Source organism: Pecten maximus, chromosome 7 (assembly GCF_902652985.1).
Source record: "Pecten maximus chromosome 7, xPecMax1.1, whole genome shotgun sequence".
In the NCBI taxonomy this organism is placed as follows: Eukaryota; Metazoa; Mollusca; class Bivalvia; order Pectinida; family Pectinidae; genus Pecten; species Pecten maximus.
In genome coordinates this window covers 15,460,569-15,519,342 of record NC_047021.1, presented here as the reverse complement: position 1 = coordinate 15,519,342, position 58,774 = coordinate 15,460,569, and the positions used below count along the sequence as shown (strand labels likewise).

The 58,774-nt window shown below is 36.0% G+C and overlaps 2 protein-coding genes across 2 annotated transcripts; one reads left to right on the top strand and one right to left on the bottom strand.

The window, feature by feature from the left end:
* Positions 1–18,449: 18,449 nt before the first annotated feature.
* Positions 18,450–25,176, bottom strand: LOC117331738 (muscarinic acetylcholine receptor M3-like). Its single transcript, XM_033890604.1, has 2 exons — positions 24,596–25,176; positions 18,450–20,930 (listed from the first exon to the last, which is right to left on the bottom strand). The coding sequence occupies exons 1-2, from the start codon at positions 25,039–25,041 to the stop codon at positions 20,171–20,173; spliced, it is 1,206 nt and encodes a 401-aa protein (XP_033746495.1). The 5' UTR covers positions 25,042–25,176; the 3' UTR covers positions 18,450–20,170.
* A 2,699-nt stretch (positions 25,177–27,875) lies between these two features.
* LOC117331737 lies at positions 27,876–55,942 on the top strand. The gene is made up of 21 exons (XM_033890603.1): positions 27,876–28,017; positions 33,147–33,315; positions 33,656–33,722; positions 34,316–34,391; positions 38,059–38,154; positions 38,866–38,941; positions 39,216–39,399; positions 39,932–39,998; positions 40,451–40,517; positions 40,805–40,885; positions 41,120–41,218; positions 42,795–42,897; positions 44,258–44,311; positions 44,696–44,763; positions 46,888–47,072; positions 48,684–48,740; positions 50,097–50,154; positions 51,870–51,998; positions 52,308–52,409; positions 52,819–52,896; positions 53,179–55,942. Exons 1-21 carry the CDS (start codon positions 27,958–27,960, stop codon positions 53,274–53,276), a joined length of 1,974 nt encoding a protein of 657 aa, XP_033746494.1. The 5' UTR covers positions 27,876–27,957; the 3' UTR covers positions 53,277–55,942.
* The last annotated feature ends 2,832 nt before the right edge of the window (positions 55,943–58,774 follow it).

Sequence of the window (58,774 nt, the reverse complement as noted above, 5' to 3'; positions counted from 1 at the left end):
TATGTTAAGTCTGTATATCATCCTCCTCATATTATCTCTTCAAGTATACGTTATAAGACACAGCAGTGTGCATTTCATATCACATACTTAACATAAGTCATTTGAAAGATTTTTTTTATTATTAGAGTTGAATTACAGGGAAACGAGATAATACGCAGCTAACAATCAAGTATAAAATCAGACCACAACGTCTACACTCAAAGACAATAGAGAATCATTATACAGAAATAAACCTACATAGACACTTACTGTTATGACGCGTTTCATGGAATATGTCCAGAAAGCCAATGTTGTTATGACTTCATGAATGTTGAAAAATGAATTCCATTTCTATATTATGATTAGTTTTTTTATTTTATCTCTTAAAACACAAAAAAAAATCCGTTATCAGGGAGTGACGTCGGAGAAAGAACAGCAATTTTCGCGGGTTTGGTTTGGTGTGGGTTATTTTATTTAACGTCCTATTAACAGCTAAGGTCATTTAAGGACGGCCTCCCGTGCGTGCGACATGCATGCGTGTGGCGAGTGCGTATGTGTGTTTTGTGAGGCTGCGGTATGTTCTTATTAAGTCTCCTTGTGATAGGCCGGAACTTTTGCCGATTTATAGTGCTACCTCACTGAAGCATACTGCCGAAGACACCCAGCAGCACACCCCACCTGGTCACATTATACTGACAGTTGTCCCACTCCTAAAATGCTGAGCGCTGAGCAAGAGCAGAAACTACCATTTTTAAAGACTCTGGTATATCTCGGTTAGGGACCAGAACCCAAAGCCTTCCTCACAGCGCGAACGCTCAACTAAAGGCCAAAAGTGAGGCATTGTCAAGGGAAACATTAGGAATAAGTTGTTCAGAAAGAAGAGAAAATATAAGATCCCAAATTTAGTCGCCTCTTACGATCATGCAATGGGAGCAGCAGGTACAATTCTTACGCCCTACCTGCAGGACAGAATTTCGCGGGAAAGTGTCAGACTGTACTTGGTTGCGTTATAACAACAACAAAATCGACAATATTTATTCTGTGATATTTTTGAACGATTTTTATGTTTTGAACATTCAGGAGACCTGAACAACATTGTATTTATGTAAATATTACATGGATCGTGCTTATCTAAAAGATCATGAAAAGTAGAAAAATGCGACGGCTTGACGGCGGAGAGTAATGCCCGTGACAACGCGGTTCCCGACATTACTACACACTGTGGTTAGGCTAATGGTGTTACACTTTTCGCCAATGCTTTCAAGCATACTGAATGTAAATATGAAAACATAAACCTCCATATACACTTACTGTTTGTACGGTACACAGAAATTCTATGAACCTCGAACCATTCCTCGATGTCTAGCTGTAAATACGGTTTGTTTTGGGGTCTTGAGTTGGCAAACGATCTTTGACCTACCCAAAAGTAAACAGTATGCATCACATTTGATCATCACTTGAACCACAGTAAATGACCTTGGTTACAAGTATATATGAAGAACTTAATGATGACAAACTGTCTTAAATAATTAAAACATCGACAAACCAAACATGTAATGGAAGCTACAAATTACCAGTAGAAATAACGCATTAGGAAATTAACTCTTTTGGTCCCTCCTCAATAGCATCCTACTAGACTGCTTTTTGATATTATCTTCATGGATATTATAGGTTTAGTATTTTTGAAATATACGCGTGAAAGAAGAGTATCACTTTCCCTCATTTCTCAATTTCATATTGAATATATGCGGAATATATCTTTGACTTTTGATTGTGTTTAATAGAAGAGAAAACCAAGATGGAATTGTGGATATGTTATAAGATATTGAGACACTTACCGAAAATACCATCCACGGCATGGAAAGGATCGAACTCCTTCAGGAACAAATGTGTGAATAACGGCTTCTGTTCTCCTATTGTCTGCAAGGTGGATGCGTCCTCTACGGCCAACAAAGATATATAACAATCCCAGCGTTATAACGCGATATTTGTTTTTTTTCTCCTACAAAAATGAGCTCAACCCGGTTTGTATTAAATTGCAAGCGTGCGTGGTGTCAAAATCATATATAGAGGGATAACAAATACAGTGTATTCTTACCACAAACGGGCACATCACACGCCTCCCTGGTGAAGTTTGTATCCACGAAACAAAATGGTTCTCCTTCCTTGGGGATATGATCGATGGTGTTACAGTAGTTCTGCTCCAGTTCACCGTGCCATATACGGGAGTTCTCTAGACCAGTGTCGTTTAGTCTTAACCAGAACATGCATGGGCGACCATTCTGGCTTACGTTGATGTGTCCTCGGTAGGACGCCCCCAAGTCATCGGCAAAATAGCATTCTCTGTGGTCTATTGGACAGAAAAGAAAAACAACAAAGAATACCTATATAATATAGAAAAAATTATTCAAATTCTACATCGATTATATGACGGCAAAATATAAATAAAATTATAGATTTACATGGAGACTCCTTAAAATTACAATAAGAATAAGACCATGCGCTCCAAAGGGTTAGGCGTCTCCTGCTTCATCTTCACTTGCCATACAATTCTAGGTAAAATCCGGTTTAAGTTACAATCTCAAATAAGAGTTAGGGTGGTGACAGCGGTACATATAGGCGTATCAACAAGTATTATACAAAATGACGTACTTACCGTTCTATTGAAAGGAATATAATATACATTAATGCTGAAATATACATGTGGTCTATAGGAAGGAAATGGTGTATATACTGTAATGCTTAAATATACATGTGGTCTATCGGAAGAAAGGACATGTATTCATTATAAAATAAAACGTTCTGGTGTTTATGGGAAATAAATGTGACATATTAAAATGTGAAAACAAAAACATGTTTAAATGAACAAAAATGACATACAATATACTCTTAGGCTACTTTTTAGGAAGTTTACTTTTATTCTTAATCTTTATCTAAGAGAAATACATTCGTGAAAACAGTAAGACATGGAATCTTAAAAAGTTGACGTACGTTCTGGTATGTAGTGGCAGTAGAAAAACTGGACGTGACCAGTGGTACTATTATCTACGTAGCTATGGCTACCAGAATAAATCCACTCGTTTGTTGAATCGGTCATATTGAAAAAATCCATTTGACTGATCATTCCAGCAATGGTAGGACATGGATGTCGGACATGACTCTACACAATAAAGAGAAGAAGATAAAATTAGTATTATTTTGTGACCCTGTTTCTCTTCAACAATGAAAGTACACGTTGTAACTAATATATTATGGTATTAGTGTTCTGTGACGTAGGCGATGTAGGGTAGCAGATACCACACACTCAGCTGAGAAGAAATAGCTCAAAGTATAACACAAAGTTACTTTATATATACATTAATATAGATTGCAGATAAGGTAGTATTTTGTGTGTTTTTACAAGTGAAAACTCATGTTTTATGTCTCGCAAATCATCAATTACTGTTCTTTACGAAATGAATGCGTTAGTTATAATTAGATGAGCCACCTGTTTATGGTTCATATAATATGTTGACTTACAGAGAGGAGAAGGAATGGGAAGGAGTCAGGAAGCTTCATATCTCCTTTACCAACAGAGTCTGAGCGACAGCAGTGGAATAGCGTCAGTCCGCTACTATTTCCGGTCTCCATGGATGGCAGTATCCCGCTTAGGTCAGAGTCCCGGAAGTGGTAGCCGGCCATTGTTATAGATCCCTCTAAAAACCCTATGGACAAGAGATGATCGGCGCGTAACAGTAGTTCTAACTCAAAATTAATCAAACGAGAGAATAGAAAGATTGTTTTTTTCTGGAGAACGTTGAACATGTACAAAGAGAGTAAGATAAAAGGTGATCCTCTGTGTCATTAACGACACCTTGGTCTAATTTTAATATGTCAAGTTCTCAAAATGAGAGCAAATGTAGTGATAGTCAGGCATATCAAAGAGCATCGAAAACGTCAACTTCACCTCGCACAGAAGAACAAAGAAAGTATCGACATCCTCGCTGTATGGTTTTTTCATACATTATAGTGTTTGCTTAACGATACTATGATAGCGTTATGATTTGAAGTCACCGATGTTAATATTCTACTTGCAATCCCTTATTATTTATCTCCATATCGTATACAATTTATATCAGGTCGATTTGAATATTTACCAAAATTGACACGTACAATCCACATAAATAAATATGAATAAGCAGCTCACCTGCCGGACACTGTATCCCTACTCTGTATAGGCAGTAGTGTCCTGCTGGCCAATCAGGCCTGTTAAGGATCCATGGGTCAGACTCGCTTCGCCTTACACAGAAGTTCAATTGGAACGAATGAGTGTGGTATGGTCCCATCAAGTAAGGTTCAAAGGTCAGGAAGTCATTGTCGTTCCAGCCTTGACCTTTGGCGTTTTTGTCTAAGGTGAGGTTGATATAGCCTGTCTCCCACTGATACACTTCCGCTTCCGGGCAGCCGTAGCTGGACATGGGCAGCGCGTAGTCGCCATATGGCCAGGCACTTCTGCGGGACTCTTATTAGAAATAAATACGCTATTCATAGAGATACATGTCTTATCGCTTTGTTACCAATATAATGAGTTTATATTCTTTATCTGCGCTTGTTTGAAATAACCTTATCATACATACCATGTTCACAGAATGGCCCCATAAACCCGTCTTGGCAAATGCACGTGCATGTTTCTTCATCTAATTCGCCATCGTTCTCACAGTGACTGGTAGGACATGCTGAAGGCATATAACAACACATTAACGTGAGCCAAAACTTGAATGAAATATACCCTGGACAATAAGAATAGGGTGGACCAAGTTGTAACCACGATAAAATACCAGGTTATACAGTCACATCTACAACACGGTTTTCGTGTGTAGAATTTCTCTGTTTAACATTGATTACAGTATAGTAACATTTTGTTCAAAATGTTTATATCTTATGGATATGTTTGGATATCTATGTTTTATACAATGGTATAAGTTAATTTCCAGATTTCTATGTCGGGTGTCGATGATGGAACCGAGGACGCTTACTCCATTGAAGAACCTGGTCTCCTTGGTTTTTTTTTAATGTTCTTCATACTTATCTATAGCTTCGTTTTTTGCATTAGTTTTGTCGATTTGGAATTATGGGTTCCTTATCATGTCAGTATTCTTTGTTGCTTAGAATGACGGAAATACCCGAACTGTGTTTAATTTTGATTTCTTTTTACGTTTATCTGTTTTACGTTTAAATTAGGAAGTATGATTTAAATTATTCAGAGGTTGTACACCAGAAAATGTCCAACTGAACGATAAACATCTTTTTTGAAATCTCACTATCAAGGACACATTAATATATGAGATAATTGTCCATATTTGCCAATATAATTTGATGTCCTATGAATTTATTTCCCATGGTACATTTTTATTTCATATAGTGTTTCCGCAAATTTCCCTGGAAACCCGTTCCTGATTTTCTTATTAAAAACTATCTCTGTACATAATAGTTAGCTTGAAATCCGCTCGTTAATATCGGGTATATGGAATGTTTATATGGTCGATCGTTGGATTGTTTTCGTGTACTGTCATCTTATATCTATTGAGTTTAATAAAAAAATAAATTTCCCGCTGTAAATCGCATCGTAATATTTTCTATTCATTATTTTTCTTTTTGAAAATATACAAATAACTGTAAAATATATATTTCAGGGAAGATGTGTGTACGAAATAAATATAATCATGATGTATATTTTGAATTTTACTGAAACTTTGTACTCGTGTCTCATGCGTTGTAAGTAAGTGAGTTTATATTTTACATATTCAGTTTAATTTTGTGAAATAGATATTAAAGATGTGAGATATAATTATTGGAATTATATATATCAACTTGCCTTCAAACGGAATGAATTATATCTTAATATTAAAAAAAAATAAAAATGTTTACTTTCACACTATGAAACATTTTACATGTGATTGATAAAACTTCCCTTCCAATGATAATGCATCTTACAATTAATTCACGATAACATATCTACAAAGAGGGTAGAACGAAACCCACAAAAATGAGAAGCGCTTACAATACAAAGCGTTATTTGTAACAATGTTTGGAGCTGAAGGCGTATATAACATGTATGTGGTGTTATTTACGTTATAACAGAGGATACTACTAGGACTGTTTTACCTGTACGAACCTGTAGGAAACAATAACACATGATCTTTAAAAACCTATCTCACTCTCCTTTTTTTACCACGACACTGTTACTTGTACCTGTGACAAATGTTGCCTTACCTGCTTCTTGACCACTGGGGATAATGTATGAGTTCCAAGTTTGGAAGAGACTGACTGCCAACAATACAACAAGGGCGCTCGACATCATCCCTGTCAGTGATAGAGGTGTGGGTCACCTTTATATACCCATCTCATGCCTGTATATACCTGGTACTCTCAGACCGATGATACATTATCCCTCTTGGAAATATAGTCTCTTTAAGAAACTAATTGGATTTTTCCAGATTGTTTTGTTTGTCACAGATAATGTTGAATTTGTCAACATGTAACTATTGTTACTGTATGTTTAATATACACGATGTTTTGTAGGCGGTGTCGTTTGACAACGTATCACAGGAAATAGAACGTTGATGAGCACTATCAGACAATACGATTGGTGATTAGTGTCTCAATGGACATGTAGTAGGATAATCATTTGCCGGAGATGAATAGGTCAGGTACCAGGTAAAATGCAGTTAATTTGTGTGATTTGATGAAAGATAATAAGTCAATGTATGATGATGTTTGGGCTGCGGAAGTCGTTGATGATGATAAGAAAATTATATGTTCAATCATCATAAACCTAGTTTGAACTTTCTGAAGTGTGAGAACTTTGATCATTGCACATGTCATTAGTACGTTTGTGTGACATGTAACATACGATTGTCACGTTAAACAGGAAATTAGTAAAAACACATCGTATGCAGGACAATAAATATGACACTGCGCCTGCAGCTGCTCTCCTTCTAGGACTTGGTCAGTGATGCTAAGACCAAAAGTAAGGGAAGTTTTTAGTTTTCGGAGGTTTTGGATATAGCGCAAAACAAGATAAAACGTGGACAAAATATGAATTAAATATAGATTAACATGGAGATCAGGCGTTCCGGAAGGGTAAGAATATGATGCTTCAAAAATGACACCACGCAAATCTGGGTTACGTTAAATAGTCATAATGAATACTAGGACGGTAACAAAGGAACCACCAGCCATACCAACAAGACTCCAACACGTCTGACTTCATATAGCACCGTAAGATCATGACGTCAGCCACACAGCTTTCCCGTGGTTTTCAATTCTCTCTCGGAAGCCTGTCTTGTTAGATTTACAACAGTCGTCATCTGTTACAGAATATACTACACTGCGTACAAGTCCGTGGAAAATCAAAATGGCGATGTAAAATAATGTTTGTAAGGGAAGTGGGAATGTTGCTATCTAGTATTAGAAAAAAAATCTTCTTAACCTTCACCTGAATCTGTGATGCACAAACTTGTTGCAAACTGTGAATTTAACTTCGTTTTTTATTTCTGCAATCTGATCGGAAGTACAGGTAATATTATCGGATGTTATGCCAGTTTTCCTATGCTCAATCATTACCACGGGAAAGCAATGGGTATCAAAGAAAACTTCTTCAATGAGGTAGGATAGACTAGTTTATTTGATCGTAGACAAAATCGAAAAATTCTTCAATTTCATAAAATGTTCTATCAATATACTCCTCAATATTTATATGGTCTTATACCTAACACAGTTTCGGAGGGACATAACTATGATACAAGAAACTCGGACCAAAACATTTGTCACTCCAATATTGTGCAAAACTGCTTTTTTATAAACAATCGTTTTTACCCTCTACAATAGATCAATGGAATAAACTTCCACCTCAAGTTCGATCAAACCCATCTGTTTTCTGCTCTAAAATCTTACCTCGATCAGCAGTTAAGCAGGAACATACCTATCCACTACACATTTGGAACCCGAAAGGATCAAATTTATCATGCTCGTCTACGAATGGAATGTAGTTCCCTAAACAATTATTTATATAATAAAACATTGTTCAATCTCCGCTTTGTCTGTGCGGCCAAGTTGAAAACGTTACCCATTTCCCTTTAGAATGTGCCAGGTACGACGACATAAGAAGGCAGTATTTATATTCCTTACCTTCTAATATTACAACAGATATCTTACTATTTGGGAACCAAACACTTTCACCACAAGAAAATAAGGTCATCGTCTTAGATGTTCAAGATTATATACTTAAAACAAACAGGTTTTCATAAAATTTTATTTATTCCAAAAGCATGTTTTTGTACTTAAAGTCAAGTTGTCTGTCTCAACAATCTGAACTCTACACCAAGTATTCACCATTTTCCTTTTCTTCTCCTTGCTTAAACTTTTGTTATTCATTGTTAATACAATGTATATGGTCTTATATGCCAATGATATGTTGTCCATCCTCATATATTTGCTGTTTATGATAAGGTGATAGATTTACATAAGTGTCTGAGACACTTGTTTCTATTTCCTATTCTGTACATTCAATTTTGTAACTATACATGTTTTGAAATGTCTGAATAAAAGAAAGTTTAAACTACAACTAAATCACTCATCAGGGGTTTTCCTCAGATCTTTATCTGCTATACAATACCATTACAAAGAAAAAATAAACCAGGTTATAATTAATTTTTAAAGTTTACACAATGCAAAAGATCAGGAGCATTTATTATTGCCGAAAAAAGTGGTATTCCTCATAGATAATTACGGTACGTTGATAAGATGTGACAAATATAATCTCATTTAAGGTTCACGACTAAATGGTAGCCCTGTCGTATTTTTGATAAATGATTATTAGTTATCTCCAGTCTTGTATCAGTTATTGGACACCAGTACCAGTGTCAAATACATATATGATACCATAAAGTCTACCACACACAGGGTGTAGTTAAAAAGTCGTGTAGAAGAATATAAGACTCTTTCATATGTGTATATCTATGTAGGATAGGGATATTCCACCCGAGGGGTCTCAAAATGTGGTGAAACCCGAGGCTTGCCGAGGGTTTTACCACATTTTGTGATCCCGAGGGTGGAATATCCCTATCCTACATACACACATAATGAAAGAGTCTTTTTCTCTCATATCATTACCGAATTTCTGGCGAAAGTGTCCCTCAGCCATCCATTTTCTTCAATTTTTTAATTTCTTTATTTGACGTTTTTACTAAATATACTTGTAATATTCTGAAAGACCATACCCTATTTTGACAAACTATGTTTACACACAAATTTCATTCATTTTGTGGTTAAGTGATGAACGAATGAACAATTCGCCGATAAAAATTACCGTAACTTGACCGACTTTTACGTGGCCGTGATCAAATTGTCAACATCCGAGAAAAAGAAGTTCTATCAACAATACTGAAAGCCAACGCTGAAATGAGTTTTCCAACTTCACATATAATTTGATTTGCACCTCGACATATTTAATCATTTCACAGAACACACTGTACTTTTAAATGTCAAGTCAATTTTTTTTTATAAAATACTACGTCACTGCATGACGTCACGACTGTCATTGGAATTCCATTCATAGTTCAAGGATATTGAGAGTGATGTCGATCTCGATCGCCATGACGCGGCGATGTTTCGTGGCTGGTAATTTTAAATTCACTGTGATTTTGGCAACTTCGTGTGTGAACCAGCGAACAGTGACTCTATACGAGTATTCGATCTTTTCTGTGACATAGGATTATATACATGCGTTTAACCGGTTGTCTTGATGGAATGACGAAGGTAGGTCAGTCGATAGGCTAACGATGATCATATTGAAAGGCTAGGATGGCAGGGGTGTCATTTTTACCGAATGTTCGTTCATTTAAGAGCTAATTCCCAACTTCCAAATACACAGGCTACTGAGTAGGCCTAACAGTTACTGACAGTACAGTAGAGTAAACAAATTCCAGGGCCCCCTGCTGACGCAAACGGAATCATTTCATAGGTTGTGACGTTTGACATTTTCTTTTTTATATTTTTTTATGTATGGCTTTTATTTTACTTCCTGTCATTGCCAGGTGATTGTGTGTGTTTACATGTTTTTAATGACAAATGACAAATCTGTCGGGTAGGCAAGTCTGTATTGTACTGTAGCTGTTACAACAGGCCTGTAGGCGTAGTCTAACTGTTTGTTACAGTAACGGAGTTATATGTTCGCTCAGATGGAATGTCTAATCGTTTAACCGTGTAGCCCTATTGATTTACTGATGATATGATATATATTTATCTAAGAATGTATATATTTTTATAGCTAAGTCCAACGTTTCAAAACCGACACCGACGATAAGGACTGTCGGATGTGAACACAAGCAGACGACGTTGTGAGAGTTGTCCCCCTTGAACGCAGATTAATCCGTGCGCGTGAAATGCTAGTAAGATAGATTTATCTTACATAGCTAGACCTACATGTATCTTACATGGGCAAACTCTAACCAGCATGGCGAGATGTGAGAGAATTCACATTTCTCCCACCATTCACAGATATGTTTCCCGTTCTATGTGTTTATCTGTAACTAGGCTGTCCTTTTTGGTCAGTTTTTACGGTAGGTACTGACAATAATGCAATGGCATTGCCACGTCATCATTGTAAAGCATCAGTTTCATCTTAATATATGAACATTTGAATCTTACTCAAATATTGTATACCTGGTATTTTTCGCCCCAGGTTATTTTCGCTCTTGAGCAACAAAAAAGATATTCGCCCCGTTTTAAATTCGCCCTAAACTACTTTTATGAAATGTCTTTTCCTCGTTTACAATCGGAAAATTCCGTTCGAAATTCTCTATATAGTTGCACTCGGAACACTCGGGGGTTATCGAGTTCCCCTATTTTCTTTTCTTTGTATATTCTAAAAAAAAAGTATATCTTATCATCGGGGTGAGATTGTCCAACCCATGGCAGAATCTCTGGTAAGACTTGGTCAACAAAAATTACCCCCCCCCCCCCCCCCCCCCCCCCCCCCCCCCCCCCCCCTTGGTTTTGAAGTTGTCAAGGTAGGGACATATAGAGTGTTCTACTTTCCTATTGTTGATGTTTTATTTCGCGATAGTAACCTCTGTACTTTCCCTATTGTTGATGTTCTGTTTCTCGATATTAACCCCTCTACTTTCCCATTTTTCTTTGCTATTATATACCACAGTTGATGTACTTTCCATGTGTTTGTTCCCTGTGGTACATATACCTACAACTGTCAACTGATTAACACACTAATGAAGTCCATGAACAATTTTATGGTTGACAATACGATCTCATTATATACCTTATATACCTAAATATATTCCTTTGTAGATATAAAGTTCAAAGCATTTCATAATCGTTAGTATGTCTGTTAGTTTCTTGACCCCGGTTCTAATAGAAAACCAGACATTGTTCTGCGATATGTACGATGGCGAACAAAATTTACCTCATTTCCATTAAAAAATGACAGTTTGATCTTCGATTTACATTATTTATTTCATAGGAATTGCATTGTTTACAAATACATAGAGGAAATGTATACAATTTAGCATTTAAACAGAATTTATTGTATTTCTAAGTACGCTGAGGTGAAAATTTACCTCGAGCTTCATAGCTCAAGACACCCTGGTAATAAGGCTAATGATGATAGCACGTGCTATTCAGATCATGGCTGTAATATCTAAGATCCTGTCTGACAGCATAGATGTAATGATGGGATTATTGCCCGATGTATTAGATACGATTGACATGAATCTGGACACCCTGTTACATTGATGTTTATATCTGGTGCCATCATCAGGTTCTTAAGACTCTGACATACACACTGAACATCTATAATATGTACCTGTAATGATAACGTTAATCACAATCTGATATATCCATCAACATTACGTGCCGAGACATCAATTTACGTTACTGATAAACTTACAGATAACCGTGTCATTATATGTTGATGTGCATTGAACAGATCATACGCAAATTCCAAATACCCGTGGATATTGTACAGGTGAATTATAATTTAAATACGTAGCTGCCAATTGCACAGCGATTTACTGTTAAAATTTACTGAAACGATATGTATAGTTACAAGGTAAAGATGTGGGTCATGTTTTATGAGGAAATCAACACGTTTACTTACTCTTAGGAAACGTCTTATGGTGAAATGCTAATAGAAAAGATAATAATAAAATTTAAAAAAAATATAGATCATACCAATATGATACCAAACAGAATAATAAAGAAACTGTACCGTAGTATTGATAAAATGAGAAGAACAAGCTCGTTTTCTGTGTATAGATCCGGATAAGGTTACAAATCCACTAACTAGCTATATTGTCCAATACTGTAAGTTGTTACATATATCTACACAAACCAGTAATCACTGTTTAGATAGATGTTATATAAACTAGAGCCAATTGATCAAATATCACCTAACACAGCTAATTACCCGTACACAAAACCACAGGGACATGCTTCATCTTTGTTCAAATATTCAGACATAAATACATTGTATGTAGTCAACTCTTTAAGATCCTCACCACCACCATCACTGTTTGGTTCGAGGAGGACAAAATAGCTGTATGACACAGTTTGAATGTGTTTTTTCTCGACTTTGTCTATCTAACTGTCTATTTGTATTTAAAAGTGCCAATAGTTCGGCGCCCAATTGTTCTGGAATTTTTGTAGAGAATACTTTGTAAAATTGTGAATTTTGTAAAATTACTTTCGTGACTGATTTCTAAAGACAGTAATAATAAAACATATGTTTAAACAACATGGTTAATCAATAAATTAATGATAAGTATAAGTATTGAAATAAACAAAACTGAACCAAAACTGTGGAAATCAATTATATTCATTGGCCAAGACACATCTCAATAGATTAAAGAAGTTAGTTAAAGCATGTAAGGGGTTGTAATAAATATCATTTAATACCAATAATAAAATGGCACTACAGTACTAATGATATAATGTTGCATGTATATGTGACGTTAAATAAACTTAGCTATGCTACATTTTCTATGTGTTGATATAACTTGAAAGGCACAAATAACAAAACACAAAGGATAGAAGGACTTTATGCGACCATAACGTGTTATAACTATCATCCAAAGATAGGCCATAAAGATCCTGACAATTAAGCGAAATCATATGAAGGAAGAATCTTGTCATATATAATGACAAATCGATATTGTGTACCAATGATTCCTATACTTTATTATAGAAGGACTCTGATTTGGTGGAAGCTCCTTTTTTAATCTCTAGATTACAGGCTTAAGCCGAGTGAGAAGTGAGCTTTTGAAGCCTGCAATCGAAGGAAACAGCTTTAATATTAGCTCTCAAGAAAACGATGACATAATCCCAACGATGAAACGAATATCTGTAACGGAAGTTAAGATGATGGATTTCAAAGATGGATTGAAAATTGAACATTCAAAATTCTGATTCGTCAAATAGACTACATGTTCAGGGTCGTTTTCGTTTATCGCGGTTGGACTGATTGGACCAGATTTGTTCGTTTATGAAATAAGGCCGGACATGGTATTTTTTTTCAGACGAGCTTTGACAAAGACTTCCAAGGCCTGCATTGATATCTGCAGGTCCTTCAGGATATATGCCTGAAATATTACATTTAAAAACAGATGAATCAGTTTGTCCGCATAAGCGAACATGTCCCTCGTAAACATGATTTTCGTTCACACAGTCAGTCAGACCTTGACAAAAGAGACCAGTCGGTCTTAACACGTTGCAACGACACTCGTACACATTGTTACGTACACTGTTTGTGTAAAGATCAACATCGTTTTGATATATATGTGTGTGCGTGTGTGTGAGGGTGTGTGTGTGTGTGTATCCAAACTGATGAATCCTATTAAAGATACATTCTGTCTTGTTTGTGGTATAGTATTTAAACATGAAATTAAAGATACCAATGGAAGGGGCTAATTTAATTCATTATAACTGACTTCAAAATATTATTCCTTAAATAAAACTAAATGAGTTAATCTGGGATGCAATAGGGATAAGAAAACGAAAGGAACTATAGAATTCAATTTATTATCATTTCAGTTTACGTTCAAAACTTTAAGTTGTCCAAAACATTATTCAGTGTGTCGTAACAAACACGTGTTCTATTAAAACTAATCAAGAGGGGAAACATACGTACCATGCGCAGACATAACCATGTACAGGAACAACACGAAACACACCAACACAGACATAACCATGTACAGGAACACCACGGAACACCCCAGCACACACATAACCATGTACAGGAACACCACGGAACACACCAACACACACATAACCATGTACAGGAACACCACGGAACACCCCAGCACACACATAACCATGTACAGGAACAACACGGAACACACCAACACAGTCATAACCATGTACAGGAACACAACGGAACACACCAACACAGACATAACCATGTACAGGGACACCACGGAACACACCAACACACACATAACCATGTACAGGAACACCACGGAACACCCCAGCACACACATAACCATGTACAGGAACAACACGGAACACACCAACACAGTCATAACCATGTACAGTAACAACACGGAACACACCAACACAGACATAACCATGTACAGGAACACAACGGAACACACAAACACACACATAACCATATACAGGAACAACACGGAACACACCAACACAGACATAACCATGTACCGGAACACAACGGAACACACCAACACAGATATAATCATGCACAGGAACAAAACGGAACACACCAACACATACATAACCATGTACCGGAACACCACGAAACACACCAACACAGATATAAACATGTACAGGAACACCACGGAACGCACAAACACAGACATACTCATGTACCGGAACACCACGGAACACACCAACACACACATAACCATATACAGGTACACCACGGAACACACCAATACAGACATAACCATGTACAGGAACACCACGGAACACACCAACATAGACATAACCATGTACAGGAACACCACGTAACACACCAACACAGACATAACCATGTACAGGAACACCACGGAACACACCAACACAGACATACCCATGTACAGGGACACCACGGAACACACCAACACAGACATACCCATGTACCGGAACACCACGGAACACACCAACACAGACATAACCATGTACCGGAACACCACGGAACACACCAACACAGACATACTCATATACAGGAACACAACGGAACACACCAGCACACACATAACCATGTACAGGAACACAACGGAACACACCAACACACATATACCCATGTACAGGGACACCACGGAACACACCAACACAGACATACCCATGTACAGGGACACCACGGAATACACCAACACAGACATACCCATGTACAAGAACACCACGGAACACACCAACACAGACATAACCATGAACAGGAACACCACGGAACACACCAACACAGACATACCCATGTACAGGGACACCACGGAACACACCAACACAGACATACTCATGTACAGGGACACCACGGAACACACCAACAGAGACATACCCATGTACAGGAACACCACGGAACACACCAACACAGACATATCCATGTACAGGAAACCACGAAACACACCAACACAGACATAACCATGTACAGGAACACCACGGAACACACCAACACAGACATACCCATGTACCGGAACACCACGGAACACACCAACACAGACATACTCATGTACAGGGACACCACGTAACACACCAACAGAGACATAACCATGTACAGGAACACCACGGAACACACCAGCACACACATAACCATGTACATGGACAACACAGAAAAAAACCAACACCGACATAACCATGTACAGGAACACAACGGAACACACCAACACAGACATAACCATATACAGGAACACCACGGAACACACCAACACAGACATACCCATGTACAGGAAACCACGGAAAACACCAACACAGACATAATCATTTACAGGAACACCACGGAATACACCAACACAGACATACCCATGTACAAGAACACCACGGAACACACCAACACAGACATAACCATGAACAGGAACACCACGGAACACACCAACACAGACATACCCATGTACAGGAACACCACGGAACACACCAACACAGACATACCCATGTACCGGAACACCACGGAACACACCAACACAGACATACTCATGTACAGGGACACCACGGAACACACTAACACAGACATACCCATGTACAGGGACACCACGGTACACACCAACACAGACATAACCATGTACAGGGACACCACGGAACACACCAACACAGACATACCCATGTACAGGGACACCACGGTACACACCAACACAGACATAACCATGTACAGGAACACCACGGAACACACCAACAGAGACATAACCATGTACAGGAACACCACGGAACACACCAGCACACACATAACCATGTACATGAACAACACAGAACACACCAACACCGACATAACCATGTACCGGAACACAACGGAACACACCAACACAGACATAACCATATACAGGAACACCACGGAACACACCAACACAGACATACCCATGTACATGAAACCACGGAAAACACCAACACAGACATAACCATGAACAGGAACACCACGGAACACACCAACACAGACATACCCATGTACAGGAACACCACGGAACACACCAACACAGACATACCCATGTACCGGAACACCACGGAACACACCAACACAGACATACTCATGTACAGGGACACCACGGAACACACTAACACAGACATACCCATGTACAGGGACACCACGGTACACACCAACACAGACATAACCACGTACAGGGACACCACGGAACACACCAACACAGACATACCCATGTACAGGGACACCACGGTACACACCAACACAGACATAACCATGTACAGGAACACCACGGAACACACCAACACAGACATACCCATGTACAGGGACACCACGGAACACACCAACACAGACATACCCATGTACAGGGACACCACGGTACACACCAACAGACATAACCATGTACAGGGACACCACGGAACACACCAACACAGACATACCCATGTACAGGGACACCACGGAACACACCAACACAGACATACCCATGTACAGGGACACCACGGTACACACCAACAGAGACATAACCATGTACAGGAACACCACGGAACACACCAACACAGACATACCCATGTACAGGGACACCACGGAACACACCAACACAGACATACTCATGTACAGGGACACCATGGAACACACCAACACAGACATACCCATGTACAGGAACACCACGGAACACACCAACACAGACATACCCATGTACAGGAACACCACGGAATACACCAACACAGACATACCCATGTACCGGGACACCATGGAACACACCAACACAGACCTACCCATATACAGGAACACCACGGAACACACCAACACAGACATACCCATGTACAGGAACACCACGGAACACACCAACACAGACATACCCATGTACAGGAACACCACGGAATACACCAACACAGACATACCCATGTACCGGGACACCATGGAACACACCAACACAGACCTACCCATATACAGGAACACCACGGAACACACCAACACAGACATACCCATATACAGGAACACCACGGAACACACCAACACAGACATAACCATGTACAGGAACACCACGGAACACACCAACACAGACATACCCATGTACCGGAACACCACGGAACACACCAACACAGACATACCCATGTACCGGAACACCACGGAACACACCAACACAGACAACTTCACACACTCACTTATTTACGCTCCAATCATAAAAGGAACAATTTAGCTCATATTTTGATATAATATAGCTGCATTGCTTTGTTTTGTAAACATGAATAACAAGTTCAAGTTCAAGTTCTTTATTTACCAAAAGCCCTAAGGCCTATAGGTATACAGAACAAGATATATAACATTAAACAATTACAGATGTAAAAGTATCGAAAATCGATTTAAGAGAAACAAACACGTATATGAATACAAATCCTCCACACAAGAGGGATTATATGTATTTATTACACTTATATTCACAAATCCTTTTATTATCGCAATAACTTTTCTATCTTTTCGTTTCAAGAAACATATAATCGATATTTAGCGCGAAATGACTACCTGTAATCTGTCAGTACTTCCGAACAGTGATATGGTCAATCTGATTCCTCCTCACCAACAAGAATGTTTGGACGGATGTTTTCGATTGATGAAGCCCCCGATTGGCCTGTAAATTAGTTTTCAATCTTCCCGATGGTGATAGGTTCCGGGTATCACCGGACGTGTTATCATAGTTTTGTGATGATAGTTCTTGTATGTATATATCAATCAATATCGAATCCGGATAAGATTCGGATGGTTTGTATGTTTTTTGTTGTTGTTTTTGTTGTTGTTGTTTTTCTTCTATTGTTTGGTTTGCTATTTGGATATTTGCTTACTTATTTATTCATCCGCGATCGTTAACATCATGTTCGTAAAACCAACCTATTTTCTTTTTTTTTAAAACTTTACAGCAGAGACATTTTAATATGTTTTACACTATACTCGAGCGTTTTAGTGATTTCGAGTGATATACATTTATGTGTACTATTCTTCAAATTAAACGATAGCATTAAGTTTACACTATCTGAGCTTTTTTTGATATAGATAAAACACGTGAATAGTAGTTACAGTAACAATAATATCTAGCAATAAGTAACTATTGTAATACTAATACATTTGATTGCATTAGTGATCAGTAACTATGGTAATACTAACATTAGTGATAAGTAGTTATGGTAATACTAACATTAGTGATCAGTTGCTATGGTGATACTAACATTAGTGATAAGTAGTTATGGTAATACTAACATTAGTGATAATTAGTTATGGTAATACTAACATTAGTGATCAGTTACTATGGTGATACTAACATTAGTGATCAGTTACTATGGTGATACTAACATTACCTATCAGTAACTATGGTGATACTAACATTAGTGATCAGTAACTATGGTGATACTAACATTACCTATCAGTAACTATGGTGATACTAACATTAGTGATCAGTAACTATGGTAATACTAACATTAGTGATCAGTTACTATGGTGATACTAACATTAGTGATCAGTAACTATGGTAATACTAACATTAGTGATCAGTACCTATGGTAATACTAACATCAGTGACCAGTAACTATGGTGATACTAACATTAGTGATCAGTAACTATGGTAATACTAACATTAGTGATCAGTAACTATGGTGATACTAACATTAGTGATCAGTAACTATGGTGATACTAACATTAGTGATCAGTAACTATGGTAGTACTAACATTAGTGATCAGTAACTATGGTAGTACTAACATTAGTGATCAGTTACTATGGTAATACTAACATTGGTGATCAGTTACTATGGTGATACTAACATTAGTGATCAGTAACTATGGTAGTACTAACATTAGTGATCAGTTACTATGGTAATACTAACATTGGTGATCAGTTACTATGGTGATACTAACATTAGTGATCAGTAGCTGTAGACTAACATTTTCCCTTATGTTATTGTGCAAATGTAAGACGCAAGTAGCTGTTGTGTGCTATTGTTAGTAGCATATCGTCGTGAATTAATCTCACACATGAGATATATAATAAAATGCCAAAATAACAACAACTATTATACATTTGTAGAAGAACAATCATGTGGACAACGTAAACAATAACTATATATTCAATTGTTGACATACAAATTAGAATAAGAGATGTAAAACTATTTTTATATTAGGCAGTTTAAAATGAAGTATTATATCCTCAATATCATAAAACCAAAGATGACTTCACAAATAAAAAGGTATGACATAATGTATCAATATGAAGACATCTTATGTATGGCAACAGCACGCCTTCCTTGGCAAAGGCTTAAATTACAAGATTTATCATACATTTATTTCAACTTTCAGTAAAACTTTGCAGAAGACTAAGTCCATTTTAAATCGTTAGTCCCTCTATATAAGAAACGTTTGTTTCTGTTTTGTCATCTCTATCACTGCGATGTTTGATATAGAGGCTTAACAGTCTGTTTTCAAACGTCTTGTCTTCAATGCCTTTACTCACGAAGGGATTTGATGGCCAGAACAACACAAATCCTCTTAACTGTCACATAGAAAATGATTTAGTCCATTTTAACTTTTCTCTCAATTTCACTTTCTACATAACAGTTCACGAAAAGCATTCCTGAAATCTTTACTACTGAAGTTATACAAAAATGGATTGATTGTCGAGTTACAGTATGACATCCAGAACGTAACGACAAACACCATCTCTGATACCTTGTCTGGTGCTATTGCACTAACGTCAAACACGATGTGGAACGGCAGCCAACAGATAATGTAACCAATCAAAATGTAGGTTAGAGTGATGAACACTCGCCTCTCGTGTCTATCGTTCCTTCTCTCTCGTTTCAGCAGCTGCCTTTGCTTCTTTGCAACCTCGCTGTTGACTACTCCTACCTCAGGTTTTATTTGACTCGTTGACGGAATTGTTATGATAGAGATCGGGTCGAGATGAATCCCATTTCGATTAGGTGGTGACAGACTTATCGGTGTTTTCTTTACGTCGCTTTCGGTTACGGTTTTCACAGCTGCGCTTTCTTCAATGGAATCCTTCGACTGACTTTCTTCGTTCTTGTTTGACACACCATTTACAACTCTAGATGTGCTGGGCTGATCACGGAATTTCTCACTCGGTCCTACCGAATTGAAACTATTTCTTTTTCTCAACACGTAGAAAACGCGAATGTAACAAATAAGAAGTATAGCGAAAGAGCCATGATGACCGATGGTTGCTATGACAAACACAAATTCCTTGTTATTCGACGGTTCCCATATGCACTGTCCCGGAACAGCGTTGTTCACCCTGTCCATCACACACGCAGGCAGCCATAACACTATCATAGACACCCTGTAAGACAAACAAGAGCAAATGAAACTTAGCTTGATTAAAATGTTTACATTAATATACAATACTGTAGTACCACAACAGAAAGCTGTAAGATTCCAGGAGGATCTCATGATTGCTAGGAATGGGATAACTCGATCACTCACTTTTCCCAGCGGTGTTTAAGGGCCTCAATGCCACTTTTATAGAACTCCTTCCCTTGGCTGTTCAGAAAGTCATCCACTGCATGTTAGGGTTATGCCTGAAATAGCTGTTCTGATGGAGCGATATCAGATGAATAAGGCAGATGCTCAATCAATTTAAAGCCACAATCGTGAATGGCAGCAATGGCAATGGCAGACTCTTTCACCATAACCCTAACCGGTTTTGACCGCTTGTCTTGTTTTCTTTAGAGTTCTACCTCGTCGATATAAACTAATCAAATGAAACCAGTCCTTGGTACATGGCCCTATACAGTCAGAGAATAGTAAAACTTAAAAAGAACATGCTTAAGTATATCATTCAATACGAGGTTCACAACTTATCAATCAACCCTCATATCTTCACATTCATGAAGAGTTTGGCTAGCCAGCATTCGGCAAGTCTCATTTTGACCACTCAGACTCTTATACTCGGGTTAAGATTTATCTGTCTATGGTACTCGCCCATGTAAGATTCTATTAATCGATGAAGACTATCAAAATATGCATGTGACATGCATAATCGAATAGAATTGAAATCTTTATATATATTTGCTACAGGTAATAAATATTGTTGATGACAGAGAATGGGTCATATTTTATTTACTTTATCAATTACTTACACTCTTGATATGTCATTTCAAATAAAATGTATATACAAATATGTTAAATGTACATGTCCAGCACCTATATTCGACAGAAGGCATCTTTGACAATGGTGATAAGTTGCTTACTGATTTTTAATGTTTAAAATATGCTATTTTTGCGTGTGCATTTTCAATATTCAACATTTTCATTTAAACAAAATGTTATTGTACGGAAGCATACAATTGGATCATATATCAGACTAAGGCTATATAAGTCTTTTCCAGAAAAAAATAGAATAATTCAAAAAAATTAGATAGATAAAACAATTGTAGGCATATAAATATTTACATAGATTTGCCATCAATTAAGGCAATATCTTTTAGCATTGATTGTAATATTAAATGTCATCAGTATTGATATAGTTACTGGACATATTCCTTACGGCAGCGTTCCTCCTGCATTACTATATCATGAGACCAAACGAGATAACGCATTACTATATCACGAGACCAAACGAGATAAAGCATTACTATATCACGAGACCAAACGAGATAAAGCATTACTATATCACGAGACCAAACGAGATAAAGCATTACTATATCACGAGACCAAACGAGATAAAGCATTACTATATCACGAGACCAAACGAGATAAAGCATTACTATATCACGAGACCAAACGAGATAAAGCATTATTATATCACGAGACCAAACGAGATAAAGCATTACTATATGATGAGTCCAAACGAGATAAATCATTATGTAAACTACCTGGAATATTACGGATTTCTACAAACTATGTCCTATTTTCTGTATTGACCAGCTTTCTACCGTGGATTATCAAGGGAACTGGGTGAGATGGACCAGCCAACACAGTAACAGCTTTGACCATGACAGGGTCATCTACATGTGATATTCAGTGGCGGTATAACCCAGCCTTGTTTCCCGGTGGTGCAGTTGACTCATATAAGTCAGTGGTCAACAGTTCGACCTACATGTATACCTGTGTGGTTTCCATGTGGCAGTGATGATGATTCCGATATCGGCTGATTGTTGTGTTAACACTGAAGTGTTATGAGATACTAGAGTATCTACATGTACGCTCATAGCTGGTAACTCATGTGACGTGATAAGGACAGAGGACCAGAGGAGTTGATTGGAAGGGAAGAGGACAGAACTTTTCAAAAGACTGTATATATCTTTATGTGTAGTGTGAGTGTGAGGGTGTATGTATGTTGTCTATATAATAGTCTTATAAATACTGTAAATAAATATGTATATAATGTACAGAATGATTTATTGTGTTATCAATACCGAGTATGGCTGTGTCGCTCTGACCACAGTTACACATTGAAAGGATGGCTTCTAATTTCAATTGATTTTTCCAAATCAGGTTTAGCAGTATTTATCGACACGTACAACGACATTAAATATTCTTGACTGTTTCCATTTGGTGATGGATGAATTAACAATTGGACGGTTACATTCGGCAGTAAAACTAATTTACGTTTTTTATTTTTTCCACGACTAGTGTGGAGGGAACTCATCAACGGAATCGACTTTAATTCATCAGGAATCATTCATTTTATCAGATATATTAAATGATGAAATTATCAGAGAGAGGCTGATAAACAATGCTCTATTAAGCGTATAAACATCGCCGACGTAATATGGAGATTTCGTTTGTTCGGTGGAGTCATGTACCTCAGGCTGTCGGGCTTTGTTTACTAATAGATGGTTTCACCGTTTAAAAATATTACATTATTTAAATTAATTGGATACATAGAAAGAGACCGTTAGCACAGAATTGCGTTTAAACTTGGGATATCCGAATCAATATATATGTATATTTCTTAAAGATGTAATTAATTTCATGGAAATGCAAGCTGTCAATATAAAATGCCTATTTAATTGAACAAGTTAATATATTTATCTAAACCAAGAAAGTACGTTTTACATGATATATATTAATACTCATAAACAAATGTTATTAAGCAAAAATCTTAGTGTTTAATTTTGGATAGTTTTCCTTTTTGACCACCTCTGTTTTACGCAGTGAAGTCCTGTATAATTTATTAAGAAAGTGCAACTACTTTTGTCAGAAAAAAATCACTGATTAATTGGCTATCTAGAGGTACAGAGGAGAATACATGGAAACACCAACAGTCAGAGTCATAAGAGAGAGGATGGAAAGCTATGGAAGCACCAATAGGGTCATATGAGGACGTGAATGCATGGAACATCAAAACTTATGATAATCTAAGGACGGCAATACATGGTAACATCAATAGGCAGGATAATATAAAGCGAAAATCTATTGAAACACCAATAGTCAGGGTCATATGAGGACGGGGATCTATAGAAACACCAAGTCAGGTTCATATGAGGACGGGGATCTATAGAAACACTAATAGTCGAGGTCATATGAGGACGGGGATCTATAGAAACACCAATAGTCGAGGTCATATGAGGACGGGGATCTATATAAACACAAAGGTCAGGGTCATATGAGGACGGGGATCTATAGAAACACCAAAAGTCAGGGTCATATGAGGACGGGGATCTATAGAAACACCAAAAGTCAGGGTCATATGAGGACGGGGATCTATAGAAACACCAATAGCCAGGGCCATAGGTCGGACCCCAAGTGTTGCAAATAGGTTAGTAGATCGATTGACCTCTCTTATGTGGTCATTTATGTAGAGGACACAAAGCAAAAGAGAACTGAGTATGAAGCTTCCATGGGTGACCCCAGTGCCATCTTCTTAAACGACACAGGATTAACTACCAAAGAGATGCATTTACAAAAAATGACATAACTAGTGATATCAATTTGTATGAAGCTTCAGAGACAGTGTGAATCTTGTTTGCAAAGTGCTAGACATTCTTCCTTTCAACTTACCAGACAGCTATAATGAGCCGAATACACTTGCGTTTATTGTGATGCGCCCGATAGTGCACACTCCACGTCACTGACCAGAACCTGTCAATGGATATCACCAAAAGAGTGAATACAGAGGCGAACGTCATCCCATAGTCAAAGAAAATCCAAACACCGCACAGAAAGGAACCGAATGGCCAGTATCCCAGTACAGTGTTAGTTGTGTACAGACTCATGGCACATACCGCCACAGATATGTCAGTGATTGCCAGGTTGATGACATAGAAATTAAAAACTGTTTGTAAACGTTTAGTTTTTGCCACTGCTACTAATACAAGACTGTTTCCACATATTGTTAAAAGCACAATTCCGTAAAGAACTATACCGATTATGATCTTTCTCCATGTCACAGTGGGGACGACATCAGTAGACGTGATATTTACAGGAAGGACAGTCGAATTATTCATTGCCGTGATTAGCAGTGGACAGGTTATCAATGGCCGATGGGGGTTGAATGACACCTGGCAATCCGACGCTGGACAATCTATTTTCCACGCGCTGCTAATGAACAAAAATCAAAGAGTGTTTCTACTACGTGTCGGGTAACAGTACAATGCGTTGATCACTCTGGGTGTATGGAGGTATATGAGGGAGTGATATACTGATCTGTAAGTAATTTTATTGACCCAACACACCTGTATACCGCCAATGATTGAAGAGATATTAATAAGAGTTCGCGCTTCTGTGATCTCTCGTAACTAGCAGGCGTAGTCACCTTAACTAGATGGTAGCCATGTATTAACAGACACATTGTATAACAGCAGACAGCGTGACCGCATGATGATTGGACGACAGTTTGACATCTCTAGCAATAGGAAAGGCAATAATACCTTGTTATAGATTTGATATACTCTATACACAACGCATTCATGTCAACTATTTCATTTATTTATAACGATACATTATTTAGTAACAGTGCGGCCTCTTCTGTATTCAAAACATATAGAAAATGTGCAATGACATAAAGAATAGAAACAATTTATTATATAAATGAACACGACTACAGAACGGAACCAGGAAAAATATGGAACAAAAAAAAAAAAAAACCAAATCAGAAATATCTTTAAAAAAGATAAACGGCATAGTTTTAATGCTGGTGTTTATAATATAAAACTGCTGGTGAAATAAATGAAAGAACTAATGTGTTTCAGCACAGAAAACAAAATTATATGAGTTTGAATCATTTTTGGTGATAATAAGACTGCATTTGAATCAGGAATATAATTTTATTAATGTGTCATTTGAAAAGATACATCCACTTATTCAGCTTGCTTTCAATCTTATCTTTGTTTCGTTTTTAACTGCATATCTGTATTTTGCATTGACCGCTACAATGACCAATCACATACTTCATATTAACAAGTAACGCCTCATGTCACGTTATATCCGAGCCAAATGAAAATTATACGGCTATGCAGAAAAAAGATAAACGGCATAGTTTTAATGCTGGTGGTTATAATGTAAAACTGCTGGTGAAATAAATGAAAGAACTAATGTGTTTCAGCACAGAAAACAAAATTATATCAGTTTGAATCATTTTTGGTGATAATAAGACTGCATTTGAATAGAAATATAATTCTATTAATGTGTCATTTGAAAAAGATACATCCACTTATTCAGCTTGCATTCAATCTGAACTTTGTTCCGTTTTTAACTGTATATCTGCATTTTGCATTTACCGCTACATTGACCAATCACATACTTCATCTTGACCAGTAACGCCACCTGTCGCGTCATAGCCGGGGCAAAAAGAATATTATACGGCTATGTCGAAAAAAGATAAACGGCATAGTTTTAATGCTGGTGGTTATAATGTAAAACTGCTGGCGAAAGAAATCAACGAACTAATGCTTTTCAGCACGGATAACAAAATTATATCAGTTTGAATCATTTTTGGTGATAATAAGACTACAATTGAATCAGGAATATAATTTCATTAATATGTCATTTGAAAAGATTAATCCACTTATTCAGCCTGCATTCTTAACTTTGTTTCGTTTTTAACTGCTTATCTGCATTTTGCATTTACAGCTACATTGACCAATCACATACTTCATCTTGACCAGTAACGCAACCTGTCGCGTCATATCCGGGGCCAAAAGAATATTATACGGCTATGCCGAAAAAGAAGCAAAAGCATGGGACGAAAAAATGCAACCAATAGTAAACACCAAAAGTAGCAACCAATAGTAAACACCAAAAGTAGCAACCAATAGTTATCATATCACGGTTATGGCGCTTAATCAGTACGACAATCTTATTATTGAATCCAAATGAGCAAATTCGTGATAAAGTGATGCATATTTTAAGGTTTATCTAGATTAGCCATACTCCTAAAAATAATGTTCAATAAAAGTTGAATTAAAACTTGATTAACACTATTTTAAGAGTCATTTGATTGCTTAACAAGAACATCAAGGAAATATGCAGATATTTATCTATGTCAGTAGATCTGTTATCCATGTAATCCTCCTCCTACAGCGATTTTATGTTACAGGAAAGTGTTCAGTACACCACAGCAAGAACTATCACTTTGAACTTAAGCATAATCAGGATATTTCGCATGAACATGATTAAGTAAATTAAAACATAGGGTCAGATTTAAAAAAAAAAAAAAATTCAAAAGACAAGTTTTTACTCTAATGCACGGATAACAGTATAGTTATGTTACAATTGATTTACGATATAATTAAATAAAATAAATATACAAAAAGAAAATTGGAATGTGTTCTATACCGAGTGTTTTAGCACGTTTTTTAGGTGCCGGTACAACAAGATAGTACAATGTATTTTGGAGTATTAGATATAGTAAACCAATATAAAATGCGATTCCCTCTCAAATTGATATTAATACAAAAAACAGAATTGGAAATGTAGATTTGATACTGTATATTGTATATGAATGTCATGGTGGTCAGATTATTATTATTAAAGTTTGACCAATACGTTTTAATATGTATTGATGCTTTCGCTGTGTATCGTTTGTAATGTTTGTACGAGACCCAGTGTCATATTATAATGACATTATTCAGTGACTCATTTATGTGTTATTAACATCGTCTAATGTTATCAGTTAAAGACATACATAGTGTTCACGTATTGCCGACACATCAATGACTATGAATGACACTATTCAATGAATGTTTATATAACACAACTTCCTGCTTCAAAGCACTTCATTGTACATATATAAATATAAACTCTCGTGAACTTTGACCTTTCAACTGTAAGAAAAGGACAACAATAGTATATATTCACTTCCTGTTGTGATGATTTTCCAATGTATGTGATACAGGAACGTATTCTCTAATCTGACCAGGAAAATGGGCAAGGAAGTCGACTTACTTAACGCTGTTAAGGACAATGACCAAAAGAAACTACAGGTAAATATTTATTTAATGACGTGACGTATCGGACGTGGTGTGTCTGTACTGTGTAGAGGCGTCCCCAACACTCACACACCGATACTATCTGTCTAGGACAAGTGGAGCACGCCTGTGTACAATAAACAGACATGTAAATACAGATACAGGACTGATGTAAATGTATCACACACATAAATATATAATAAGTACAACTACATTATATATGTAAATGAGCCATGTTTAGAGTCAACATAACTATCTATATATTATATACAGTCATATACGTGACGCATTGTATCTGTTGTACATGGGTAATACATATGTAAATCAGCCTATACTTTTACTCCACATCACTTAAGCGAGACGATCGTGTCGGGTATCTTAAAGCGTCCTATGGTAGTAATTTTGTACCTGTCGCATCAAAACACTTCCTTCTTTGCTAAAGCGGATAAAAAACAGCCAGACACATCATTTGTGTTTTTCTTGTGCTGTAATTGAAACAAGTTTTCAGAAGAGTTAAGTAAGTTGTGATTGATTCCATATATTAATATATATACTATGGTATATATATACTTCAAAACAAATGTCCCTTATGATTGTCGATGATGATATATCCAAATTAGCAGGATCTAGGAGCTTAAAATTCAGAGGGTGAAATGATGGTCAGTTATCTACTCGCTAAACATTTTGGTAGTTACTCCCGTACACGCAATGAGAAGTTCTGAAACAGGAGTACTCCAGGATCACGAAGGAATTAAAAAGGACAAACAAATAGCGTCTCCACATATTAAAACATTACACTGAAATAAAGCACATTAGTTGATGTACATACTATCGGACCAATGCGTAGTCAGATTCTAGAGTATAGGTCGCGTAGACACACAAGGACAGAAAGAATGACGAACTCCTTTAAACGACCGAGCTAAAACCGGACGTGTAGGCGCTTCATTCATCAGCATGGTGTGTACTGTTGAACAGTACATATGTCAACAACGCTCTCACGATGTCAACAACGCTCTCACAAACAGAAAATAGGTTTCTTTGAAACTCCAGCAGATACTGGAAGCATATAGTTGCAAATATAAATCGAAACCTCCGGTAACAATTGTACCTTCTGACACGTTGTGTGATTTGTGATGCCACTTAATGTGGGATTGTATCTTTTCTCTTCGTTCTAAACAAGACTTTTTTTTCATAATGTCATTCTTGATACTGCTTCACTCTAGGTGTTTAGTGTGGCGTTTGGAGGAAGGTTTTTCCCTAGCAAGTTCAACATGTGTAAGCTTCCCTCTCTGTTACTGTTCTTAACATGATGAATGATAGTTTGGTTTGGAACGTACCGAAATTGATCTGACTCCGGTTTGAAAAACTTTCCTTAATTTAAGAAAAATCCTGAACTTAAGAGTTTCCTCAGGAAAGCATTATTGGATTTAAGGAAAAATCTTAGTTAGGGGACCTTCCATGAATTCTGTAATGATTTCCTTTTGCAAATTTAAGCGGGTGATCTTCTAAACTGTCGATTGTAAAAATTGTATTGTAAATCTCATAAATAGGTAATATTAAGGTGGTCAATATGTCTCAAATACCGCCACAGCAGCCTGACACGTGGTATATGAGGATTTGTATTGTAGGAAAGGCGAGTTAAAACATTGTCCAAAGGGTATTAAAACTGATAACTTCCGTCTCATGGCCAATACAAATCTTTATCCCAGTGCGTGTCTATGTTCGAGAACATATCCGTGATTCGTCAATGTTTAACTTAACTTTGGGAACAAGTTTAAATATCGATTTTGCCCGACGCACCAAGATAATAGTTAAATGTAGACACTATGATCTAATGGAATGCAAAGATATGACACTTAAAGTTATATGCATAAATAGTAACGGCTACGATTACCTGTAGCTTCAATGGCTTGGAAAATATGATTCTCAGTTTTGATTATTTACAGCAACATAATGATAACGTTTAAGCAATATTTGATCAAATCAGTATGGATAACATTTTCCATGTTATATAAGTAAAATGAAAGTATTGATGTAAAGTGACTTCTAAAAACCACTAATGAACATGATATATGTACTGATCTGTCATGCATGATCCTAGTACCCAATCACAAATAAACGATATATATATCAAAGCTATAAATGCTGCTAACGCCGTATTGAAATATTCATGAGTAGATGTAAACAAACCTGGTCCATATCATGTTGATCGTTTTATTGATAATCTTTACCAAAACTATTTGTTTCATCCTACATAACATTCAACACAGGCATGTTACTTTTATACAGGTTGAGCATTAGACTTCTTTCTGTGGTTACATAACTATGTAGCTCTCGATCCGATCGCTTATTAAATCATCAACTATGTTTAACTAAATCTTCATTCGAATGAGCTCCGCATACTGTGGTATGTGTTTTAACCAAGGACGGCATAGCTACACTGTAGGCGGAACACGATGTGTAATTAGTTTGTTATCTCACTTCGGCAGGCGGTGTTTTGACTGAACGATCAGTCGTTATGAGTCACATACAGAGACCTGACTACCTGGACATAATGCTTTCCTTCGATATTATTTAATAGAAAGTTGACGATCAATACTGTTTGAATTGATTTCGGATTATCCGTCGAGCTGATCTGGTTATATCAACACGGCTAGGGTTGTTTCGACATGTTTTCAGTCTGATATAAACGATTTTATCGGTCGGAGATTTTTTTTCTCACCCTACAAGCTTCACATGTTCTCTGCACGTTCTCAACAATTGTATAACGTCACGGCAACAATACTATGACGTCACCGCAACAAATAAATGACGTCAGGTCATCATTGTCTGGCAGTGAGGTAACGTCAATTGTAAATACACCCGAGGGTAAACAGATTAAAATAACAGAAACAATAACCATTCACCCTATCCGCAAGTCTCGTGTGTGGCAGCTCTCGGGTTGAGACACCAATGTTGAGACACCAATGTCTCAACCTCACGGAATTGAAATGTTCTGTTCATAATTAGTTTGTAAACAAGGAAACATTTTAAATTGCCAAGATCTGGAAGAGCATGCTGGACCATAGACTGATAAGTGATACGCACCATAAGTATAAACACATATCTCATATGAAGCGTCACTAGTGGACGAGTACTGTCCTGGCATTAAATTGTAGTTTTAGCATAAACAACTTTCCGTGTCAAAGCATTAATAGAAAAACTGCTACATAGTTTCATAATATCTCTGTCTCATATTGCAATATAGTCAATATAAAGGAAAATTTAAAACAACAAGGGAGTCTAGCCATGTAATGGAAAGTACATGAATAATAAGGCCAGGTGTTCCGGGAGGATTAACGTCTTATCTTTTATTGATGGCACGAATCATGTAAATCTAAATCATATCCAGGTTAAATGACAATGACAATGTAATCACACATATCAAGGAATGTTATGAAGCACGTGTTACTTCCAACATCACATTGAAATATAACATTTTTTCATGGAGATTATGACATTGATAATAAAACTTCTCGTGGTCTTTGTTAACCTGCTTTGTATAAGTTATATCATATCAAACGATATATGAATGCATACATACGAAAACGAATGTGCAGTAGAATCACTGCCTGTCATTGTCGTTCACTTGCATCCATCACAGTTCATTTTCGACATAATAACGAAACCGTAGCTCTAATTCAAATGGGGGTAAAATATTAACACAAACTATCGATTCGCATGGAAACTCTTAAAAAAGCAAAGAGGAGAATAAGACCAGGTGTTTCGTAAGTTAATCGTCTCGATTTATCAAACGATACCCGCTATCCAAATCTTTAAAATGAGAAATAGGGTTGTGACAATGTAACAACTAGGTATTTCAACAAACTTTGATCACGCTTTACTTAATATCGCACAACGAAATAAGATGTCTATTAGGCATTTCCCATGGTCATAAACCTACTTTTCTCTAAACTTTGTAATGTTATTTTTCCCTCAGAAGTCGACACCTATCACGGGTATAGTGATAAAGGAAACAGGTTCTTCAATATCAAATCAACTGGGATATATGTACGATACGCTACGAAAGCCGAGAGAGGTCAAATTTGAAGTGGCGAAAAAAAGTCGTTATTACGAGAAAATAAGTCGTTATTACGAGAAAATAAAGTCGTTATAACGACTTTTTTCTCGTAATAACGACTTTTTATATTTTTTTCGCCACTTCAAATTTGACCTCTCTCGGCTTTCGTAATACGCCATAGGTAGGGGAAGCAAGAAAGTAAATGTCTAGAAACGAAAAACTGGCAATTGGGATATGGAATCATCGAACTTCATACCGCTTACATGTAAGCTGCATCTGCAGGATACTTTGAAAATGAAGATCAAGGAAAGCAACTGATAATAGTCTGTAGTGTCTTTGATTTCAAGTTCTACAGGATCTATCACGGGTACAGTGATAAAGGAAACAGGTTCTTCAATATCAAATCAACTGGGATATATGTACGGTACGCCATAGGTAGGGGAAGCAAGAAAGTAAATGTCTAGAAACGAAAAACTGGCAATTGAGATATGGAAATCATCACACTTCATACCGCTTACATGTAAGCTGCACCTGCAAGATACTTTGAAAATGAAGATCAAGGAAAGCAACTGATAATAGTCTGTAGTGTCTTTGATTTCAAGTTCGACAGGATATATCCGAAATAACACGTCGTCAATATACCTGTCTGATTAACTCGTCAATACGACCAGCCTTGCGAGGAAACAATAACAAGACGGCCAGCAGATGGACACAACCTATTAACATTGGTATCATTATAGTCTGTTGGAAGATCTGATCAAAACCTCAACAAAGATGTTTTCTATCAGAAATTCAATAATTCTCACGATTTCATATTCGGTGTTTTTTTCTGTTGAACCTAGTCATATGTTTAACGAATGGCGCTCTCGTATAGTTTACAACTATGTACTTATTACTTGGAAAAAAGCTCTCAACGAATGCGTTCCTAAGTTTCGAATGTGGAATAGCAGTAAAAAAGTGGAAAAATCAAACGTTTTGACAGATTATTTGTTCAGTCATTAAAGATCATAGCTATGCGATGCTTTAACCTATAAACGAGCAATGTTAATCTATTTATACATCCCCTTTCTTTGTTTTTATTTAGAAACTTTTGCTACCTGATAAGGGTTATCAGGTTAGAAGAACGACAATGCCATCATCAACGCGCATACCAGGAGGCCGTATCCGTGTGAAGCTTGACCATATCAACATCAACTGTCGTGAGGTGACGGGTTCCTCGGGGTACACACCGCTCATTCTGGCCGTTCAAAATGGTAGGCTTAACCCAACGCAACATACGTCATCATAGTTTTCATCCTTATCATGCCAAGTCAGTCATATAAAAAATAATTAAAAAAAATAAATAAATTGAGATAGGCTTTATCAAGATTAAATGTCAAAGTTGAAAACGATATGAATCGTGATTAAAGAACTAAACAAATGTCAGCCGAGAGGATTATCTCCAATCTCATATAAGGCTATGCTGCCATCGCGGAATATAAATCAGAAGGGTGTTTTGATAATTAATTAATGGTAAGTCCTATGTGATTAAAGTCATGTGTATATATGATGTGACATTAACTCCCCAAACACCCCGGGTCATTTGTTTTCTAGGTAATAAGGATATGGCAGAGACTTTACTCTTTCATTCCGCAGACGTCGACTTCCCCGACAACAAAGGGTAAGATTACAATATACCAAGACAGATATAACACTATCTTCGCAAGGTATTGTGTTACCATCCATTTGAGGTGACCAATGTACACTCACTGGTTCACTTGTACCAGAAGTTCCAGCTGATTACTAAACTGATTGATATGGTATATATGTTGCATCGAGATATACAATTCAAAATCCCTTTGGTTTGCTAAAGTACATGAACTTGTGAAATAAATCGGTGATGTTTTGTCTAAACTACTATTATATTTCTTTCGCACTTATTTAGCATAATTCCCGCGGTACACATCTACTCGTTTTTATGTTGCTTGGTATAGTTTTCGCGGTGAGTTTTGCCTTTATGGTTTTTCTCCACCTCCAAATCCTGGCAAGTCCTAACCCTGGCCGTTAAACGTTAAACAAAATAAACAATATTGTTCATCAACATGCCTGTGGTATTTAACGCTTTTTCTTAGTGTCAACGGCTATTCTTTATGTGTCCTGTATCCACAAATTATTTACGGCGCTTAACGCTATATCAAACTTAACAATTTATGAACATAGCTAATCCATATCACTTTCATTGAATAGTTCATTGATTCCCTTATTTCATTTCAGTAACACCCCACTTCATCTAGCTGTGTTCTCAGGACAGGCCGACATGGTCGAGTTGTTACTACAGAATAATGCTAAGGTATGTAACATAATAGGTCAGGTTTGATATATCACACAATAACAGGTCACATCTAACGAATGTCACATGATAACAGGTCATGTATAAGGTATGTCACACAATAATAGGTCACGTCTAAGGTATGTCATATGATAACAGGTCACGTATAAGGTATGTCACACAATAACAGGTCACGTATAAGGTATGTCATATGATAACAGGTCACGTCTAAGGTATGTCATATGATAACAGGTCACGTATAAGGTATGTCATATGATAACAGGTCACGTATAAGGTATGTCACACAATAATAGGTCACGTCTAAGGTATGTCATATGATAACAGGTCACGTATAAGGTATGTCACACAATAACAGGTCACGTATAAGGTATGTCATATGATAACAGGTCACGTCTAAGGTATGTAACATGATAACAGGTCACGTATAAGGTATGTCACAAAATAACAGGTCACGTATAAGGTATGTAACATGATAACAGGTCACGTCTAAGGTATGTCCCATGATAACAGGTCACGTATAAGGTATGTAACACAATAACAGGTCACGTATAAGGTATGTCATATGATAACAGGTCATGTATAAGGTATGTCCCATGATAACAGGTCACGTATAAGGTATGTCACACAATAACAGGTCACGTATAAGGTATGTCATATGATAACAGGTCACGTCTAAGGTATGTAACACAATAACAGGTCACGTATAAGGTATGTCATATGATAACAGGTCACGTATAAGGTATGTCCCATGATAACAGGTCACGTCTAAGGTATGTCACACAATAACAGGTCACGTCTAATGTATGTCACACAATAACAGGTCACGTCTAATGTATGTCACATGATAACAGATCACGTATAAGGTATGTAACACAATAACAGGTCACGTATAACGTATGTCACATGATAACAGGTCACGTCTAATGTATGTCACACAATAACAGGTCACGTATAACGTATGTCACATGATAACAGGTCACGTCTAATGTATGTCACACAATAACAGGTCACGTATAAGGTATGTCACATGATAACAGGTCACGTCTAATGTATGTCACACAATAACAGGTCACGTATAACGTATGTCACATGATAACAGGTCACGTCTAATGTATGTCACACAATAACAGGTCACGTATAAGGTATGTCACACAATAACAGGTCACGTCTAATGTATGTCCCATGATAACAGGTCACGTCTAATGTATGTCACACAATAACAGGTCACGTCTAAGGTATGTCATATGATAACAGGTCACGTATAAGGTATGTCACATGATAACAGGTCACGTCTAATGTATGTCACACAATAACAGGTCACGTATAACGTATGTCACATGATAACAGGTCACGTATAAGGTATGTCACATGATAACAGGTCACGTATAACGTATGTCACATGATAACAGGTCACGTCTAATGTATGTCACACAATAACAGGTCACGTATAAGGTATGTCACATGATAACAGATCACGTATAAGGTATGTAACACAATAACAGGTCACGTATAACGTATGTCACATGATAACAGGTCACGTCTAAGGTATGTCCCATGATAACAGGTCACGTATAAGGTATGTAACACAATAACAGGTCACGTATAACGTATGTCACATGATAACAGGTCACGTCTAAGGTATGTCACACAATAACAGGTCACGTATAACGTATGTCACATGATAACAGGTCACGTCTAAGGTATGTCACACAATAACAGGTCACGTCTATTATATGTCACACAATAACAGGTCACGTATAAGGTATGTCACACAATAATAGGTCACGTCTAAGGTATGTCATATGATAACAGATCACGTATAAGGTATGTCACACAATAACAGGTCACGTATAACGTATGTCACATGATAACAGGTCACGTATAACGTATGTCCCATGATAACAGGTCACGTATAAGGTATGTCACACAATAACAGGTCACGTATAAGGTATGTCACACAATAACAGGTCACGTATAAGGTATGTCACACAATAATAGGTCACGTCTAAGGTATGTCATATGATAACAGGTCACGTATAAGGTATGTCACACAATAACAGGTCACGTCTATTATATGTCACATGATAACAGATCACGTATAAGGTATGTCCCATGATAACAGGTCACGTCTAAGGTATGTCACACAATAACAGATCACGTATAAGGTATGTCACACAATAACAGGTCACGTATAAGGTATGTCACACAATAACAGGTCACGTCTATTATATGTCACATGATAACAGATCACGTATAAGGTATGTAACACAATAACAGGTCACGTATAACGTATGTCCCATGATAACAGGTCACGTCTAATGTATGTAACATGATAACAGATCACGTATAAGGTATGTCACACAATAACAGGTCACGTATAAGGTATGTCACACAATAACAGGTCACGTATAAGGTATGGCACACAATAACAGGTCACGTCTAAGGTATGGCACACAATAACAGGTCACGTATAACGTATGTCACATGATAACAGGTCACGTCTAATGTATGTCACATGATAACAGGTCACGTATAACGTATGTCACATTATAACAGATCACGTATAAGGTATGTCACACAATAACAGGTCACGTATAACGTATGTCACATGATAACAGGTCACGTCTAATGTATGTCACATGATAACAGGTCACGTCTAAGGTATGTCCCATGATAACAGGTCACGTCTAAGGTATGTCCCATGATAACAGGTCACGTATAACGTATGTCACATGATAACAGGTCACGTCTAACGTATGTCACATGATAACAGATCACGTATAAGGTATGTCCCATGATAACAGGTCACGTCTAAGGTATGTCCCATGATAACAGGTCACGTATAAGGTATGTCACACAATAACAGGTCACGTATAACGTATGTCACATGATAACAGATCACGTATAAGGTATGTCACACAATAACAGGTCACGTCTATTATATGTCACATGATAACAGATCACGTATAAGGTATGTCACATGATAACAGGTCACGTCTATTATATGTCACATGATAACAGATCACGTATAAGGTATGTCACATGATAACAGGTCACTCCAAAGCATGTCACACCATAACCTGGCACTTCCAAGGTATTTTACATTAAAAATTATTGTTTGTAAAAATACACACAAAATCATCAATTTAGTTTAACATTTTATCCTATGTATTGCTTAATGTTGCGAGTTGCATTGATCAATAGGGTATTTTGTATACCAGTAACACGAATTTCACGCATTTCGGTGACGTCAAATATAAACATAATATGTGAGGTCAGAGGAAACGACGTCATGTCACGGACATTGTTCTTCATATCACTACACCAATTGGAATTATTTTGAAAATAATGATCTGACAGACCACAGTGTTTGTAACTAGAATATAGACAATAGTTTATATACATGTATATACAGACCACATTTCTTCATACAAATGTAGTATATAGAATATACACATTAGTTTAAATATACAGACTACATTGTTTGTATATAAAATATACACATTAGTTTATATAGACAGCCTACATTGTTTGTATATAGAATATACACGCCAAATTATATAGACAGACTACAATTTTTGTTCATAGAATATACACATTAGTTTATATTGACTGAATGTATTTTTGCTGATCGTTACCTATTTGTACGAACCATATATATTTGTAGGTGGACATTCAGAACAGCGATGGAAACACGCCAGTTCACATCATCTCACAATGTGACTACGACCACCGGATCAAAATTATGCTAAAATTACTGAAAGTAAGTCTTTTTTTCAATGACGCCGTGAGATCAATGATGAATTCTGTATTAAGACTAAGCTATTTTGATTTTTTATTATTTTGACATAAGATGTAATCAATTGTAAGTTATTATCTACCTGATACAGAAAATGCCATTGGCATGGAAAGGTCAATATCCGGAAATAATTCCTTGGTCATATTTTTGGATATTATAATCTACCGTCCGGAGAATACCATGGCAACCATTACTTCTCACGTGGTGGATTGATACACTCCGTTATCAATACGGATAATAGGATTCTACCTTTGGCATGGATAACCAAGCAATAACAATCGAATTTCCCCGAAGTTAACTCCTCTTTCCTTAGTCTATACTTACTACAAGTCCTATGATGCATTTCTCAATAATCCTTGATAATACGGGATTAACTTAGGGCTTAAAGTGTTGACCACTGTATTTATAGATAAATATATGAAAGTAGTTCTAAATTGCGTCACGAACAGTTTTATTGATATATATATATATACATTTTAAGAAGGGAAAAAAAGGCATCATTGATTTAACTGTGTTGTTAGTCCGTTCAGGATACTGCAGATAATTGTATTTTGCCAGATAAAAGTTGTTTATGTTTTATGAATCTACTGACAATGTAATCGAGAAAATCTTCACAAAATGAGAGGCGTGTTAATCTTTTGAAATACGTTTGATAAACAGAACATTTTGCCTCAGGTATCACCGATGCTGTACACCAGAAATAAGACCCAGGCAACACCACTGGACCTAGCAGCAATGTTCAACAAGAAAGGTTAGATCTACTAAAATTGAAGTAAAGGAAGATGCATTAGGTTGCAAATTAAATAATTGGTCCGCTTTCTAATATCTCTTCATTTGCCGAGCTAATTGGAATGGTATATTTACTGAGATGATTGTTATAGGATAACAATAACCTAATTAGCTCGTTATAACTTATCGGATAAACATGGACATAGCTACTATTGAGTTGTGATTTATAAAAATGATATTTCTTCTTCTTCTTCTTCTTCTTCTTCTTCTTCACCGTTCAACCATCTACCCTACAGACATAATGTCCATCATGCTCGACCAAGACCCATCCTTGAAGTACAACACTACGGCTATCATAGAGTCGGCCATTCGTGGACACACTGAGATTGTCCAGCTTCTGTTGGACTACGGAGTCAGTCCTAACGGCATTAGTGATCTTAAGGAAACTGGACCTTTACACGAGGCCACAAGGTTTTGTAGGTATGGCGTCATCTCCTATACTCAAAACACTAGTAATAATTACAGTCCCGGTTTCATCAACGTTTCTTAATTTAATCTTTTTTTTTTACTGAAAAATTTCCACAGGAAAGCATTAGTTGATTTAAGGAAACAAATCTTGATCAAGGAACTTTCTCTAAATTCTGAAATGCTTTCTTCAGTAAAAAGTTAAGTTGAGAACGTTCCTGAAGCTAAGGAATGTTGGCGAAACTGGACCCAGGTCTAGTGCTGTATATCTACTGATTCATTGTCAAAAACTTACATCAGAAAACTGGGATCATATTCGAAAAGCTTGTGATTTATTTTCAATATCTCCAATGATTCTATGGTAATACTTATGATGTGCAATGTAAAAAAAAATTGTATTTTTTATTTGTATAATTTATTTTATAAATCACACAAACTATTTCAAATACAAAATAAATACAACAGAAGATGATAATTAACTTTTTCGTTATATTTCCAATGTATTTGAAATATAACTGAATATGGTGGATAATTGTTTCGTCCACAGAGTGGAAGTTGCCAAGATCCTCCTCAAATACGGAGCTAATCCTGCTGTGAGGAACATGAAAAATGAGGCAAGAAAATAGGGATCGATAAATGCCATTAACCCAGATATTGTTATAATTGATGCAGTATTAATCTTCTTACTCTCAACAATGACCAGCATTTCACTTTGTTCGTCTTTAGATCAAAATGTATTCCGACTCTGGGATTTCATAGTGTGAACTATGTTACTAGAGGTGTAAACAAAGTGTGATTCGAGGTAGTGAAAAAAGTCATGGCAGTGTGTCTTCAGTCTGTATATTGTTATAGTACCATGTGGGTAGGTGGCCAAAGTGGCTGACTACACCGCCTGATATCATGATTAATTAAAACACGCATATGTTTTATATTTGTATCAAGCCATTCAAGGTCCTTGTATTCAACTTTTTAAGTGACCTATTAAAAATGTTATTCATTTTAAAAGAAAGTCACCAATGTCTTTTTTTATTATTGCTTTATGTTTTCAAATAAATTATTATTTCAGTCACCTCAATCCTTAGCAAACGGTCTACCAAAAATAAAGCGTGAAGAATTCTTGAAATTATTTGAAGGTAAGGCTTTCACACAGCTCTGAGTTTTATACAAGCGTATGTAACAAGACGTGCCCGGACCCAAACATTCGCTAAACAAAAGTGAAAGTGTGTATTTTTAGGTTCATTTGGGATTTATAATTGGTACTAAATCATTTTAAGCATGATATTGATTAGCGATTCCAAATAAAATAGCTTGGCACTACAAAAGCCATTTGATGAGTACATTGATAGTTTCTCTTCCGTGGAGAAAATCTTGTGGAGACAACACCAGTACACCACGTATTCACTTTTTCACTACATTTCAGAGTTCAAGGTCACGGGAGCTACAGCCACACCAAGGTTCATAGAAAACGAGAATGGCGAATTTTTTTCAGCTCCCCAAAAATGTATGTTCAGTTTAAAATCTAATTAAGAATAGTTAATAATATTAAACTTGTTCTCATTTCCAGTTTATTGATATTTGCTTGTAATTGTTTGTCGTTCTTCATTTACTACATTGAGTTTCATTGAATGTTAACTCATTATTGAAACAGTCAAATAGACATAAGAAGTATTCTGGATTCCTGTACTATATTGAAGACACTTGTTACCACCTAATATACGTGTTATGTTACTGCCAGGCTATCCCGAGTTACCGACCGACCCTTCCTGGACAAGAAATACACCAGAGTATTGTAACAGCTCTACGCCAAACAACCCAAACACCAACCTACTAGACGGTATACCAATAAGTCTAGATAACTTATCCTGATACCATAAATGTTGGTCCAGATATCGTATATATATCAATCCGGATATCATTTAAATTAATCCGGATATTGCGAATATTAGTATAAGGATATTATATGAATTAGTCCAGATATCATATATAAGTCCGGAAGTCATATACATTATAGTCCAGATATCATATATATTAGTCTCGATATCATGTATATAAGTCCGAATATCATATAGATCAGTCCAGGCTTCATATATAAGTCCTGATATCATATAAATTAGTCTAGATGTCATGTATATAAGTCCTGATATCATATAAATTAGTCTAGATGTCATGTACATAAGTCCGTTTATCACAAATATTGGTCCAGATGGCATGTATAGAAGTTCGGATATCATATTTATTAGTCTAGATATAATGTAAATAATCCCGTATATCATAAATATTGGTCCGGATAGCATGTATATAAGTCCTGATATCATATAAATTAGTCTAGATGTCATGTACATAAGTCCGTTTATCACAAATATTGGTCCAGATGGCATATATAGAAGTTCGGATATCATATTTATTAGTCTAGATATGTAGATAATCCCGTATATCATAAATATTGGTCCAGATAGCATGTATATAAGTCCTGATATCATATAAATTAGTCTAGATGTCATGTATATAAGTCCGGATATCATATAAATTAGTCTAGATGTCATGTACATAAGTCCGTTTATCACAAATATTGGTCCAGATGGCATGTATAGAAGTTCGGATATCATATTTATTAGTCTAGATATGTAGATAATCCCGTATATCATAAATATTGGTCCAGATAGCATGTATATAAGTCCTGATATCATATAAATTAGTCTAGATGTCATGTATATAAGTCCGGATATCATATGAATTAGTCTAGATATCGTGTATATAAGTGCAAATATTATACAACTTCGCCCAGATGGCATGTATATAGTACAATGTAGGTCCGGATATGGTATACATAAATCGCGATATTAGATAGAGTAGCCAGACCGGCTATCACAGATCTATCTGTATATGAGGACAAACGATGATAGTTGTAAGACACAATCTGTATATTAACCGTATAACTGTAAGTAGTATATATTTATCTGAATAGTTCCGTCTTACTTTATGATCAATTGAAATAAGTTATTGGGTTTAATGTGTACGATGGAATCGTGTATAACTAATTAATGAATACAAACGGAAGATAAAAACAGAAAGACGTATGTACGATGTATGTACATTGTATGGTGGCCTTAAAAATTTCGCTGTAAAAAAAAGAAAGTCAAAGCATTTCATTCCACTACCATCAAATCGCCTATAATGCCCCTCCCATTTGTTTACCAAACTTTCGCATGATCATCCATATCGCGTTCAAATTTTTTCTAGATGACATGGTATATGAATGGAGTACCTCATCTTTCAACTTTTTTAATGATCTCATTTTTATCATACGTTTTGAAACTGAAACGTTTTGCCAAAGTATCTATATCTTATGCTGAAAAGCTTACTAACTGATAAAAGTAATGCCTAACTGACTAATATTGTACATTCTACAGGTAACCTCAGAACATTCTGGATAATGCAGGATGCACATCACGTATGGACAGTGCTGGACTTGCGCCATAGCCACACACTCACGGGAATAACCATATATGGATGGTAAGTCGCTAACGAAAGAGAGACTGGGTGACATTCGAGCCCAGTATGAACTCTCTGGGGTTAGTTTAACATTCTGTAGGTCATTCTATACCATAAGTAGATCCTCCTCATGAGACGAATATTCTGTAGGTCACCGAAACCATTCGTAGTATCTCCTCAGGTCACCAACACTCTGTAGGTCATCGATACCATACGTAGTCTCCTCAGGAGACCAACACTCTGTAGGTCATCGATATCATAAGTAGAATTTCCTCATGGGACGAATATTCTAGTTTGATTTAGCAAGCATCGCGCCTCGGAGACCGCCACAAAATAGTTGTGTATAATTTTATGCTCGATTAAGAAACATGATTTTTACCGTTCCTTTTAGCCTTGATATCTTATTCTATGATATGTTTATAATGATAGGCGCATTACAAAGGTATGTGATCACATTTTTTTCCTCATGAATGTTCCGGAGGCGACATAAAATATATCGTATGTGTTGCTTTAATTAACTGCAGAGAGGACGCAAGAAGAAAAAGGAAGCTACCGAAAGTGTAACCTTACTTACACATTCTATTTTCTCACGTCCATTCATAAGACATATACGCACAAAAAGCCTTCAATACATAGGTTATTTTATTTACATGCTTTTTTACGTTGCTGTAAGCCTTTTTTAGAAGTCAGAAATAGCCCATGTCCTGATGATATTCTTTTTTCCGTTTCATTACAGTGAATATTTTTATTATTCAGTTTTCATAATCCATTCAATTTGTTTCAAATATTTGATTTGTACATAAATCACAATGCATTATTATTTTCAAGTTCTTAATGACTTGATATATCGTTCGGTTATTTTCATATATATTTTTCAACTCGTATATTTGTCTTTCAATACTACACATGGGTTAATAAATTTTGATCTCAAAAATTCTGTGCTTATTTTCCTTCAAGTTATTAAATATAAATTTGAGAAAATCTTCACAAAATTGTGTCCTCTTGTGTCAAATTACTGTCGCCAATGTTAGAAAATATGTGTAGATATGAATTTGTTCTGCAGTGCTATCTAAACAAACAACTGTTATCTTGCGTATCTAGTGCCAAGAATGTTTCTGTTGTTTTTTTGTCATAGAAGGTAGAGGGCTAATGTTTCTGAAGTTTTAACCCAGGCTCGTATCGATTCTTTGTCTTTAACATATATTTTTCGGATTTCATATTTATTAAGCCTTCTTTGATCTAGTTACTGCACTTATCCAATTTCGTTTTTCTGTCCGTTGTATATTATATTTTCAACTATGTTCAACTCGCTGAAAGGATGATGTAAAAATAAACAAAAATATTGAATCACAATATATATTTCTGCTAACATATGTTTCAGGGATAGTCCAAAAATGGTGAAATGCTTTGAAATTCAAAGAGGATGTAACATAGAGTAGGTATTACTACACCAGACAGTTGTACACAATGTGCAATGTATCAATTGTTGAATGTAACACATATTCAGTGTACAATAAACTGATAGTAGAAAATAATCAATATTCAGTGTGTAATGTACCAATTATATAATGCATTAAATATCCAGTGTGTAATATACCGATAATATAATATAACCCACACTCATTGTGTGATATATCGACAGTAGATTGCAATCCATATTCAGTCAAGTGTATAATATAGCAATGGTTAAATACAAACCATATTGAGTTATAAAGTGGTACATTGGTAACAAGACAACAGCTCATATTTGGGTATTGATCATGTTTGCCTCTCTTACTAAAGACATTGTCCTACTTTCATAATGATTGCTTTATTACAGAGGTCCTTGGACAACAACGGGCTCGTTCGTTTGTAAACGGACAGGAAGAAGTGACCCTAAAGACGACGGTAGGTATACAATCTGTCCATAAATGGACAATTATCTCAAAGAGGACGAAAGTAAACAATCTGTCACTAAATGGACAATAATCTTAAAGACGACGGTAGGTATACAATCTGTCCATAAATGGACAATTACCTTAAAGACGACGGTAGGTATACAATCTGTCCATAAATGGACAATTATCTCAAAGAGGACGAAAGTAAACAATCTGTCACTAAATGGACAATAATCTTAAAGACGACGGTAGGTATACAATCTGTCCATAAATGGACAATTACCTTAAAGACGACGGTAGGTATACAATCTGTCCATAAATGGACAATTATCTCAAAGAGGACGAAAGTAAACAATCTGTCACTAAATGGACAATAATCTTAAAGACGACGGTAGGTATACAATCTGTCCATAAATGGACAATTATCTCAAAGAGGACGGAAAGTAAATAATCTGTCACTAAATGGACAATTATCTGAAAGAGGACGGAAAGTAAACAATCTGTCAATAAATGGACAATTACCTTAAAGACGACGGTAGGTATACAATCTGTCACTAAATGGACAATTATCTGAAAGAGGACGGAAAGTAAACAATCTGTCAATAAATGGACAATTACCTTAAAGACGACGGTAGGTATACAATCTGTCAATAAATGGACAATTACCTTAAAGAGGACGGTAGGTATACAATCTGTCAATAAATGGACAATTACCTAAAAGACGACGGTAGGTATACAATCTGTCAATAAATGGACAATAATCTTAAAGACGACGGTAGGTATACAATCTGTCAATAAATGGACAATTACCTTAAAGAGAACGGTAGGTATACAATCTGTCAATAAATGGACAACTACCTTAAAGACGACGGTAGGTATACAATCTGTCAATAAATGGACAATTACCTTAAAGAGGACAGTTGATATACAATCTGTCAATAAATGGACAATTACCTTAAAGACGACGGTAGGTATATAATCTGTCAATAAATGGACAATAATCTTAAAGACGACGGTAGGTATACAATCTGTCCATAAATGGACAATAATCTTAAAGACGACGGTAGGTATACAATCTGTCAATAAATGGACAATTACCTTAAAGAGGACGGTAGGTATACAATCTGTCAATAAATAGACAATTACCTTAAAGAGGACTGTTGATATACAATCTGTCAATAAATGGACAATTATCTTAAAGACGACGGTAGGTATACAATCTGTCAATAAATAGTCAATTATCTTAAAGAGGACGGAAGTATACAATCTGTCAATAAATGGACAATTACCTTAAAGAGGGCGGTAGGTAAACAATCTGTCAATAAATGGACAATTACATTAAAGAGGACGGTAGGTATACAATCTGTCAATAAATGGACAATTACCCTAAAGACGACGGTAGGTATACAATCTGTCAATAAATGGACAATTACCCTAAAGAGGACGGTAGGTAAACAATCTGTCAATAAATGGACAATTACCTTAAAGAGGACGGTAGGTATACAATATGTCAATAAATGGACAATTACCCTAAAGAGGACGGTAGGTATACAATCTGTCAATAAATGGACAACTACCTTAAAGAGGACGGTAGGTATACAATATGTCAATAAATGGACAACTACCTTAAAGAGGACGGTAGGTATACAATTTGTCAATACATGTGGAATAACATTACCGAGGACGGTAGATATACAGTATGCCGATAAATGGTGAATAACCCTAAAGAGGATGGTAAATATACATTCTGTCAATACATGGGAAGCGATCCTAAAGAGGGCGTTAGGTATACATTCTGTCAATAAATGGGATTCGTTCCTAAAGAGGACGGTAAATAAACAGTTTGTAATTAAACGGGGAATGGCACAAAAGATTACAGTGGAATCATGTAATTATTTTTTGATACGAGGTGGAAGGATAAGAAATAGAACGAATTAAGTATATTTTTCTTAGTATGAAAAAATAAAGGAAAACATATCTCAATATGCAATGTAGTAGATAATTTACAAACCCTCCGATTCTTCAGGATGCCTACATAATTCGATGGGATATCGCTATAAAGTATATATAAAGCTATAAAGACATTAGTTAGCCATGCTTTTATATCAGTTACCCTGATCTGTCCCATCCACAGCTGTTGGCCAGTCGTTCAAAGGGTTTGAAGCTAGTTCGCGATATTGGAGACTTCAAGTCCTCAGTAATCATGGCGACAGCTACACGTGTTTCCAAGGAATGACACTTTGTGGATCCGATGACAGGGTGGCAGATACTATAAACAAACTGGGGTTTACACAGTACATCGACAAGTTCGTGTGTAAGGTAAGATGTTACTGTACAAGTATCACACGTCATTGTGTAAGCGAAGACATAAGGTCTAGACAATGTATGTTACCTCATTATGATATCGAAGAAAGGTCTGTCTCTCTTTTCAGAGCTCCTTTATCTGTTTGCTAAAATCCAATAGCTGCTGATGTCATATTGGTGCAACAAAGTTCAATTTATCAAATAGAAGACAACTCAAACAAATAACAAACAAAAATTACACATTTTATTTTGGGTTTATTTTTATGTTATGATTATGTGGCAAATGATGGCCAATTACTTCAACCACGCTAGCTAATGAAGTTGGGGAGGAAACTGGGAGCAGAAAATTCCATTTGTATCTCACACGCTAGCAATGGCTACCGAATATCAGGAACTGCCAAGGGCGATAACTCTAATTGCAAATATGGAAATAAACTACCAAACCAAGGGAAGTAACCGTACAGGATAAATCAAACTATATTGCTACCTAACAACAACTTTCCAATAAAGAAATTAACAAGCAGTCTTCATTATGATAAATTAAATTATATTCTAGGAATAATTTTTAATATGTTTTGTGCCTATATTGCTATAACAAATAAACGATTTATCATCTAGTAGCCTTTGTTCTGTATGCAATCCTCGTTAAAGAAATGTAGATCGAATTGAGTATTACTTGTATAAAACATTTCCAGTCATTTCGATTATCTTTGTGTTTTTCAATGAAATAAGTCATCTTAGAACATTCATTTCATAATGGATAAAACGGGAAGTGTTCGTCTGTTATAGCTAACTCTCGGTAGTGCACACGTGATCTACTAGCAAGGCTAAGGTTCTCTAAATAACAAACCCAGTGATATGTTACAAGCATATAAATCACTATTCTGTTGCAATTAAACAGAAGTACATAATGTAACTTGACCCATTGTTAATATATATACCGGCTGTCCATGGGTCTTGATTTTGACTTTTAATTTGTTAAGCTACCTGTTAATTTCGGCAAAACATGCGTAAAATTCAAGATTCAGGAGATCACAGAAAGTTCATGTGGATAAGACATTTTGCTAAAAACAACAATACCGTTATGCTCACAGGTGTCTATAGCAGGTAGTGCGAGCGTAGGAACACATCAGCTATATCAATATTACGGAGGGCGTAGGAACACATCAGCTATATCAATATTACGGAGGGCGTAGGAACACAACAGTTTTATCTAGATTTTGAAAGGCGTAGGGACACATCAGCTGTATCAATATTACGGAGGGCGTAGGAACACATCAGCTATATCAATATTACGGAGGGCGTAGGAACACATCAGCTATATCTGTATTACGGAGGGCGTAGGAACACATCAGCTATATCTGTATTACGGAGGGCGTAGGAACTCATCAGCTTTATCTATATTACGGAAGGCTTAGTAACACACCAGTTCAATCTATATTACGGAGGGCGTAGGAACACAACAGCTATATCAATATTACGGAGGGCGTAGGAACACATCAGCTATATCTATATTACGCTATATCTGTATTACAAAGTCCCTTTATTTATAGTTATTGTTATCACTTGAAGGCATGTTTAACTTAATTTGATCAATCTATAAATCTAGTTTTATTTTCGATATAGGGTTGTAATACGTACCGGAAGTTTCTACTCCAAGACGATGACGATTTACAAGAAGTGGTAAGTAGTTTAATCCTGATTTTTTGTGGGTTTTCTTTTCTAAAGAAAAATATACAATATATCTGCAAAAGAATGAAATCATATAAATCGTTTGTTTTTTTCTTATTTTGGTGGTGGTTTCAATCGAGAAATATTGTACAATTTGATTTTGCTGGTTGATTTTCTTTTTCTACGATTTACGTCATAGCGTAACTAGTGCTTAAAGTCCTTTTTTAATACCGCCGCAAATTGCCTGTTATAAATAGAGCAAAACAAACATTTCTTTCTTATTGGTGGACAGAAAAATCTGCTCATTCAGACGACATGAAAACGTGTCAACCCTCGTAAGAAGGTTTATTTATCTCGCCCCACGATGTGATTAAATATATTAATCTCAGATTAGTATCATATCGATTTGTTGGAATGCCTTTTAGTCTCTATAGAAGCGATTATGAAAAGATATTTAACATCAGTATCTATTTAAATCAGCATAAGAAAAATATCGCATATCAGCCTCTATATACGTGAGAATCAAAGGCTAAGTCACAGTAGTGTCTGTGTAAATGAGTTATAAAATTATATTTTTACAGTAGTCGATACACAAATTTAAATGAGTGTAATAATAATAGTATAGTTTTCAATACGGCCCTGTAAAATACATATACACATATATAGAAGGTACAACAATACACTTTAAGAATATACAAGACAACAACTACATAGAATTAAGAAAAATAAAAGACCTGTATATAATTAACATGATTAGTACATTATAATTTATCTTCATAAGAATTGAGAACAAATATATCAATTACAGAAATATAATGTAAAACGTAATATCACAGCTAGAATACAGACCAGAAAATAGGTGATTGGGAAGCCCCTACCTAGCAAGCTTTCCGGCTGTAGTTTATAAATATATTGATGTCTTATGATTCTCACTTTAAAGTGTTACCAGAAATGAAACTAAACAATATATATTTACTCGAGGAGATGGCATGAATAAGTAAATGTACAAGGAGAATAAGATCAGGTACATGTGTTCCGGGAGTGTAAGTTTATTCTGCTTAATCGACGACAAATGTTTTTCAAATCAAGGTTGACTTCAGATTATATGAACTATATCAGACTTTCATATCGTATGCGTGAATAAAATATTTCCCGATGAGATCATAATGGCGACCATAAAACTCCCCTATGTGGTGTATGGAAGCATGCATGATTTTAAGAGTCTGCTATGTTGAATGATGTTCAATGATAAATAATAACACTCTGTATAAGTGAGTGTAAAATATCGCATAGCATTCTGTATATAAATCTAAATAACATGATTTCTCAGCAGGGCATCAACGTGTGTATTTTATTGTCTTTATGTAGTGTACAGAGGATGATGTGCAGACTTTGTCAAAGGAACTGAAGAGATTACGGAAAGCAGGTCAGCTATCAGCACATATGTTAACGAACTTAGATCAGCATTCTATATGTTAATTACAAATTTGTCAATTACCGTTGAATATTGCTTACTATTACAGACATTTTTGGTAATATAAAACACATTACACAGTGATATAAGTTATGCACAGATTTTCCTCAATTCTCATTTGCTAAAACATGTCCACGAAGAAGTTAATAGTTTGATATATAAACATGGTCTTTCTATTTTTAGAAAACACAGAATCAATATCGTGTTTATTGCGTCATAATGACTGACCGGCCTGTTATCAAAATAAATATGATGCAGTTCCATCCATTTGGAAACAAGTGTCATAACTTATATAAAATTAAGACGATTTGATTCGTTCAATATGATGTTATGCCGACCTGTTAGAATCTAAGATAATGACCGAGTTTTAAAACTTTGATTCTACTAGGTCGGTATAACACCATAATAACCTCACCAAAAGACTCTAATGGATAAATGATAATAATTTGTGTGCATTATCTTATAGTTTATAAGTATGTTGAATGATTGTGATTATCACAGTTTGTAAACATTGTCTTCTATTAAATACATATACATATGTACCTTCTATATTGTGACATCTTTAATGCTGATCTCTATTTCATAGATTGCATGATTATTGTTACAACTATTATATGATTGCAAAATTTACCGTTTTGAAAGTTTGTTTCTATCGAAAATGTGGTATCATTGCGATATGTTTTTAAATATTGTTTGTTTCGCATTAGATATTTTGAATTCATTTCATTGCATAACTAGTTCATTAAATAAACAAATGTAATGGGTATTTAGCGACAGACCTGGGGACATTTAGAATGGTTTTCAAAAATGGTTATGGATTTGCAATATGAATGAGCTATGATAATAAAATTGTATTTTGCTTGAACGAAATAACATAATCTATTCATTGTCAAAGGTTGCTTAATGTGATTAATATTGGCAAACATACCGGCGATGTAATACACGATGGTTGACTCTTTACCAAAGGAAATATCTGGCGATGACGTAGAATATTAACCCGATTGTACGTCAACCTGTATGTATGCTAGTATTAATATCAACCGGTTTCGTTTCCCTTTGTCAATGTATATAGATATAGAAAAAATAATACCGACAATGTGCAACATAATGCCAAAACTGTAATTCATACTCAGAATCGATTAAGCAAAGGCAAAATATAAACATAAATATAGATTAGCATGGAGACTCCTTACAAGTACGACGGGAATTAAACCAGGTGATCCGGAAGAATAAGCGTCTTCTGCTTCCTTGACGACACCCGCCATACAAATCTAGGTCACGGTGACACCCGCCATACAAATCTAGGTCACGACGACACCCGCCATACAAATTATTGAAAGATGTTTGAAGAGTTTCAAGTTTATCATTTCATTTATTCCACTTCTGCAAGTAAATAATATCCCAATAGGAATGCAACCCCGATTTCATTGAACTAAGATTGGTGGTAAGGAATTTGGATAAAGGCTTAGTTGAACAACTACTCTAGCCTACATCAAAAGGTTGTTTATAAACCTTAAAATAAAGTTTAGGAATCCAGTATAAACGAAGTAGAGGTATAACCGAAACAGCTTGGTATTAATGTCGTGACTTATATAAGCGTACAGTACTTACAATAAGCGTGACTTATGATATTATCCATATAATCAGTTTGTATCTTTCTTTTTAAGAATTCAAACTCCTTCATCCAAAATGGAAGCAACCTCCGCCATGTTCAATTACAACAGGGGAGATAATCCCAGATATGGTTGTAGAAGGAGACGTTGGATGTACTGATAAATTAACCTTATCAGTTGAAGGTACGAAATAGCATAAGTGGTGCAAACAAATGATGTATTGTATACCGAGCCTGATGTGGATGAGACAACTGAACATCCTTTTCTCTTCTTTTTTTTTTAATTCACTCTGTAAACCAAACATTTGTATAGGAATTTTGGAATAAGTATTTATTTTCTAGAAACGAATATCCAAATATACATAATATTACATTTACTGCTTTGTTCGTTCATTGATCCTATCAAATTTGGTGTTTACTAGTAAAATCAGTTGTATATATAGTACATGTAGCTGTAGGTATTAGAACTATATATGTCTGTCTTCTTTCTCAGGTGGTTGTGATGTTTTACGAGGGAATCTGACGACCAATCTTGAAACCACTCGCGTCCAGGCAAAACCTATTGCAACGTTTACGGGTATCACCCTCAGTACAGGTATAAACACCAGTAGTCATTAGATAAAGTAGATATCAAATGTCATTAAGTTACTTTACCTTCCAACTACTCTATAGTTACAGACGTGAAAATGAAGGAATTTAATATTATACGCGACAAATCAAGACTGCGTAACACAAAGCACATCGTTTGTGCAGTTCTTATATATCACTATCGGCAACATCAAACTGTTCTTAGATTCGAATTTTCTAATATACTTACATGGTTGAATATCACTTATTTCATTCTTACTGGCGTATTGATAACATTATAATTCACAAGACAAAACTGAAGAGAAAAAACGGCAAAATGTTCGTTAGGAACAAGGTAGAGAAAGTTTAGGAAAAACTCGTTCAACATACATTTTTTTTAATGTTCATTCTAAATAAATCTGACATTATATTTCTAGATGGAACCTACAGAGTACTCGTACATTCCGAATCAAATCCGAATATTACCTTACGTGCTCCAGCAGATATCCAGACAAGTAAGTAAATGTTTTAACCCCATTACGGTAGGAGGCTTACAGAGGAAATGAAGGTCATCAATGTTGAAATGTTCCAGAAGTACAGTTATAAACATAACATATTCGAAAGGGTGTCCACATTCAGATATCAATATATTGCATATCTTACCGAAACTGAACTCCCTATTAACTCGCTATTTCTAGCTAGATTCGTATATATGAACTCCCTATTATCTCGCTTTTTAGAGTTAGATTTGTATATATGAATTCCCTAATATGTCTTTGTATTTTTTTCTTATTTAGAACCGTCCTCAAATTTGTCAAAGGAAAACAAAGATGCGTTTGAAAACCTGGAGGCAATGTTAAATGACCTTGCGATGTCCTTTGATCTGCCGAGCTGATGAAGTGAACTTTACTATGTATACTGACCTATCGGCCACAGTGATTTTGCGATGTCCCTTGACTTTACCTCGTATATACTGGCATATCGGCTACAGTGACCTTGCGACGTCCGTTGAGCTGACGAGCTGATGAGGTGAAAATACTTACCTATACAGTGACCTTCCTGGACCCCAGGATTTCCATTACCTTGTAGTGTCATCGTTTCGTGTTGTGTACAAAATTGAGTCAAACTCAAACAGTTGATGTCATATTTCCGTGAAAGGAAGTGCGCAACATTTTCAACAACATATTACAACTAATTGATAGTATTTAATGACATTTAGGATACATGAGTTGAGAACCTGGTGCTATACTGGACCACGACGTGAATCGGTTCAATGTGTTCATGTTTATGTTAAATGTGGCAATATCACGCGATGTCGGGCTCAGATGACAGATTGTGAGTTTATTCGAGCTTTATTTATTTGCTGTATTTAAATTCAAGAAATTGTGAATGAAAGGAAATATCTAAATGTCTTCACAACTGTTGGCATGAGAATATAAGCTACATATAAAAGTACCTATATAAGATCAACATAACTGTAAAAACAAGCTAGTTTGAAATTTGTGATGGCACCATGCAGTGTGGTCTTGGCATTTTAATCAAGTACAGGAAACAGGAAATTATCGCCGTTGCATATTAATATCCGCGTCTGGCCACTGCCAAGCGATCGATTGACCGCTATTGTTAGGGGAGTTTAACAATGTCAGTTTTATTATGTATTAAGTGAATCAATACCCATGCTAAATTATCAACACATCTGTCGCCGCTTTCCGTACCTTAATCTATTTTCGTGTTGAAATTAGTTTCCGGACAAACCAAAATCTCTGAACTACGAGAATTGTTTAATTATAATTATGTATCTCAGAAATATATACGCTTGTTTTACATCAATACAACCTCAGGTTTAAAGATAAGTGAAAAGCATTTTTTTTCCAAATCAAACACATCATCTCCAAGTATGAATGATTCTACGTATTCGAGACGCATTTTTAAACACTTTATACAAAGGCATTAATCTATTGATCCTATACAGTGTAGCATTATTATTAAATTATCATTCATCTATATAACTCTATTACTATAATAACCAGGTTCTATAATTAAAAGATTGGTCATCCATATAACTCTGTATTACTATATACAGGTGAAATCAAGCATACACGACACTGATAAATGTATCAGCAAGAGAGAAGTTTCCTGCAGACAGAAACAATCTAAATATACGTTATGTTAACAAAAACAGCTATAAATCGACTTGCTCAAAGAAGCCTCTGTATATTAAATGTTGATTAAACAGGGCGAATGACCAATTATGATTTACATACGGTACACTAAATGTTGATTTAAGAGAGAAAGTGACCAATTATCATTTTTGATCGGAGGTAATCAATACTAGATAAAGACGTGCATCACTCTCAACAAATACGTTATTTGTGTTAAAACATAGTCTTGTATACTTTCAAATGTCACGTATTTTCATTTATAATTAAGGTATTGTTTACACATCAGTATATTTCTAATTTTTCATAATTACCAAAAGAAATTATTGATGAATGTTTATGAGACACATCCAAAATGACATTTCTCATTAATTTTAAAATGAGAAATTACCAAACTCGTTTTCATATTTTAACCAGTGCTAGGGCTATATTGCAGTATCGTTTGACATCAGAACGAGAAATTAACTCAACGTAACATTTTGGCGATCGAAAGTAGGGTCAGAAACACTATCTATACATGTCTTTAGTATTCACCAATACAAAAATACGAATATGTAAGTCTAAATTTGTCCTAGTTGCCTATTGGTGGCAATAATTGTTTTGAAACAAGGTCTCAATAGCCTAGCAATGTGAATGACATCGTCTCCATTAGGCATATCTTTCTTTTACAAATATTTTATTCCTTCAGCTGGAGTTATTGTCTATGTGAGGAATATATTCCTGTTGTCAATGTGTTATCACATCCTTACATACTGTTCCACTTAACTTAGGATCGTATTACGTACAATAAACCATACGAGTACTGTATGTAGAAGTGTTCACGGCTTTAAAATAGCGTGCTTACAATTAATGACTGGTTCCGCAACAGGTTTAGATGTACACGTATATGTTTTGGAAAAGCAATACATTAAATTATTCAAGTAACAGTGCATCAGTCCCATATTCATCTACGGATATATTTTCTTTCAATATGTTTAAAGTTCCATCTGATGTGTTTTGTAGTAAAGTAATGAATGAAAAAAATAACTCTAATATAACGCTAGCAAATACGTTAGTTTGTGTTTTGTTACCAATACTTTATTAGAAAACGGCTTCACTTTATATATTACATATATAAAAATGTATATATACAAATCTATATGCATGCCTAAAGAAAGAAAATAGAACGTGTATATTATCGTTGATTGTAATTAGGAGAATGTTACTTAGTGTTTACGTTGATGTTTGTGCCACATCAACAATAGTATTGAACATCATATGTATCATCCGAAAAAAGGTCATAGCCATTGTTATTTTAAACAGAAAGTTATCTTGTTTTACATAGAATCTTTGCCATGGTCTTGTAGACTGTGAATGTACAAAACCCAGATTACTGTGATAATAAAATATGCTTGTTACACAATCAAGTTATAGTTTGACTATTTTATACACAATATTAAACGCCTAACACAATCTTCATCGCTTACTTTAGGTCATTGTTTGTCAAGGTTACTACATGTATGTTTAGGATCCCATATGGAAGATACGGATGCCCCATAGTAATCGTTCTGTCCGTCTGTCTGTCTACACATTTTACTTCTGGCTGTAACGTTGGTTTTTATTAATCAATTCATATGAAACTGGATCAAGTTGTTTAGTTAAGAAAAATGCACACTCAGCTTAAAAGTCAAGGTCAAAGATCAGGGTCATCAAACTCAAAGGTCAATTTTTGTTGCCTTTCCATGATAAACAATAAATGGTTGTTTGCATTAAACAAGGAGTCACTAGCCAAATGTCAAGGTCATCGGGTAAGAGGTCAAATGTCAAGGTAAAATATGTAGCTTTTCACTGATTGACATTTTTATATGACACTTTGAAGTAATATTTGGTAGAATTTAACAAGATGTCTACTGACCAAAGGTCAAGTTTATCGGGCAAGAATTCAAGGTGGCTGGTTTAAAGGTGAAGCTCAAATTTTGTATCTTTATGCTGCTATCGAACCCCGGCTGCCTCGGTGAAAGGCAAGCATGTTACAACTGTGCCACCCTGATAACAAACTTAACATCGACAATAATTTATGAAAATATTGCATTAGATAAAAGATTTTGCGATAACCCCAAAATGTATTATCCTAGTTATCCGTCCATCAAAGACCATTTTATCTTTTTAACTACAGTAAAACACGAATAGATTTGTAGTTCGAAGACGACGGGACAAAATAAAATATTCGACAGTTCTGGTTGGTTAAGATGAACGTGTTTTCATAGGACAGAAAATCATCCAAAAAACCGATCTCAATCATCAATACAAGTGACCATTCATCACAAGAAAACGACTTGAAGCGACAAAACAGCTATTTACTAGTATAGGGGTATTTATCCCAAATGTAAATCTGCAATGTAAAGGTTCAATAACAAAGGAACCACTGATGCTACAAATTCTCAAAATCTAAGACGGCGACCATAAATCATCTAGCCATGTGGCAAAGATCTCAAGATCCTCAACTCCAACTACATATATACATCAAGTAAAATTCCCTGAAACCTAAATGACTCTCTTAAGAAAGGTGGAGAAAATTACTGAAAAGATAAAGTTGAGCGAGGAGGAAAAATTGAGCTATGGTGTTCCACAAAGGCAAGTTATCTTAGTTGGAGACAGCAAATGCAGGTACGTGGAAAGTCAAACACACACGCGCGATATTGCCCATATAAACTTAATCTATAAAAGTGGGGCTGACATATCTAATCAGCAACTTAGACGACGATTGTTCTCAGTGTTTACAACATCTCGTGCACCTGTCGTGATGCTATGGTTTGGGACATGTGAAGTAACTACTAAAACAAACCAAATTTATTGATACCAAAGATGACTTACGAAGGAATACTTATTCTCATTTAGATCAATACAGGATTTTGAAAACTGATATCCTCTCCAGAAATAGGAGTGTTAGTGATACATTTGGATATTCCTTACCTGTCTATCCAAAAATGGAATACGATCAAAGGACACCCCAACCCTCAACAATACCAGAGGTCAGACTTTGAAATAAATAATTGTGTGGACTTGATCAATCAATAACTAAAGAATCTGAACACTGAATTTATGTCGTCTCGTCTTTCGCAAGACATCATTCAAAGTTCGAAGTCCAAATCAAAATGCACGAAATACAAAAAGAACTTCGCTCTATACACTGACGACATCCACCCCTGTAACGAACTACCAAGACTTCACGAATAGGTTTATAGTATGGGAAAATAAGGAATGCCCTGTTATCCCATAACTGTAAAACAAATCAAATTGTACTCAAGTCGTTAAAAGGAAAAGTTAAAGTGAAATAGGGAGTACTGTGTCAAACTGAATTTTTTCCAACATTGTCAATAGCATACAAGGTTAAATAGGGATAGCCCTGCTTTGGCCCAAAAGCTATTAAAATGGCCATGGCTCAACATACTTCCACCCCACGTCGTGACCTAAAAAGAGCCAGAATCGGCAGTAATCAATGTCCCAAATGTGATAAAACCTTTGAAGCGGGATGTCCATTTATGGTATGCTCAATCTGTGAATTATCCTTCTGTCTTCGATGTACCAAACTGTCGTTAGCACTCATAGGCGCCCTAAGCACTGAGGATAACAACATGAAAACTGTTCTAACAGATAAGGATAAAAAAAATGACAACAGGCTCAAATCCACAGAAACAAAAGCTAGATGACATCGACAAAACTATTTCCACTAACGTTAAAAAGGAAGTCCAATTGATGAAAGAACATATCCTAGAAGAGGTCACAAACATATCAAAGAGAACTTGGCCGGCGAAATCAGAACAGAAATCAGAGAAAGTATTGAGTGCCTCCATTGGAATAAAAGATGTTACAGTTAAAACTGCTATCAAACTAGGAAAGCCTGCAGTAAACAAGATGAGACCCCTAAAAGTAACCCTTGGTAGCAAGAGCCAAAGGAAAAGGATCCTAGACAACGCACGAAACATCTTAAAACAGGCACCAAGGCAATTAAGGAGAGTTATAATTGTAAAGGACCTCACACCCAAACAAAGAGAAATAAACAAAAATAAAGACGAGAGGCAAGGGCAGAAAATAAGAGTTCACACAGACCAGCGGCAGAACAAACAATAACAAACACACCAACAAACCTACTAAGTAGCGACGAGGACGAACCTACAAGATTATACAGTGATGACTTTGATAATACAACATTCATAGACAGATCTGTTCATACCCCAATAGTACTCAACTGAGA

Bases quoted from the DNA above. Each gene is read 5' to 3' on its own strand.
- LOC117331738 (XM_033890604.1), bottom strand. From the start codon at position 25,041: ATGAATAATTCGACTGTCCTTCCTGTAAATATCACGTCTACTGATGTC. The intron at 20,931-24,595 runs GTAAGTTGAAAG...TTTGTCTTACAG, and splicing joins CGGCTCATTATAGCTGTCTG to GGTGTCTATGATAGTGTTAT.
- LOC117331737 (XM_033890603.1), top strand. From the start codon at position 27,958: ATGGGCAAGGAAGTCGACTTACTTAACGCTGTTAAGGACAATGACCAA. The intron at 33,316-33,655 runs GTAGGCTTAACC...TTTGTTTTCTAG, and splicing joins CATTCTGGCCGTTCAAAATG to GTAATAAGGATATGGCAGAG. The intron at 47,073-48,683 runs GTAAGATGTTAC...TTTTCGATATAG, and splicing joins TCGACAAGTTCGTGTGTAAG to GGTTGTAATACGTACCGGAA.